Genomic DNA, 72,089 nt, shown 5'->3' with positions numbered 1-72,089 from the left:
AAGACCAAAAGAGAGATATAAAGGCAAGTGGCAAATGGAAGCCTCAAACAGTGATGAGCCCTTCAACAATGTTGAATAAGGGCTCAAAATAAGCCACTTTACAGTTTATGACAGAGCTCAAAACAGTTTACACGTAGGCCAAAAATACTACACAAGAAATAGGCATACAAGAGAGGTAAAGAAGCAAGTGCAAAAAGGAAGCCTCAAACAGTGAGAGACCCTTAAACAAACATGAAAAAGAGCTCAAAAAAATGCTATTTTCAGTTAGGGTCGAAGCCCAAAAGTGTAAGCAAGAATGGCTAAGAAAGCATGCAAAAATGAACTCAAAAGATGGGGAAAATGACTCACCCTTGTAGACCAATCTTTGACAACCTCTTGGCACAAGAAATGGTGCTCCTCAGCTCTGGAAAGCAGCTCCAAGTGGCTGGAATGGAGGTGGTGGTGTGGTGCTAGGTGGTGGTGTAGAAATGGTGTAGGAACTTAAGGGTTTTGAGGGTTAGGATGTAGAGAGGGAGAGATGCAACATATGAGGCTCAAAGAAAAAATTTATAACCCCAAAAACCAGCTGGGAGTTCTGGTTATATAGACAAAAAGGGTGGAAAAGAGGGGGAAAAATGGGGGGGGGAAACAATTCAAGTTTCCCCCAAAAAGGCCAAACCCTCGGACATAAGGCCTAGAGGAAAACAAATTTCACTTCTAGGACACACTTGGGGAGGGGGTTATGGCTGGCTAGCTAAAAAGGGCAAAAAATCCATTTCACCAGCTAGGTGGCCGGCCTGCTAGATTTTCTGGCCGGCCTGCTACTTTCAGGACCAAAAAAATGGGCTGCCGGAAAGGAAAGTGGCTGGTGGGTGATTGGGAAGTCCAATGGTGGCCATTAAAGTGTCCAGATTGAAGCCCCGGAAGTTATCTTTCCAATGGTGCAAACCTTGTATTAAAATTTCTCCTGTGGAAAGAGTTATGCCATTTTCCGTGAAGCCGCGCAGATTCAGTCCCAACCGGAGTGATGCCCTACTTCAATCAACTATATCTCCCCCGTCCGGAATTGGATTTAGGAGATTCTTGAGTGAAAAATGAAGCCCCAGAAGTATTATTTCCAATGGTGGTGGCCTCATAGCTTGATTCCAAGTGTGCAAATGAACAGGCCCGATTTGGCGAGGGCTACTCGACTCTTTCTTAACAGTTCATGCCCATTTTCTCCCCCAACTGGATTTCTTCCCTCTTCTCCTCTTTTCTTCAACTTCAAACCCCTAAGCAAGGTGTTTTGAAAGATTTTTTCAAAGATTTCATCTCTCTTTCATTCTTTTCCACTTTGTCCTTGCTCGGTTTACCGAAAAGCGCAACATTTGACAAAATGCGAGCCTCGGAACATCGTAAAAACTTTATTTCAAAAACGTTTTGAAAGAGAGGGTTTTACGACTAAAATCTTTTGATCAAGATTGTTTTGGTCCAAAAAGGGGTATGAAGTTGAGCTTTGACTCTCTCCTTGCTGAAGAAATTGAACCTTTGCCCTGCACATCTTCCAAAACGATCAGTCGCGTCCGAGTCTTAAAGGCGGTCAAAAATGGGGTGTCTACAGCATCCAAGTCGTAAGGGTCGTCAAAAATGGGGTGTCTACAGTTGCCCCTCTTTGATAGAACTCGAAGTCATGAAATAACGTGAGTGAATGTCAAAGCCCAAAGACGACCCATTTTGACAAGGCTGTAAGACTTGTATAAACAATCAAGATAGAAATAAATGGTTGTGCTTGTAGGCTGCCTACGTATCCCTATGCAAGGAATCCAACCAGCGTAGTTCTGGAGCAAGATGCAAATGATATACACAATGCAACTTTGAAAGCTGGACTCACACGCTACGCGGAGCCAGCTATTTTGAAAACTCATAATCATGCAAGATGATGCAATAAGCGATAACAAATACAATAAGCAATATAAGATAACAACATAATAACATATGAATGAACAACTTTAAGCTTAAAGCCAACACAGGTTCCATGCAAAAAGATATAAAACCACACTCTAACCACACCAAAATAAGAGACGAGGAAAGAAAACACCGCTCAGGGTTGCGTTTCACGCATCTTGAGAAACCAAGAACAAAAACAGCTAGGGGTCGTGTTTCACAGGTCCAGAGAAACTGAAAAATAAAAATCGCTCAGGGTCGTATTTCACACGTCCCGAAAAACAGAAAGACCGCTCAGGCTCGTGCTTTGCACGTCCCGAGAAACAAGAGAAACCGCTCGAGTTCGCATTTTGCGCATCCCAAGAAATAAAAAACTGCTCGAGCTCCTACTTTGCACGTGTAAACACACCATTTTTGACCATCCTCAAGACTTGGACGTCACCGTTTGAACACTCGGTGATCATCCATGTTCATGTTCGTCTTGAGTTCTCAGAGGTTTCGGTCGTGCGCCTTGCCTCAAGACCTCCTGACTTGTTTGTTTTGTGCTTGGTTGCGCACCAAACACTTGTGTTTTAGCTTCTAAGGGCAGGGAATGGCTTGTTGTCCATCCCCACACCTCACCAGCCTTGGCTTGAGGCCACCGGCCTTGTTTTCTTGCTACCGGCCAAAGATTTTGGTCGGTCGGCAATGTTTTTTGTCGGCCGGCCATTTTTGTTGGTCAATCGACCATATTTTCCAGCCGACCCCTTTCCATCTACTTTTGGCAGATATTTAATGCCAGCTGTCACAGTTGGTATCCAGAATACACCCCCTCCATATACGTGTATGGAGGGATTTGTTCCCTTGTGTTGGCTTCTCCAAGAAGCTTAGGAATTGAATTCCTATAAAAGAAGGGCCTCCCCTCCCTTTCCAGGGGTTGAACAACCTGTGATATATGATATATATCACTCTCTCTCTATATCTCCCTCTCTCTCTATATTTGTGTGTGTAATAGTGTTCTAAAAGGGTTTTTGTTCTTAGTTTTGCACTAAAACACCTAGTGTTACACTATACTTTGGTTGCTGAGGTTTTAAGGGGTTGATTTCAGAGTTTTGAGTTGGTTTTTGATCAAAAGGAGGTGCTGGAGTTGGTGTTCTTGAAGTGTTCTTCAAGGGTGAGAACTACCTCTTTTATTCCCCATTTTGCCTTAAGCTTTTATCCTATCTTGCATGTTGTTTTAAGCTTAGTGTATAACTAACAAAAGTTCTGTATTTTCATGCTTAAGATGTTTCATTAAGGTCACGTTTGTGTTGGGGGTCGTCCACCCCCTCTTAGGCCTTGTTTGGTCTCTTTTTGTGCCTTCCTCTTTGGGCTTTGTAACCCTTTTGTTTTGGCCTTCTCACCACTGAAATCCAGAGGATTTTCAGTGGTAGAGAAGTGGTTTTGAGGTCTTGTATAGGGGAGGGACACCCCTCTCCCCTTATGACTCATTTGCTTGCATTTAGGGCTCATAAAGGTAGCATGTTTGCGCAGCTTTATTTGGCTCCATTTCAGAGGGTATTTGGTCTTAGTTTATTATGTTAGACCTCTGTTTCATGTTGGTTCGACGGCCTATTGTATGCATCATGCACTTGCTTTGTAATCCCCTCTATTGCCATAACATGTACCATGCATTTAGACCATCATGCTTGCATGTTTCAGCTTGACTTCATGAAGCTTTTAGCCATGTTGTGACATGTTTAAGCTCTGTTTGGTGTTGATCCAGTCATGTTTGCCATGTTTTGTATAGCCACCATGTATCCTAGCTTGTTAGCTTTGAGTGTATGAGTCATGAGCATGCTTTATTTGGGTTATTTCAGTGATTTAGAATCACTTGTCATGCCATTTCAATCCATGCTCCATGCTTGTATGCTTGCATTTACCATCCTTTCAATGCCTTGAAGAGTTGTTCTTTTGTGCTTTAAAATGGGTCATTGTGCATGCCTCTTTGTTTAAGTCCTTGGGCTGCCATATCAGTGGGTTTTGGGGCTCCTTTTGGCACATTATAACTCTGATTTTCCTTGATTAAGTCATGCCGGCGATCCCATTTTTGGTCGATGACTATATTTCCATGGCCAGTGGTGTTTTCTCTTGGCCGGTGGCATCCCACAGTGCTCAGGGAGTGGTTCAGAAGCAACCTTAGGATTTTCACAATTTTCAAAGGTGCAGAACAGTGCAAACAGAGGCAACATGTGACATGGCGATGGATTTCCAAGCGAAGCCGTCCGAGCATGCATGCATCCCTCTTTCCGAGGTTGTTTTACTATTTCCTTAGCTTAATTAATTTTCTTAATTAGTTAAGTGATGTGTAATTAATTAATTAGTTTGTTAGTTAGTTAATTAGTTTAGTTGTATTATTCTTTCGGACCCTCCGTCGAGACGGCGAATTTTGTAAGAAGTGTGTGTGCGTGTGTCAATGTCTTCCAACCCCACATCTTTCTCCCTTTTACTTACCTCCTTTTAATGGTTAGTTTTAGGTCATGTTTCAATTAGCATGCTTATCATATGCATGTTTGCATCATTCATCTGTATTGCATGCATCGGGCTCGGCGCATCATACTAACTGCATTGTGTTTCAATTCCAAATTGAATACGTGTATCGAGTTGTTGCATCTCATATGCCATCTTAGATTAGATTAGCCGAGCCTATTCTAATTGCATTTTGCATGTGCTGCATTAGCCATTGCTAACATGAACTAGGATCATGCATTGATTATTAACTAGTTTCTTGTTTTGGCTCGAAGTACTTGGTGAGTGTTTATACTTTAGCATCCTTGCATGCGTGTGAGTGACTGCCATGATAGCATGCTTACCATGAGGCTATGTGTTTATGTGATATAACTGCCTGAATGCCTGTGGGTGAAGGTTGAGTTGCTTGAAATTGGGATAATTTGTCAAAACCCGTGTTTTAGCCTACTTGCGAGTAGCAAACTTCAAACCATCTTTAAACAAATGGATATGCGATGCTTTGTTCCAAATTAGGCAATCCAGTCTATACTTGTGTGTTGTGCGCATCACATAGTAATTCTAGCTAATTAACCGGAATAAGAACCCATGTGTTCTCAAAAACAAGATATCATGTTTAGTACAGGCCGATCTTCGGATCGGGCGAGCGGGGGTGCTCATAGATGACCTTCCCCAATCGTACCCAAGTTCCCGAGCCGAGGCAACTTTGGTGATGATGGACACGTGGCTTTAGGCACGAGTCAGGGTTTCCTAAATTTCCCCAAAATAAAATATTTAGGTGGCGACTCTGTATCTGGCAAAGCAGTCCATGTTTGACACTTCTTTCTTAAAAATCAGTTTTCCAAAACGATTTGTCGAATTTGGACTCTTTGGTGATTTATCAATCTCACATCGCATATTGTGAGATCAAATTAAGAACCGCGGCATTTGAGTCCAAACTGTAGTAAGCCCAAATAAACAAACCGGGATTTTTCGCGGGACGTTCGGGGACGTCTACAGTTTCTGGCTACTCTACTGGGGAGTTAGAGAACTTGACTCGAACTCATGATATCTTGTTTTGACTACACTCATGTGTTTCTTTGCATTGCATGTGCATTGGTGTGCCTAGGACACTGTGTTTGCCATCTGCTATTCCTGAACGGTTTGCCGGAGGCTCGCTTTGAGAAGCGTGCCATGACCGATTACGGGCTCTGCTACGATGGGAACACAAATCCCGATTTTTACCAGGGCACCCTTTTTGACCATTCGACCTAGTGCATATTCGGAATCCATAGTGACCATTCCAAACTAGGACAGGTTGTTTACCCGATTGTAGGTTGTTTGAAACAGTTGCGTGCGTAGTGAAACCCTAGCTCCTGACAAAATAGGACAGGGAAACCCTACCCCCAACATAGGGGTGTTTTCGCTCTCACTTACTTGCTATGTGCTTTTAGAGTGTGTCTCTACGGGAATGCACGTATCAGTTTGCAAGTCTGAGTATCAAGCCTGTGGGCATCAATATTTAGGGAATCAGTTTTACCTGAGGGTATCGGTTTACAGGCAGAATTTTGGGCAGAATTCAGCAGAGAGCACAGTCGTTCAGCTATGTGTATACCTGTTCTGGTGAAATCAAGCTGAGATGCTGTTTATTTTCCCTTTTGCAGGGTAGTCGTGGAACTATAGCTTCAGAGGGCTCCAATATCCCCCGAGTACATTGGACTTGTGCTCATAGACTTTGTCAGGTCAGAGATTCAGTTCAAGGGCAACCAGTGTTCCTTTGCCAAAGGCAGGGTAAAAGGGCCAGTCAATCACAGATCATCAGTTCAACAGTCTTCGGATCAGCGATCATTATCCATCTCACCTATGCGCAGTTAGGTTGAGATATCTGTTTTTACCTCAGGGAGATACACCTGTTATTCAGCTAGATCAGCGCCTTATGGCAGGCATGGAAGAGATGATGCGTCAGCTCCAGGAAAGTATGCGGGTCATGCAGCAAGATGCTGCCCGCCAGGCAGAAGTGGTTGCACGCCAAGCAGAAGTAGTGGCCCAACAGGCAGAGTTAATTGCCAGGCTACAGCAGCAAACCGGAGCATCTGCTTCACACCCAGTTCCTCCCCCACCAAGAGTTTCAATACCTTGGGAGACACCAAATATCCAGGAAGATACGGACATTCTGACAGGGCCAGCTCCGTCTCCAATCCTACCCCAGCTATCCAAAACACCAACCAACCTACCGGATTCCCCCTTTGAGTTTGAGGTGGACCCCACAGCATTAAAAGTGAGCAAGCTTGAAAAGCTGTTCAAGAAATCTCAGGGTGTCAAGTCCATTCCAGATATCGAAGATGGGTACACCGACGTAATCGTGACGCTGCCGGACCGGTTCAAGATGCCACACATTGACCGTTTTGATGGATCCGGTGATCCTATGGTACATCTGCGGTTGTTTTCGGACATACTAAGACCGATGGGCCTCACCAGATTACAAAAGCTTTCTTTATTCAGCCAAACCCTGTCGGGTGTAGCGGCCATCTGGTACGCAAAACTGGAAGATTCCGTCAAAAGAAGTTGGGAGGAGATGGCTGAGGCCTTCATAGCTCAATACTCCTACAATACACAGATCGAGGTCACAACTCGTGATCTCGAGACCACTAGACAAGAGCCAAAGGAGAGCTTCTCCGATTTTGTGACCCATTAGAGGGCTAAAGCTTCGATGATGACCATCAGGCCCGTTGACAAAGATCAGATTCGGATGGTTGTGCGCAACCTCCAGCCCAAGCTCATGCAAAAGATGATCGTTCTCTCCCTACCCACCTTTGCAGATTTACATGAGATCGAGGTGCAAATTGAGGACGCTATGAAGCAGGGCCTCATTGACCAGGAGAAGGAGCAGCCTAGGAGGGTGTTTTCCTGCAGTTCGAATGCGACCACCAGCGATGATGCAGCTGCAAGATCTTCTGAAGTGGGCATGGTCACCACCACCACTTCGAAAACAGCCCCCCCCCCTTTGTTGGTACATCTAATCCAAACCTCCGAACTTTGGACTATCTACCCCGAGGCAAAAGGGTTTTCACCCCACTTCATATGCCTTTGTCTAAAGCTCTAGGGGTCCTACTCAGGAAAGGACATCTGAAACCGTTAGAACAACGGCCTCTACCCGATCCTCTCCCTCCAAAGCATGACCCGGCTAAGTATTGTTCTTTCCATAAACAAACCGGTCATGACACCGACAGTTGCGTCCGTCTTCGCCACGAGATACAAAATTTGATTGACAACAAGGTCATCGCTGCACCAGTCTCGCAAAGTCTATCGGTACTGGATCGATGAGCTTGGGGGGGATAATGTGATGTGATCGGGGGGATGCACCACCTGCAGGCGGTGCTCAATTTATTCCAGATGTGGCGTATGGCACGCACTATTTCGAGCATTTGTGAATGCTGGTCTTTGTACTTTTTGACTCGGGTATTGAGTCAGTTTTGTTATGTCGTTTAGAGTCTATCCCGTTGTACAGAGTCAGTCTTTTCTTACTGAGTCAGTTGGGTCTGTCTTGTTGTATCAAGTCAGTCCTGTTTTGTTGGAGTCAGGTGATTTCGAGGGTGTTACCTCGGACATCACTTACTTGTTTTGTGTTTGTCTTTTCTCTTTCTTTTGAGTCTGTTTCTGCCTTGGAGCCAGTAATGCCAACAGATTTGAATGAACAGTAGTGATTTTCACACTCTTGTGTTTGCTTCTGCCTTGCGCTAGTTGTGTCAAAAGTTCTGAATGAGATGGCAGTATTTAACCAAAATTGTGTCCTTTCTGTGCCTTGAAGTCATTGCATTGACCTAAATTTTTCAAAACTTTTTGAGCACTGTGGTGAAAACAAAGAGGAAAGAATTCCTCGGGATTTGTGAAAATTTGATCAAATGAGAAAAAGAGAGGCATGCTAAGCCCTTAATGAATGAGATCATGTTTGTTAATATGAGTACTGAGAAGGACCCTGGCTTGATTCAGATTGATTTTATATTGTCTTCAGCGCGAGCGACTAGTCGCTTTCTTAAAAGATTTCAAAAAATGTTTTGCGCGGTCCTGCGAAGACCTGTGTGGAATCGCTCTTGAGATTATGCAGCCTAGGATCACTCTCAGCCTCAGGACTCAACCCCTCACTTTCAAACCTTGAACTTGAATTCAGAATGTTCAACGGTCAACTACAATGTGAGACCTGTGTGGCCAAATTCGAAGCAGCCCTCGAACTAGGGGCAGGGAAGTCAGATCAAAAAGATCATATGTCGTCAAAAGAAGCTTGCAAAGCTAGATCAGTAGCACCCCTCGAACTAGGGGCAAAAATGACAAAGGTGCTCGAAAAGTCAAAAAATTGGGATGTTTCTCAAGCTAACAAAGATCAGCAAGAATGCCAAATCCCAGAGGGGAAGAAAGAACAAAGTATTGCTGAAGGATAACCGAGTTCCTATCCACAACACTAGGGGCAAATTCAGCCCCCCTATTGGATGGACTCCTGCATCATCAGCGAACAGCAACCATTCTCCTAGATTCAGATGACTTCAGGATCTCAAAACCATTTGACATGGACAAAACTACACTTTTACCCTTGAGAGACTCGCTAGGCCGAAAACCCGGAAGAGCGACCCAAGTAAAAGTTAGAGCAAGAAAAAGAAGAAAAGAAACAAAAAAAGAAAAATGCAAAGAATGAAAAAAAAAAGAAGAAAAATGAAGAAAATGAAAGGAAAAGATGAAAAAGAAAAAGGTAGAAAAGAATTGAAAAGAAAAGAAGAACATATCTCACAAGGTTGAAAACCCGGAAGGGCGGCCTTGGCAAAAGTTAGAGCGCAAAAAGAGAGGTTAATACCCGAGTGTACCTTAACCGGAACTACGTAAGGCTTGATTCCCATGTTTGGGATACGTAGGCAACTTCATTTTGAAGTCCAGCCACAAACACTTCCAAATCGATTGTATCCATGCGATGGTTTTGATCATCTTTGTTCTCTCTATATCCGAGAGTTCGGTTGTGATCGTCACTCTGAAGGCTGATTACAAAGCACTGCGATGCTATCCAAACAAGGGGCAACTTTCCATTGCCATACAGTGTGCTGCGGTACTATTCAAACAAGGGACAACTTGCCGTTGTCGTGCAGTGTCCTTCAGACAAGGGGCAATTTTTCATTGCTTCCGATTCGAGGTTGCGCATCTTGAGAGTAGGTTCCGTACTCGTTGAGCAGTGCTCGTTTGCAAAAATAGTTTTTTAGAATTTTTACTAAGGCTGACTAATTCTCTCGAAAATTATTCAATTTTTCCAAAACCGGATCATTTTCTTGGACCCAAAAAGGAAAATTTTCAGTTCTCACAATCTAACTTGCAAGATTTTCAATCAGAAAGTAGAACGAGTATGTTAATATAACTTTCATATTGGACAAAATTGTTTTAGTAGAAAATCAAAACAAAAATAGTCAAAATGATGAACTAGGGGCACAGTTAAGTTAGGTGTTCTGTCTTTTCCCCCATTGTCAACATACTTGCCAGAAAGGGCACTCTACCTGCCAGAGAAGGGCACAGTGGAAGCTAATAGAAAAGGGTCGAAAGCTCTCGTATCCTCCGAGCAGCGAGGTGTCAAGCCAAGCGCGAAGCGCGAATTGGAATGGATCAAGATACTCCACTCCCTTATCCATGACGCCAACTAGACGTCACCGGAAGAAATAGCCGCGAGCTGGTAATGTTGGGCATGAACCCACAACTTCTTGTTTATCCATCAAACCATCCAAGGGAGGGATAAAAAAAATGAGAGATTGAAGAATAGAGAGATGTGCGTTGAGAAAAAGTGAAAAAATGGCTTTTTCAGAAAAATAGAGATTGTGTGCCAGAGTGATGTGAGAATCACAAATGAGGAAGGGTGGGAAATAATATCCGAAGAAACTGGTTCCTCGAGAATTGAGGGGCCTCTCACCTTTGTAACAGGTCCGAGCGTCGTGTCTTTCGTTTTTGTTTGTCTCGATTCTTGTCTTGAGTCGTTTCAAGTGTTTGTGTTTGTCTTTAGGTCGTTTACCTTTTGTTTTCCGTTGTTGAGTCTTTTTCACTGTATTCAGTCGTAGGCTCAATACCCGATTGAGAATTCATTTCTCGATTTTTAAAATGAATCGTTTTACGCTCAGAGTGCTGTGCCATTCTCCACGTTTGTTCTTCCACATTTGGAGCATCTGAGTATGTTTCAACTTCTGTCAATCCCATCTTTGCATCCTGTCTGTTCGGATTGAACTGTTTGTTCAGAATTAGCTGTGTGCCAAATAAACCAAGCGTTGTGTTATGGGTTGTATGTTCAGAATGAGCAGTGCGTTGTATGAGTTGTGTGTTCAAAGTAAACCGACTACTATGTTGACTGTTTCGCATTTATTGCATTCATTTTCATCTTTTGTTATCTTCTATCATTTATCCTTTCACGTTGTGCAGCGTTTAGGATCGTTGCCCTCCGGGGCTTTCTCAGGTTGCGTTGTGCGTGCACCTGGGCGGTTGTTTTCGGTCCTCTTCTCACGTTTTTAGCGTGGTTAGAGTGTTCATTTCCTTACACGATTTCAGCGTGTTTGGAATTCGTCTTAGCTTGCATTGTTATGCACGCTTCTTTTTGAAACACCGAGATACGTCCCTATGTTTCTTCTTTTTTGGTTAAGAACATTTGGAATACGTTCCAATGCTTATACCTTTCCAAAACACCGGGTTATGTCCCTATGTTTCTCCCTCTTTGGTTAAGAGCATTTGGAATACGTTCCAATGCTTATACCTTTCCGAAACGTCGGGATACATCCCTATGTTTCTCCTTCTTTCCGAAACACCGGGATACGTCCCTATGTTTCTCATTCTTTCCGAAACACCAGGATACATCCCTATGTTTCTCCTTCTTTTTTTGAAACATCGGGATATGTCCCTATGTTTCTCCTTCTTTCCGAAACACCGGGATACGTCCCTATGTTTCTTCTTCTTTTTCCGAAACGCCGGGATACGTCCCTATGTTTCTCCTTCTTTCCGAAACACTGGGATATGTTCCTATGTTTCTCCTTCTTTTTCTGAAACAACGAGATACGTCTCTATGTTTCTTCTTCTTTCTGAAACACCGGGATACGTCCCTATGTTTCTCCTTCTTTCCAAAACACTGGGATACGTCCCTATGTTTCTCCCTTTTTGGTTAAGAGCATTTAGAATACGTTCCAATGCTTATACCTTTCCGAAACACTGGGATATGTCCATGTATTTCTCTCTCTTTGGTTAAGAGCATTTGGAATATGTTCCAATGCTTATACCTTTCCGAAACGCCAGGATATGTCGCTATGTTTCTCCCTCTTTGGTTAAGAGCATTTGAAATATGTTCCAATGCTTGTACCACTCTCTTTCCTTTCGCATGCAATGCATTGGGATCTTGTTTGAGACCTTGGGTGTCCCCAACGGCCGCTCTTAGTCCTCTCCACGTGAGACGTAGCGAGAATTGAATAATTCTCTTACATCCTTTCTGCATATAATGAAGTTAGATTTGTATCTGTCTGCTTAAACTGTTGCATTTATTGTATGTATTTGCTTCGTTACAGCTCTCTTTGCATGATCATAAGTTATGTTCGGCATCATGCATGTTCTTTGCATCTTGCCCCTGCCTACGGGCACATATCTTGCTGGCTTGTATGCTTTGTCTAAGTCTTCGGCCTTGTCAAAAATGGGTCGTCTCTGGGCTTTGACACTCACTCTCGTCATTGTTATGACTTTCGAGTTCTGTCAAAGAGGGGCAACTGTAGACACCCCATTTTTAACCGTCCTCAAGACTTGGACGTCACCGTTTGAACACTCGGTGGTCATCCATGTCCGTGTTCGTCTTGAGTTCTCGGAGGTTTCGGTCACGCGCCTTGCCTCAAGACCTCCCGACTTGTTTGCTTTGTGCTTGGTTGCGCACCAAACACTTGAGTTTTTGCTTCTGAGGGTAGGGAACGGCTTGTTGGCCATCCCCACACCTCACCGGCCTTGGCTTGAGGCCACCGGCCTTGTTTTCTTGCTACCGGCCAAAGATTTTGGTCGGTCGACAATGTTTTTGGTCGGCTGGCCATTTTTGTTGGTCAATCAACCATATTTTCCAGCCGACCCCTTTCTATCTGCTTTTGGCAGATCTTTTATGCCAACTGTCACAGCTGGCATCCATAATACACCCCCTCCATACACGTGTATGGAGGGATTTGCTCCCTTGTGTTGGCTTCTCCAAGAAGCTTAGGAATTGAATTCCTATAAAAGGAGGGCCTCCCCTCCCTTTCCAAGAGTTGAACAACCTGTGATATATGATATATATCACTCTCTCTCTATATCTCCCTCTCTCTCTATATTTGTGTGTGTAATAGTGTTCTAAAAGGGTTTTTGTTCTTAGTTTTGCACTAAAACACCTAATGTTACACTATACTTTGGTTGCTGAGGTTTTAAGGGGTTGATTTCAGAGTTTTGAGTTGGTTTTTGATCAAAATGAGGTGCTGGAGTTGGTGTTCTTGAAGTGTTCTTCAAGGGTGAGAACTACCTCTTTTATTCCCCATTTTGCCTTAAGCTTTTAGCCTATCTTGCATGCTATTTTAAGCCTAGTGTATAACTGACAAAAGTTCTGTATTTTCATGCTTAAGATGTTTTATTAAGGTCACTTTTGTGTTGGGGGTCGTCCACCCCCTCTTAGGCCTTGTTTGGTCTCTTTTTGTGCCTTCCTCTTTGGGCTTTGTAACCCTTTTGTTTTGGCCTTCTCACCACTGAAATCCAGAGGATTTTCAATGGTAGAGAAGTGGTTTTGAGGTCTTGTATAGGGGAGGGACACCCCTCTCCCCTTATGACTCATTTGCTTGCATTTAGGGCTCATAAAGGTAGCATGTTTGCGCAGCTTTATTTGGCTCCATTTCAGAGGGTATTTGGTCTTAGTTTATCATGTTAGACCTCTGTTTCATGTTGGTTCGATGGCCTATTGTATGCATCATGCACTTGATTTGTAATCCCCTCTATTGCCATAACATGTACCATGCATTTAGACCATCATGCTTGCATGTTTCAGCTTGACTTCATGAAGCTTTTAGCCATGTTGTGACATGTTTAAGCTCTGCTTGGTGTTGATCCAGTCATGTTTTCCATGTTTTGTATAGCCACCATGTATCCTAGCTTGTTAGCTTTGAGTGTATGAGTCATGAGCATGCTTTATTTGGGTTATTTCAGTGATTTGGAATCACTTGTCATGCCATTTCAATCCATGCTCCATGCTTGTATGCTTGCATTTACCATCCTTTCAATGCCTTGAAGAGTTATTCTTTTGTGCTTTAAAATGGGTCATTGTGCATGCCTCTTTGTTTAAGTCCTTGGGCTACCATATCAGTGGGTTTTGGGGCTCCTTTTGGCACATTATAACTCTGATTTTCCTCGATTAAGTCATGCCATGCTTGGTTGTAATGGGTGTAGTGCAATTTCCTCTTTTGGCCTTGTGTACGCTTTGTTTTGTATTCGCCTTTCTTAGCATGTTTTGGCCTTAATCCATGCATGCTCTAGCCTTATTTTGGTCTACCCTAAGACTGTTTTGGGTCACCTTGGTCCTTTGGGACTTGGTTGATATGGCCATGGTTCAAGTCCTTTGGCTAGCTTTGAGGTTTAAACCCGTTAGCATGCCATGCTTGTCTTGTTTAGTTGATTTGGCATCACTCTTAACATGATTTCAGAGCTTATTGCATTGTCATATTCTCATGTCTATCACATCTCACTCATATTTGAGGATTGTGCACTGTTGCATAGTTTATGGATCAATGTGTGAACATGCGTGTTTTGCCCTTTCGGCGCTTTAATTCATCACTTTGGCTACTGTTTTGGACGTGGCTAAGGTCTTCCCACTATGGTCTAAGTCCATCTTTGTATATAGCCACATGCTTAACATGGTACATCTTGTTGCATACTTGTTAGTTTGCCTTTTGTCACATGCTTATATAGGTTGCTTTGCATTTGGCATGCTCGCTACTTTAGCCTTTGTGTGCATGCTTGAGCCATGTTGCATATTCATGTTACATTGCATTACTTTGAGTTGGCATGCTCATGTTGCATTGTTTGCATGCATTGCACTATATTTGGCATACTTGCATGCATTGCATTGTGTTTGGTTTGGGGTGTCAAACCAAACATGAGGAATGAGGGACGTTCGTACTTCAAGTGACGAAACGTACCTCAATCCTTAGTCGCCGACACTCTTGATTCAACATGATAGAGTGCGTAGCATTCATTTGTTTTGTTGCATTCATTCATATTGATTTGCACACTTGACATCTTTGGCCATCATGCATCGAAATGCGTGATTGGTGGCCCGAGGGTCAGGAGCCACACTCCCTTGAGTTCTTAGTATGATAGGGAGGGTGGTCGTGCATACATTGTCTTGTAAATGCCTTCCCATGCACTGTCTGTCCTCTGTTGCAACAAAACTAGTGTTCTACAGGAATAAATGGCCGGTCGGCCACTTTTAATGCCGGCCGACTACCAAAATCGAGCCGGTGTTCCCATTTTTGGTCGATGGCCATATTTCCATGGCCGGTGGTGTTTTCTCTTGGTCGGTGGCATCCCAAAGTGCTCAGGGAGTGGTTCAGAAGCAACCTTAGGATTTTCACAATTCTCAGAGGTGCAGAACAGTGCAAACAGAGGCAACATGTGACATGGCGATGGATTTCCGAGCGAAGCCATCCGAGCATGCATGCATCCCTCTTTCTGAGGCTGTTTTACTATTTCCTTAGCTTAATTAATTTGCTCAATTAGTTAAGTGTTGTATAATTAATTAATTAGTTTGTTAATTAGTTAATTAGTTCAGTTGTATTATTCTTTCGGACCCTCCGTCGAGAGGGCGAATTTTGTAATAAGTGCGCGTGCATGTGTGAATGTCTTCTAACCCTACGTCTTTCTCCCTTTTACTTACCTGCTTTTAATGGTTAGTTTTAGGCCATGTTTCAATTAGCATCCTTATGCTATGCATGTTTGCATCATTCATCTGTATTGCATGCATCGGGCTCGGCGCATCATACTAACTTTTTTATTTCAATTCCAAATTCAATACGTGTATCGAGTTGTTGCATCTCATATGCCATCTTAGATTAGCCGAGCCTATTCTAATTGCATTTTGCATGTACTGCATTATCCATCGCTAACATGAACTAGGATCATGCACTGATTATTAACTAGTTTCTTGTTTTGGCTCGGAGTACTCAGTAAGTGTTTATGCTTTAGCATCCTTGCATGCGTGTGAGTGACTGCCATGATAGCATGCTTACCATGAGGCTATGTGCTTATGTGATATAACTACCTGAATGCCTGTGGTTGAAGGTTGGGTTGCTTGAAATTGGAATAATTCGTCGAAACCCGTGTTTTAGCCTACTTGCGAGTAGCAAACTTCAAACCGTCTTTAAACAAACAAATATGCGATGCTTTGTTCCAAATTAGGCAATCCAGTCTATACTTGTGTGTTGTGTGTATCACATAGTAATTCTAGATAATTAACCAGAATAAGAATGCATGTGTTCTCAAAAACAAGATATCATGTTTAGTACAGGCCGATCTTCGAATCGGGCGAGCGGGGGTACTCATAGATGACCTTCCCCAATCGTACCCAAGTTCCTGAGCCGAGGAAACTTTGGTGATGATGAACACGTGGCCTTAGGCACGAGTCAGGGTTTCCTAAATTCTCCCAAAATAAAATATTTAGGTGGTGACTCTGTATCTGGCAAAGCAGTCCATGTTTGGCACTTCTTTCTTAAAAATTAGTTTTCCAAAATGATTTGCCAGATTTGGACTCTTTGGTGATTTATCAATCTCACATCGCACATTGTGAGATCAGATTAAGAACCGCGACATTTGAGTCTGAACTGTAGTAAGCCCAAATGATCAAACCGGGATCTTTCCCGGGACGTTCGGGGACGTCTACAACACGTCCCGAGATAAAACCTACCCAGGGCCACGCGTCACACATCCTGAGATGAAAGAAAAACCACTCGGGCTCGCGCTTCACGTGTCCCGAGATGAAACCCACCCAAGGCAGCGTTTTATGCATCCTAAGATACAAGAAAAACCACTCTGGCTCGCCTTTCATGAGTCCCGAGATAAAACCCGCCTAGGGCCGCTTTTTACACATCCTGAGATACAAGAAAAACCGCTCAGGCTTGCATTTCACGCGTCCCAAGATAAAACTTGGCTAGGGCAGCGTTTCACGTATCCTGAGATACAAGAAAAACCGCTCGGGCTCGCATTTCACGAGTCCCCAGATGAAACCTGCTCAGGACCGCGTTTCACGCATCCCGAGATAAAACCTACCTAGGATCACGTTTCACGCGTCCTGAGATACAAGAAAAATTGCTCGAGCTCGCGTTTCATGCATCCCGAGATAAAACCTGCCTAAGGCCGCATTTCACGCATCTTAAGATAAAATAGAGAGGTGTGCAATAGATGCACAAAAAGAACGTGTGTGATAGATGCACAAAGTGAACAAGTACGATAGATGCACATAGCAAACAAGTGCAATAGATGCACAAAGTGTATTCCATATCAGATAGACAACCGACATAACATATTAATTGAAAGCATGTTCTATGCAAGAAACAAAAGCATATTCTATGCAAAATTGGACAGCATGTTCTATGCAAGAAGCAAAAGCATATTCTACGCACGAAATAAGAACAAGAGCATATTCTATGCATGAACCATAACTGATGCAAGATGTGCATGTAGCATACGTATATGTGAAATGCAAATTCTATGCAACAATATATGTGAAATGCAAATTCTATGCAACAAGAGAGAACGAAAAGAGAATGAAAGCATAAAATGAATAAAAGCAACATTCGATGGCACCTTCCGATTTACCTCTCGGAAAAATTGCAATATGTTTAAAAAAAAGGATACACCTCATCCATGTTGACAAGTGATGAACATCGTGTACCAAAAACACAGTTTTGAGCTTCCGTAGAGGCAATCTGGACCCAACAGTAAACTTTTCTTGCACTTCTTGGAAAACAAGGACATCAAACAACATCAGGACTTAGAGGGAGGCCACCGGCCACAGAGGGAGGCTGTCGGCCACCTGCCGACCATGAAAATGCCTTGCCGGCCACTAATGGCAATTCGGAACAATTTGGGGAATTCACTCTTAGGTCTTTAAGTATATATGACAAGGACTCATTTCCTCACTTTTCCAAAGCCGAAATTCTTCCCTCTCTCTTTAGACACTTTCCCTCTCTAGATCCGAGCTTTTTACTCGTTTTCCAACGCCCCACGCGCATTTTCTTCGCTAAATCCTCTTGATTTTCTTCATATTGAACCAATTGGATTTTAATTTTGACACTTTTTCCTTCAATTTCATCCTTTTAGGCTTGTTCCCCTCAAGTTTCTCTCAAGTTTCATGAACTTTTCCCGGCTTTGACTTTTTCTTCCATTTTATCTCTCCAAGTTTACCCTTTTTTCTCCATTTTTCTTCACTTTTCACCCACTTTTCACCCATTTTCCAAATGGCGGATGATTCACCACATGACAGGGCCCCTCCGAAGGTTCCCCTTGTAATTTCACCTGTTGCCGAGATGGAGGAGCCAGTCGCTGCCAAGGCTGGCGAGGCGGCTCAAGGTATTGAGGCCAACCTCGAGGCAGAGTTTGAGCTTGAGCTCGAGCCGAAGCCACTACCGTTGAGGGTACGCCCTTTTGATCTAGCGAGGTACCATCCCCGGACACATATCTTGCCAGCCGGTGGCATTAGGCACTTTAGCGACTTCGTTCTCGGTGTATCGAAGGACCTCCTTCTGAAGGAGCCGGCTTCTCACCTTTCATCCATCGCTGTTAAGGTATGAGCTCTGTTTTCATGCATTCTTTCCTTTCTTTACTTGCATTTATTGTACTGCCTTTTATCTGACTATACTCTCATCACTGTCTTATTTGATTTATCTATTCTTTGCCACAGGGCAAGAAAGGCTCGTACAGTGACCAGGGCAACTAGGGCCTGTGCTAAAGGGCTCCTCGTGAGAAGGAAAGGGCCCGTTGGCCAGAGCTACTTACAACGCTTACGTGCTGGCGGCATACCAGGGTTGCTTACCAAGTCCCAATTGAGCCTGCAGTAGCTGAGCATGAGCTTGTCGGAGTTTGAGGTTCGACTAAGATATGGACCATACTTTATGATTTACACCTTACATTTCATTTCAGATATGTTTATTATGAACACTGATCATCCAAATGCATTTACAGGCCTCCATAGAGTACACAGGGATCGCTCTCGAGCTGATAGCCTCATTGATGGACATGGTATAGAGGAGAAAGACGCTGATTAGTCTCCACGGCATCCCGGTAATTTCTTCAGTTTGTACTTCATGCTATCATCTTTCCACTGATACACTAGCATTTCAACTGTAGTCTTTCCCAAACTGCACTGATGCATTGCATGTATACTGCATTCACACACTATACTTACACACTGTATCTGACTTCTGCATACACTCATTCTGCATACTATGTTTGCATCTGATACACATACTGCAGCTGATACTTAATACACACACTACATACTATGCTTGCATCTGATACACACACTGAAACTAATATGTGACAACTGTCTTTTCAGATCCCAGCTATATCGATTACTCCAGCGGCGGCAGCAGCACCAGCACCGACAATACCCCTCTAGCAGTAGGGAGGATAAGTAGAGATAGGGGTTCCCGAGGCTAGAACAGTCCTCCAGAGCCCATCTTGAGCGATGATGATGCTGAGACCAGCGACTCTGAGGAGGTAGCGAGTCGACATTCTGAGTCGTCCGAAAGTGGAGACGATGCCGACTCTGGTTCTAAGAGCGGAGGTGATGATGCTGAGGCGGGTTCTGGGAAAAGAGAGCGGAGACAATGCTGGCTCTAGTTCTGGCTCAGAGACTAATTCAGATAGCGGCACTGATGGAGATAATGCCCCCAAGACCTCTCCTCTAAGGAAGATAACGAAGAGGGCCTCTCGAGCATAAGGCGACCGGCGCTGATTTTTAATTTTTTGCTTAGTTTCTTTTTTTGTTTGGTAGCATTAGCAGATAGTATAGCGTCAGATAGGTTTTATTTTGCTTTGAAAACTTGTACTCCTCTTTTGTAAAAAAACCATGATTGGAATAAAACCTCGCAGTTTTTTATAAAAAAAAGTGTTGTTATTTTTGCATCATGAGCGCCATAGTTGCATGAAAATGGACATGGAATCGAATTTGCCTAGACCACTTGATTAAAACAATGCTCTTAATCGGGCAATGAGCCGACCAACAAACAAAATGAAAAATACAACTCGATAAGAAAAAATAACTCAATAAACAAAACAAAAACAACTCAAATACAAATAAACAAACCTACTAAAACTAAAAAGACTCAAAACAAGACTTAAAACACTCAAAGATCAAAACAGAACACAAGTTTTCAGCATTGCCCAGCAGACAGGTGGACATCAAGCTTGAAAAGAAGGCTGCCAGCCAGAGATTGAGCTTGCCGGCCACAAGAGGTGGCCGAGGTAGCCTACCAGCCACCTACCGGCCATCACTGTGAAGCGCCTCCAGATTATTGACAGCTGGCTTCCACTCCTGCAAAAGGTTGAGCTTCGTGAATTCTTCTCCAGAGCTTCATTTCAGCTGCAATTTCTTCACAAATGGAGCCATTTTTTACCGAAAAGCTCTTGGATTGGATTGGGACTTTAGACGGCTCAGAAAAGGTAAATTTTGGGGGTTTCGGCATAAATACAATTTTTTTGTTGAGCCGAACTCCACTTTGTTTTTTGTTCCTTCATGCTGCAACACGATGCTGGGACCCAATTACACATGTCTTTAGCTTCGGAGGACAAGAAATATGCCCGACAATCAAAGAATTTTAGGCATTAATGGAATCCCGATGTGATGAGGAAATCATGCCTCAGCCCCATTTTGGCCATGCCCAAGCTTTGGGACGGATGTGTGGGCTTACTCTACACGAAGCTCGATCTTTGGCCCACAATGGAGAGCTAGACATTCCCAGTTTGATTTATCGATTTTCCAACATTAGTGACCAAAGTGACCTTCTCTGGCGAGGTTTTCGGCAACATGCCCTCTGCTTATGTATGCTGGCTCATTTCCTTCTTGCCCCTAGTTTCGACGGGCCCAGCATCCGATTGATCGAAGTGGCCAAGGTTTTAGAGAAGGCAAGAGTTGTATTGGATTAATGTTGGCTGAGACTTTGATAGGCTTAGACACCTTTCATCGACAGGAGACTACCAGATTCACGGGGAATCCACTACTTCTTCAGGTATTGTTTCCACCCTTTCTCATACTTGTTTCTCACATCGCTCGGCACTCATACTCTATTTTTCTCTCAAAGCCTTTTTCTCACTTTTCTCTCAACATACATCTCTCTATTCTTTAATCTCTATTTTCTTTTATCCCTCCCCAAATGTGGCTTATGGACAAGCTAAAGGTAGTGGACTTTTGCCCTAAGTACTCAGCTCGAGGCTATTTCTTCTACCACCATCTAGTGGATTTCCCGAATGAGGGATGGTGATGCCATTGGATGTGCAACAGGTCTGCTGCTGACATAGCTTGGCGTTGCCCTTGGCTGACATAGCATGGCTCGCAACCTTGCATACAGCTGATCGGTCTTACGCACTATGTATTCTACTTCCCTTTCTGGTTTAGACGTCAGTTTGGGCATGGTCAGACCTGTCTAGATAAGGGGGTAGAGTACCCAATTTCATTCCCCAACTGTGGTTCACACTTGGCTAGGTACCTTATTGCTTGGAGGACAAGAGAACTTTTGGCCCCTGCCCCTAGTTTTAGTTGCGCCCTTTCTGGCGAATATTTGGCTTGGCTCGAGGATGAGGCCCAAACCGAGCCCACTTTGGCTTTAGAAGCTTCCACAAGCATGAGCAGGAGACGCGGAAGCACCTGACTAATCTATGCCCCTAGTTTATTGCTTTGACCTTTCTTTTCAAGTTTTTTCAATGTAATAAAAGCAACTTTGATTTATATCTAAGAGTTGGAGAACTTTTACTTTGAAATCAATGAAATTAAAGTTGTGAGTACTAAAAATTTTCCTTTCGGTCCAAAAATGGTCTAAGTTGTAAAAAGAAAAATTTGAACAAAAATCATCTTTTATTAAAACTTTCCAAAACCATTTTCGAAAAGGATCACCACCTGACATGCACAGAATCAATCCGTGAGATGTACAAATCCAAATCAAAAGATCATAACTACCCCTTGATTGAATAGTACTGCTCAGCATTGTAACCAGCTCTTCTCTCAGGGTAAAGATCACAACCGAACCCTCAGGTAAAGGATTGACTAAGATGACCTGATCAGACACATGGACAGGACAGTTGAGTTGGAAGTGATTACGGCCGAACTTCAGGATGAAGTTGCCTACGTATCCCGAAGATAGGAATAAGGCCTTACGTAGTTCGGTTCAGGTTCACTCGAGCATTAACTCTCTCCTTTTGCATTCTAACTTTTGCTAAAGTCGCCCTTTAGGGTTTTCAACCTTGCGAGCTCAGTTTTTCTTCATTTCTAATTTTTCATGCTTTAACTTTTGCCTAGGCTGTCCTTCTGGGTTTTCGGCCTAGCGAGCCTCTCGGGGATAATATTTTTTCAACTTGTCCATGTTGATCGGTTTGAGCTATGGTCGGGTGGAGCTATTATTCCCATTCCCAGATGATGTCCAATCTTTTTGCCCCTAGTTCTAGGGCGGCTTCCAAACCAGCAATGCACGCCTCATATTCTGCTTTATTATTGGATACCTTGAACTGGAGTTTAAAGGCTAAAGGTATATGAGAGTCGTCAGGTGCTATCAGCAACACACATATCCCATAACCGTACTGATTGGACACTCTATCAAAGTAAATCGTCCAAGTCTCCTCCTTAACTTGCAGAATGGCTTCATATGGGAAGAGGTATTCCACTGCTTCATCCCCTCCTACTGGGTGATCTGCTAAGAACTCCGCTACAACTCTCCCCTTGACCGACTTATGGTAACATACTTGATATCAAATTCGAAGAGAAGAAGCAACCAACTGGCTAGCCTACCCGTATGCGCTGGTTTCTCAAAAAGATATTTGATGGGATCTAATCTCGAAACCAGAATTACAAAGTGAGCTAACAAGTAGTGCCTCAACTTCCTGGTAGCTCATACTAAGGCCAGGCAAGCTTTCTCCAAAGGAGTGTAGCGGGTCTCATAATCTAATATTTTCTTGCTCAAGTAGTAGATGGCTTTCTCCACCCTATCCTCAGATTCCTAAGCAAGCATGCATCCCATAGTCGTGTCTGCCACTAACAGGTACAGAATCAAAGGCTTCCCTAGCTCTGGCGGTGACAACACAGACGAATTCTAAAGGTACTGTTTAATCTGCCCAAAAATGAATTAGTATCGATCATCCCATCGGACTTTCTTTCCTTTCTTTAGGAGACCAAATAGTGGTTCATAAGTCAAGGTTAATTTGGAAATAAATCGTCTTATGAATTGCCCTTTACCTATAAAGCCTCGCACATCTTTTTCAGTCTTTGGTGGTGGCATTTCTATGATGGCCTTGATTTTGGAAGGATCTACCTCAATGCCCCTCTGTGTGATCAAAAAGTCTAGCATTTTCCCTGCTGTCATGCCGAAAGTACTTTTCTGTGGATTCAACCTCAGTCTGTATTCTCTGATCCATTGAAAGAATTTCTTCAAGGCAGTATAGTGGCCCTCTCTTTCTTTAGACTTGACAATCATGTCCTCTACGTACACCTCGACCTCTTTATGGATCATATTATACAAAATGGTGATTGTAACCCTTTGATAGGTAGCCCCGGCATTCTTCAGCCCAAACGACATAACTCGATAGCAGTAGGTACCTCCAGTTTTCTCTCTATCCTCGGGCGCCATCAAAATCTGGTTATTCCCGAAAAACCCGTCCATGAAGGATAACAATGCATGACCCACAATGAAATCCACTAATTCATCGATGTACGACAGAGGAAAGTCATCCTTTAGACTGGCGCTGTTCAAATCTCGAAAGTTTACACACACACGGATTCTACAATCCTTTTTCGGCACTAGGACAATGTTGGCCAGCCAAGTCAAATATTCAGATACTAACAAGAAACCTGCCTCGATCTGGTTGGTGACCTCTTCTTTGATCTTCAACACCTAATCCGGATGGATCCTTCGCAACTTTTGCTTGATGGGTAGGGCCTCGGGGTCAAGAGGGATCCGATGCTGTACAATCTCATGATTGATTCCAGACATGTTTTCGTAGGACCACGCAAAAACATCTTTGAAATCTTTTAGTAAAGCAACTAAGCGCTTGCGCTCCTCCGAAGACAACGTGGACCCGATCTGGACCAGACGCGGATCCTTCTTAGTACCCACATTAACAGCAGTGATCTCATCGACACAGGGTTTTGCGAACCTCTCTTCCTTTTGATTAATTAAGTTTTTCAAAACCAAAGGAATTCTTTTCTCTTCGGCACAGAGAAATACTCAAAATCAGCAGCGTTCTCATTCATAAGGTCCAGCTTTTCGGTTACAACCTACTCAAAAGCAAAAGAAAAAAGGACCGGGACAAGACCTTGGCATCCGGTTTATCACTCCCAGGAATACCAAACTCAGACTCAGAAGAACTAGAATCTGATTTCGACTCCACAGACTCTGTGGAATCAAATTCTAGCTCATTACCTGACTCAGAACTAGACAAGTAGCCCTCCCCCAGCTGCTAGGTAAGAGATGGTGCATCAAATGCATCCAAAATGCTGTTGGATGGGTTCACACCCGGTTGGTCCTCGATCATAGAGACATGACAGTGCTGTAAGGAGACATGACAGTGTTGCCCCTACTCCAAGCTCGTTGTTGTCCGAGTCACTTTCCATGCTCTTTTCGACTTCAGCAGTTGGTCCAGCCTTTTTCTCAACATCACTATCTTGCAACTGCAGGTCGAAGAAGATTTTGAATCCAGGAACACACTACTTCATGGAATTCATCCAGGGCTCGAGAAAGCCACAAAAGGGGAAGTCTTCTCCCTCCCGAATAAAGTGGCCATTCAACGTTCCCCGGATTGGCCTATAAATGAGCTCATAGTGTTTCCCAGCCTGCTTGGCTCTTGCTCTGCCTGCCATCTCTTCCCTCTTCCTGACCCAATCCTCCTTGGTGGGTACATAACCCAGACTAAAGGCATGTGGATTATGTGGCACATCGGCCAATGCTGTGACACTTTTCCGGCCACTTCTTCCAAGCCCCATTCCTGGCACATGTTGCAGTTTGTTCATGACATAGATTGATTGGGCGCTAACATACATGCCCTCCTCAGCGGCCAAGATGGTCTGCACTACCCGGGCCTCAACCAGCGTAAACCCTGAAAGGAATACATCCTTCTCGCCATGAACAATCTCTAACACCGGTATAGTTACTTCTGGTGGGGGATGGATAGACAAATTCCCGAAGACAATTGCCACTCCTTTCCCATGTGGGTATTTCAGTATTTGGTGGAGGGTAGAGGAGACTGCTTTCACCAGATGCAACTAGGGTCATCCTAGCAATAAGTTGAAGGTGGCCAGGACATCCAGGATATGGAACTCGATATCCTGCAGAGCTGGGCCTACCTGGACTCTGATTTGTACTGTGTCCATAGCCTCCCTGCTTGTATTATCATATGCCCAAATCACTTGGGCTGTGGGCACGAAGTTTGCTGGTTTAAGGCCGATAGCATATGTTATGCGAGAAGGACAGACATTGATAGCTGAACCAATGTCAACCAACACCACCGGTACCCATTTTTCTCTGCACTCAATAGATATGTACAGGGGTTTGTTGTGAACTGAGCCTTCTGGTGGCAATTCTTTGTCAGAAAAGGTTAGGGTTGGTTCGGCACCACCTGGGAAGACCAATCCCACAAACTGTTCAGGGGTAATGTTAATGAACAGTTTGGCTTTGTCCATTGTTGATAATACAACATGTCAATGCACCCGGGAGGCCATAAAAAGACCCAGATTGAGATGTCGGCTTGGATTTTCTTCAGTTGCTTCAACACTGCCTCTTCCTCCAACTGTTTCTCTTTCTGTTTCTCAACCTTTCTATCTTTCCTAGAGGCCTTAGCTTGGTGTAAGTGTGGTGGCTTGAAATACCGCCCACATCTCGTCATATGGTCTATCTTTTCTGCTTACCACATGTTGTCTGGAAGGTACTCACCCCAGCCCTCGTCGGTGTGAGCCAGAAGTAAATCGTCATCCTCCCACCATACACCGCCGGCAACTGAAAAATAGTTGTCTGGCTCCGTTTGTATCACTTTCACCTCTCAAGTTTCCCCCGCAGGGTGTCAAGCCATTACAAGTTTCTAATCATCTTCACCCCTTTCTATGCAAACTACTTCAGTACAGCTTCCTATTCTGTGTCCACAGTACTCACAGTGCCCTGTTCCTAAGCTAAATTTTGTACGCTGGCTTTCTCTAGAAATTTCCCCTTTTCATCGGCCATTCCAGCCACTGCAGCAATTCTTGCTCCATTTTCTTTTGGTTTTGTTTCAGTTCCTTCCTCCTTGTCGGGTTCATCACTCAACCACCCAGAGTTGTCCGCTGATCTATTCAAATTGAACCAGTCAATCTACACATTCCCTTGATCTTGTTTGTCAAAGAACTGCAGGTTGTCTAAGTCCTCCTCTAGCTCTGCCAGATTATCCAAACCTTGGCTCGGGCCATCCTCCCTAACCCCATTGACTTCCTCTAATGTTGGCAGGCTTAACTTGATCAATCGGCATAATGTAGCAACTTGGATTATACACCCCCTCTGACAAGTCCTAAGGGCACTGAGGCAACGGACTCACACTCTCCTCTAAGGCCAGCCTCCCTTTTACGCCAATTGTCACCACCATAGGTTTAGGTTGCAGTGAGAAGGTGTCTATCATGCACAAATCTGTGCTTTCAAGAATGAACACCGTCGGTCTGGGTAGGTGGGAAGGAGTAACATATACACTGGGGTCATAGGGGTTGGCCAGTGTATGGATTAGGTTTAGATTGTGAGGTAGGGGAACTTGATTATGGATCGGGAGAGGGTTAGTAGTTACATTTGCTTTTTGGAGTGGTGCAATCACCTTGTTGTCAATGAGGTCTTGAATCTCATGACGTAGCCTGAAGCATTAGTCGGTGTCATGACCGTGCTGCTAGGAAAATGCACAGTACTTGGCTAAGTTGTGTTTGGGTAAAAGAGGATCGAGTAGTGGGTGTGGCTCTAATGGTTTGGGGTGCCCTTTTTTGACCAATACCTTCATGGCTTGAGATAAAGGCATGTAGAGTGGGGTAAAGATCCTCTGGGATCGGGCAGGGTTGTTTAAAGTTTGTGGAGCTGTATTAGCAAAGGGATTGGCGGTCTTGGTTGTGGTGGTGACAACGCTCACATCCGATAACCACGCAGTTGTGCTACCACTAGTGGTCGCATTGGAATTGTGCACAAAAGGCCTCTTGACCTATTCTTTCTCATCAGTAATCAACCCCTATTTCATGGCGTCTTCAATCTAAACCCCCATCTCATGGAGCTTGGTGAATGTGAACAAAGGTAGGACGATCATCTTCTGTAACAACTTCCGATGCAGATTGCAAACTACCATCATTATCTGATCTTTCTCAGAAGGTCATGTGGTTATCATTGAAGCTTTGGCCCTCCATCTCGTCACGAATTATGAAAAGCCTTCCTTTGGCTCTTGGTGCGTTGCCTCGGGTTGTGACCTCGATTTACGTATTATACGAGTACTGTGCAACAAAGGCCTCAGCCATTTCCTCCCAACTCTGTTTCACAGAATCCTCTAGCTTCACATACCATATAGCCGTTACTCCCGACATGGTCTGGCCAAAGAGTGAGAGTTTCTATAATTTGGTCAGGCCCATCGGTCGGAGGATGTCTGAAAATAGCCAAAGATGAACCATGGGATCTCTAGAGCCATCGAATCGATCGATGTGTGGCATTTTGAACCGATCTGGCAATGTCATTGCAGAGTCGGTATACCCGTCTTCCATGTCGGGAATAGAGTTAACACCTTGTGCTCTCTTGAAGAGCTTCTTCAGTTTGTTGATCTTAAGCACAGTCGAGTCAACGTCAAACTCAAATGGAGCCTCGGTCTGATACACAGGTGCTTTGGAGGCTTGGGGTGGGATCAACTCTATCGGATTGCCCTGATTCTTAACATGGGCAGTGGCTCTGGGTGCCGAGATACCCATAGGAGGTGCATCAAATGCAGAAGCTGCTGCCAGCTGTGGTTGTTGTTGTTGCAGCCTGTTTATTACCTCCGCCTGACGTGCTGTGACCTCAGCTTGACAAGCAACATCTTGCTACATGGTTTCAACTGTTTGCTAAAGGTGATGGATTAAGTCCTTCATGCTGACTGGGGGATATTGTGCCATCGGAATTGACGAGTGATCTTATGTTGGACTAGATGTAGAAGACTGAGCCTGACTAGATGCAGGTGAAGTGAGGGGTGACTGCTGTTGAAATTAGACCGGTGAACTCTACCTTACTCTCCTCCGTCTAGTAACTGACAAGAGCAAAGTAAACATTGGTTGTCCCCTAAAAAGATCTTCGGCTTTGCAAAGTCTTCTGACACGGGTCCAGAGTGCTTGGGGGATATCCGAACTGTCTGAAGCTATGGTGTTATCCTACCTAGCAAAAAGAAATAAAGCAAAAAGAAACCAGTAATCAAAAACCGCACAACACCTCAGCTCAGATGTTAACAACACAAATGTAATCAAAGTTGTAGGCCTGCACTCAACACTGAATTCTGTCCCCAAAACTGATACCCAACTTGCAACTAATATGCACATTCCTGTACAGTTTCACTGTACAGCACATACCAGTTAAGTGAGAACCAAAACACTCCTGTGACGGAGGAGGGTTACGCTGTCCTAGTTTCGTCAGGAACTACGGTTCACTATTCAAACAAAGCGGTTTCACGCAATCATATATTCGGGTGAGTATCCTGTCTTAGTTTGGAACAGTCTCTATGGCTTTTCGATATGCAACTAGGCCAAATAGTCAAAAGGGTACCTCAGCAAGACTACCTAATATACCTCTCACACCTAACACCAAGAAGTGAAATGAGGATCAAACAGTACAGCGGTAGTGCAGATCCAAGGGTTGTGTTCCCATCATGGCAGAGCCGGTGACCAGTTAGCCTTTTGGCAAGCTTTTCAAGCAAGCGTCCGGTAAACCGTCTAGAAATAGCAAATGATAAACACAGTGACTTAAACGCACCAATATAAATGCAATGCAAAGAACACAAAAGTGTAGATAACATTTCATATCATGAAATTCAAGTCAAGTTTTCTAATTTCCCCAACAAAGTCGCTAGAAACTATAGCTCGACTTTTTCTCGCCCCTTTTTGGAAGTCAAAATAAGCCATACAGTATCAGACTCTCACGTTTCTAAATCTAATTCCACAAGCGCAATGCAAAATAGATAATCACCAAAGAGTCTAAATCCGGTAAATCTTTTAGAAAATCAATTTTGAATCAAATTGTCAAAAATGAACTGTTTTGCCAGATATAGAGTCGCCACCTAAATATTTTGGAAAATCTAGGAAACCCATGACTCGTACCAAAGGCCACGTGTCCGTCATCACCAAGATTGTCTCGGCTCGGGAACTTAAGTACGAGAGGGAAAGGTCATGAATGAATTTGAGCACCCCCGCTCGCCCGATCAAAGATCGGTCTCTACTAATCATGATATGAATCTTATGTACATTATATGCTCTTGTTCCGGTTTATTAGGCTAGCATTACTATGTGATGCGCACACACACAAGTATAGACTAACTTGCAAGAATTAGAACACTTAATTCATGTTTGTTTGCAAAATTGTTTTGAAATATGTACCACTTGAAAAAGTGATCGCATATAAACATTACTCAAATTATTCTAATTCAAGCAATTAGCCTTCATCCACGGGCATTCAAACAGTTATAGCACTTAAGCAATTAGCCTCATGGCAAGCATGCTAAACATGACAACAATCACACTCATGCAATATGCTAAAGCAAGTAAACGCTCACCTAGTACTCCAAGCCAAAAAAAACAAAAGTGTTAGAAAAATGCATGATCCTAACTATGCAACATGACTAATGCAACGCATGCGATATGCAACTAATAGGCTTCGCTACTAATATGGCATATGAAACAATGAAATAGCATGCGGTCTAAGCACGTATTCAAAGAAGTACTAAACTAACAATCCAGTTAGAATGATGAACCGAGCCTCGGTGGATGCAATACAGGTGGATGCAAACATGAAGTATGCTAATTGAAACATGATGCTCCTAAACTAACCCTCATAAGCTAGTAAATAAAAGGGAGAAAGACGTGGGATTGGAAGACATACACGTTATTACAACATTGCACTCTCACGAAAGAGAGTCCGAATGAACTAAGCTAATTAACTAACTAATTAAAGTTAAGCTAACTATTACAAAACAAATTAAATTAGCTACATTACTTAACTAATTATTACAACAAATTAATTAACTAACTATTCTAGTTAACTAACTAATTACAAAACGAAATTGAATAACTAGTTAACTACTTAATTAATTACAACACTTTAAACTTAAAACATGCTTGGCACACGAGGGATGCTCATGCACATGCTCTGTTTCCACCTAAAAAGTCACTGTTTTGCTTTCAAAGAGCCTCTGTTGCACAATAGAACACATACACTGTTGCCCACTTCTAGAATAACTCTGCTTTGCCTTACAAACAAACTGCTAAATTTTACATCAGTGGCCAGCCGACCAGTGATAAGGCCTGCCAGCCACTAGTGATAGCCAGCCGGCCGGCCATCAAAGGTAGCCTGCCAGCCACTGCTACCTAATTCACCTTGCTGCAACAGAAAACAAACAGAGCAATGCACATGGTATTTCAAGGGTTTGTTTACCCAACTCACCCCTCATTTTCATGAATAAATCAAACAAGTAGTGAACTTAAGCTACAAACCACCAACTCAAGTAATTTCATTGCATGATGGCTTGTGAACCAAAGTGTGCAAGTTCAATAAATACAACAAAATGAGACTCTTAAAACCACCTTCCTATCATGCATGATCAAGGGAAGTGGTGACCTTGGAACCTTGAATCATTTCATCACTAATAAGTATGAAATGGTTCAAGTTTCCATGGATTCAATTAACATCCGATTGAACACAATCAAGTTATTATCTTTCTCACTTTGAATTCTAAGTTTTAATTACTCTATTTTAAATTACCAACCATCCTTTAATTCATTAAGTCCAATGGTGAGTTTAAGTCCTCTAAATGAACAGAAGACTTAAACTAAATGTTGTTTTAGGCATGAAAGAGACATCACACCGTTTGTAATAAACCCCCTAAGGGATTAAACCATTAGCATGACATCTCAATCTCATGCTTTCAACAAACAAGTTGTTTGAACCACTTTCAAAGCAAAACAAAAGCTAAGAAAGAAGGGAAATTGCAGAGATTATTAGTGCTGAAAATGAGTGAGAAGAGTATAAATAAATGCTATCAACTCAAATGAGATGATGTCTAAGGCCTAAAACACCAAGCTCATAAGGACAATTACACTACAAGCATGCAAAATAAAACTCAAATGCAACTATCACTCAAAAACAATGCTAAAAAAGGTCTAATACAGTCCTAAAACATACTGTAATTGAGCTAAAAATAGTTAGATTAATATGCTAAAACATGACACAAGCTAACTATAATTTTAGTTGCAAAACTAGCTATACAACAACGAAAATATTTTTTGGTCGCTGAAAATAACTTTTTGGCTACCAAACGTTTGGTTGCCAAAGCTAAAAAGTGAATTTTGTTTTTCATTCGGAGGCCAAATAATTTTAGTAGCTAAAACTAACTATATAGTAACTAAAAAAAATTAGTCGTAAATTGTGGCATTTTTAGCGACTAAATTTTTTTTAGTCGCCAATAATCAATTTACCCCGACTAAAAAAAATTAGTAGCTAAATATTGTACTTTTTCCCACTAATATAACTTTTGGTTGCTAATTCCACAACTTTTAGCAACTAAATTTTTTTAGTTGCCAAATTTGATCGCCAAAAGTGCAATTTATTGTAGTGAACATTTTTACTAGTGCAATTGGTTTTCTCTTTCTCCAAGGGGCTCTGTATCAAAAGAGGCAAAATGTCCATTTTAATTTTGGCTCTCCACAACTAGCTATCCTTCTTGCAAGGCAAAAGCGTTTTCCGCTAAAATTGAGGCTGCAAATGAACCGAGCTATTTATGAACAAGCTCAGCTTGGTTTGTTTAGTAAATGAGCCGAGCTCGAGCTCGCATAAGTTCGGCTCGTTTATCTTTATTTAAATTATATAATAAATATATTATTTATATATTAAATAATATAAATAATATTTAAAAAAATTATCGAGCCGAGCTCAGGTCTAATTCCTTATCAAACCAAGCTCGAACTCGATAAGTAAATGAGCTGAGCTCAAGCTCAGCAAAACTCAACTTGGTTCGTTTGCAGCCCTAGCTGAAATTGCTCTCTTTATCTGATCAAGTATCTTCTTTAAGTTAGTTTTGTGTTTGTATATTGCATCTAATTGATTTGGTTTTGTGTTTGTATATTATCATTTGAAAATATAATCATTTGAAAATATTTTTAAAAAAAATAATTTAATATATGTATATTTTTTAAAATAATTTAATTATATATTTTTAAAAAATATATTACAAATGGCAGGTCAACATGTGTGGCATATAATAAAAAGATTATTTATCAATTTATCTATGTTTATAATATTTTTCTTTTAAAAATTAGTTAAGTTAGTTTGATATTGATTGATTAGTTAAAATAAAGAGTATGGTTGGAGTTTACACTAAATAAACTAGTTAAGTAAAATAAATAGAGTACTTTTGTGTGTGCTTTCGCAAGGCATTTTGAAAAAATCATTCAATACTTCTAGAACATTACGTATTCATACGCTAGGACTAATCATTATATATCATACTCGTTCATGTTACTTAGGGCTGGTTTGGCAAGTATAAAAAAAGTCAAAAAGTCAAAATTACCAAAAAAGTTAAAAAGTTATCATTATTCATAAAAAAATACATAAAAAAATTAATATACAAATATTAAATACAAATCAACTTTTTAGTCCATCAATGTACTGACGTCAAGCCAGCTTCAGTGAAAGGGGAAAAAAAAAATTTGCATGTGTACATTCACTAAGTTGGATGGTAAAGTTGGGCCCGTGGGGGCCCACCATAAGTCCCGTTTTGATAATCCAAACCGTTCAAGATTTAGAACTCGTCTAGTACTATGTGCTTATAAAAAATCACGTCTATCGGATATCGCTAACTACATGATCAAATCAGTTTTGTATAAAAATTGGATGGTGTTATAGTTAACAGTTGACAAAAAAAAACTAACACAATTAGATAGCTATTGATATCCAATCAACGTAATTTTTTACAAACATATAGTATTCGACGAGTTCCACACATTGAACGGTTCCGATTAGAAAAACGGGACCCGTGGTCGACCCCCATAGACCGAACAACACCGTCCAATCAAAACCCAAAAAGAAGGCAATCGTTTCCCATGTATTCACCAAGCCGCCTGCACTGCCAATCCGTACGGCGTACTACACTATCTTCTCTTATACACTTCTTTATATAATTTTTTCATAAAAAGTCAAAAAATTAACCCAAATATTCATATTTTTTTCCTCAACTTTTTAATCTAAAAAGACAAAAAATATACTTATTTAAGACACCCCAAACAATCCCTTAGTCACATGTCGTGTTTGGTTACAGCCACGATAGTCAAAGTATAATTGATTATCACCATTTGCAGTGTTTGGTTTATGTTCTTAAGTGGTGGCGGCCATGACCCCTATTGTGGTACTTTCAGTTATAATCAAAGTGGGTTTTGATTATGTTTTAAAATAGTGTTAGTTATGATTTAATTTGTTTATGATCAATGGATTATAACATATAAGAGTTTTAAAATTAAATTTTTTAATCTAAAAGTAAAAAATTAATTTGTTACAAAAAAATATTAGGAGACCAATTCCTTTCATCATATGAATCATCATTAAAAATAATAATAATAATAATAAATCCCAAAATTAAAAATAAATGACCTTTAGTGACAAAAAATTGAAAATGTCGCTAATAAATATATTTTTGAACAAAATAATTTTTTGCCAAAAAAGTTTACTTTTTGAGACATTATTATGTGAATGATAATAATTTATTACTAATGTCCAATTTCATCACTAAAAATACAAAAATAACAGTTTTTGCAACTAAAATATTTCATTTCTAAAATTTGTCCCAACATTTTCGTCTCTAAAACTTTAATTTTTTATTGTGATACATATCTACTGTTTGGAATTCAATGTTTAAAAACAATTTTTATTGTAGTGGTACATATTTTATGAGGTTCTTGGTTATGAAAATTTCTGACATATTTATAATAATTTAATAAATGTACAATTTCATCTCTAAAAATATAAAAAATAATAATAATAATAATTTTGACAATTAGGATATTTCGTCTCTAAAATTAAAATATGGTTATGCTATAGTATAATACCCTCACATCCTCAAAAAGATATGTACCATAGGCAAGTTATGACATATATATGGTTGATTACCACAACAAATGTCATAACTGAATTTTTTTAGAATCATAACTAAAAACAATTTAAGTTATAACCAATCACTACATAATATATAACCAAAAACTATTTGGATCATAACTAAAATAATGAGAAAATTAATATCATAATGAGTCATAATTAATACCATAATATCTATAATCAAGTCGTAACTAAGAATATCCCAAGAGATAGTGTATAGTATAGTCTAAGATCACAAAGTGCATACATACTTTATAAAATTTTGATTTTTTTTTCCTTAATTTTTCTACTTTTCTTTTTCTTTCTTATATATATATATATATATATATTAGTATATGTTCGTGCCCCTGCCCGTGCCCCTACCCGTGTCCCATGCCTGTGCCTTGAATGCACGGTATAAATAAAAATAAGTGAACAAAAAGGAGGAAAGTGGGATCATGGGATCAATTATGAGATTATTCATGAGATCATGAGAGGGTGAGTGAGAAAAGAAAAAAGTAAGAGAGAGAAGCGGGAAAGTAGGATATATCACAGCTGTTGTTTTATAATTTGAACAGATTTGAACCGTCCAAATGTCCTAGTAAGACAAATGTGTGTAGGACATTTTAAAAAACCTTCTTGTCTTATTATATAGATTATATATCAAAATTTTGACAAAAAACTCTTCCTTCAAGAGTCTCCTCACATGAGGAGGAGTCTCATTGAAAGTTTGAAAAATTATGAAAGTCTATTCATATTTATAGGAAAAGATTGTTCAAAGATAACCTAAAAATTCTATATGAAATTCAATCAAATTGTTTGAATCATATTTAATTGGAGAGAGGGTTAAAATTTTCATTTCCCTCCAAATTTAAATCTAACATTCAATCAATTTGTTTGGAAGGAAAGTGATAATTTTTTAATTTCTTTAACACTAGTGACTTTTTTTTAATCAATTATGACTTTATTAAATATTATTAGTAAATACTACACAATAATTTTTATTTTTATTTCAGTACTTATATATATATTTATTTATTTATTATAATTTATAATTATATATTATTAATTATAGCGCTACGATACAATCGCTTTGACCCAACGGTTGAATCAGTGACCTATCTACTCAATCTCTTTTTCAATTTGCTCACCGGTCTAATTTTCAAAATATTAACTAAGATCCAAAAAAAAATAATAATAACATAACAAATATCATAACTGGAGCTTACCCAAGAGAGTATGTATAGTAGAATTTGCATGCACTTTTTTGTGAAGTGTGTCTACTAAAATTTTCCTTTCTAATTCATTTGAAAATATAGAATGATATCTCGCAATTAAAGTTGCTCGATTAGAAAATATAGAATGATATCTTGCAATTAAAGTGACTCAAATTTGAATAACATCTTTATGACTGATTCATAGTTCCTCGGAATAACTGAACAGTCCAAATAATGCATCCATTGTCATTTCACATTTCTTCATTCATCTCATGTCATGCATACATTATAGAAATAGAATCTAAAAATCTAAAAACCTCTCTCTAAAATGGCTATGGCGGTCGGCTGGCCTGCTTCCTCTTTGTGTTTGTGTTTGGTTTTTCTTTTTAATAGACTTGAATCCCCATAATTTTTCCCACCCAGATGTGCTTTGTTTTGTTGCTGTGGATCTTTATTCTTGGTGTTTCGGAACAAGTAGAGAAGAAGGAGGTAGGTTTGGGTGTTTGAGTGTTTCGGCCAGTGGGTTGGCGGTTTGGGAAGCTTCGGCCATGCAGTGGGTGAAGCCCGGCGGAAGTGTCAGGCGTGGGAGAAGGCCGGTGGAAGGATCAAGCGTCGGAGCAGCGGAACAGCAATGAAGGTTGCTTCACGCATGCCTCTCGTTTTTTGATGCTGTGGATTAGTGGGTCAAAAAGCTGTGGGAAAAAAATAAAAAATCAAGAGTGCTGCTTTGGGTAATTCAATGTCTGGTGTGGTGTGTGGTTTGATGCTTTTTGTTCTTTAGTTAAGTACTTCTTTACTGTTGATTTTTGTCTTGTTTTGGGTTTCTTGTTTGGGCAAATTACATATACCCCTCAAGGTTTAGCAAAATTACAAATACCCCCTTGAGGTTTGAGAAATTACAGATACCTCTCTTGAAGGTACTATTTGCATTACAAATTAGGCGGCAAATTGTTATGAAAATATAAACCTCAGGGGACAATTTGTTATAAAAATATAAATCTCAGGGGAGTATTTGTAATTTTTAAAACCTCAGGGGATATCTGTAATTTAATTAAACCTGAAGAGAGGTATATGTAATTTGTCCTTTTTGTTTTTGTTAAAAACAAAAAGTCATCGTGAATTTGAGGAATTGATTGTATAAAAAACAAAAAGTCATCGTGAATTTGAGGAATTGATTGTATAAGTGTGAGTAGCAATAGTGAGAATATTTTATATTGTCTAAACCTCTCTCAATATATTGCATCTTTTTATACATTTAATTTCATATTTTTTATAAAAAAAATTTACTTTATTGATAAAAAAAATGCATACATTTTAGAAGTAGCCAATCAAAATAAATTTTTTTATTTCTTCTAGAACCCATGGAACAAACAATGAAACAAACAAAGGATAACTTCAAGGCATACCATGATATATTATTTTATTTGAAGATTTATTTGAGAGGTAAACTCTAAAATAAATTACTTGAACGAGCTTCTTGTAAATTTAGATGCCTTTAATAACGGTAAGTATTTGGAAATTTATTTTACAGATGTCGTGATTTCTTGTAAATATATAACATTATTATTATTATTATTATTATTGTAGGAATGAAATTTTATCTATTTGAATTGAGGGTATTGTTCAGGGGGTCCATTGGCATGGGGAGCTCGTCCACGGTTACTTCCGTGCACCGCACCTTTAAGGCTTCTGAATAATAAATGATGATCTCTTTCCATATCTGCAACAACAACCACATAGATTGCCCCAAAACACAATAACCTAATTAAAACCCACACTGTTTGATATCAAAGCAAAATAGAATTTCAAAATACAATAATTATATATAATAGAATCTACCTAATATTTGATGCCCGAGAAATTTTTTTATTACTAGACATATAAAATTAGTGAAATTATAATAATAAATACACGTGAAATTTGTTGTCTTTACATTTAGTGGTAAAAAATGGAGGCTTGGATCAGAAGTCTAATTTTCAAATTTTTGGGACAATTACTTTAAATTCTATTCTGTTTTTCGTACACAAGGACAACAACAATTTGAAAAAGCATGATACCTCTGTCTATCCATTTATTTGCCAATGTGTCCACTTTCTGTTTAATTTTACGACTTTTATTCAAATAGTAGTCGGCAACAGCTAGTCGTTTGTGCGAAAAAGAGAAAGTAGAAATAGAAAAAGAACAAGGGTAAAAATGAAAGGAAAAAAAAGTCCTTCAAAATAATAATTTGTATTTCTCATCAATATATTTTGTTAATCATATTCTTATAACTAAAACAAAACAAAAGTTACACTTTATGCCATACATACGCATAAAAATAAACTTTTCATGAATTAACCAGTAAAAAATCAAAGCAAGAAATTAATTTATGTATAATGTAGAACAAAATTGTACCACAAGTAAATTAAATCAATATAATTGACGCCTTGTATATATACCTCACTTGTAAGTTAACTTTATAATTACTAGCGTTTAGCACAAGTGCAAGTTAAATAAATAAAATTAAAAATAAATATTTATTATGTATTGTGTACAATTCAAATAGTAAGCTATCGTTTGGCAACATTACATTTTCAGTTTTCTATTTATATTTATAAAAATTTTAAAAACTCAAATAAAAATTTGTTTGGTAAAATTTTTTATTTATAAATCAGTGGTCTCAGTTTATAAATTTAGCCAAAAAATGAAAACACAAAAAATGTATTTCCATTTTTAGTTTTCAATTTTTTTTTTTTTTTTACCACTCAACACTAGCCACCACCCGCCACCATTTTCTACCATTGTCTTCCGCCACCACCACCCACCACCCACCCCCCACCACCCGACATCCGTCACCCACCTGCCACCACCACTCACCACCCACCTGCCACCACCACCCACCACCCGTCACCACCACCCACCAACCAGCCACCACCCACTTGCCACCCACTCGCCACCACCACCTATCCCTCGCCACCACTGCCTCCACCACCACCATCCACCACCCACCTGCCATCCACCCGCTACCACCCGCCATCACCACCCGCTACCTACTTGCCACTACCACTCACCACCCACTTGCCACCACCATCCACCACCTGCAACCACTAGCCACCCACCACAACTACCAGCCACCTGCCATCCACCCGCCACCACCACCCACCACCACCGCCACCACCACCATCATCCACCACCCACCCGCCACCCACCCACCTGCCACCACCACCCACTCGCTACCACCTACCACCCACACACCCACCCACCCACCACCACCACTACCACCATCCGCCATCCACCACCCAACGGCCACCACCACCCACTCGCTACCACCCGTCACCGTCACCCACCCACCCATCCACCACCACCACCCACTCCCCACCACGCGACATCCGTCACCCACTTGCCGTCACCACCCGCCACCACCCACCACCACCCGCCATCTGCTACCCACCTGCCACCACCACCCGCCACCACCACTTACTTGCTACCACCCACCACCCGCCACAATCACCCACCCACCCGCCACCACCCGCCATCCACCACCACCACCACCACCACCCACTCGCTGCCACCCACCACCCGTCACCCTCACCCACCCACCCACCACAACCACCCACCACCACCACCAGCTACCCACCACCCATCGTCATCACTTTCCACCACCGTCTTCCGCCACCACTTGCCATTTCTCGCTCTTTTTTATATTTTAAAATTTTTTTAAACATTTTGTCAATTACCAAACGCACTTGTAGTTTATGTTTTTCTAAAAATAAATAAAAAATAAACAAAAATCAATTTATAAAATTTTTATAGATATAAACTGAAAATGTAAATATTACCAAACACACACTAAGAGTTTTACTTAACAAATCAATGGTCTCAACTTCAGGACACCAAAGTAGATGCTCACTCATATAATAAAAACAATTAAAATAAGTTGTAAATTTTTTAGTACAACTTTTGATAATCTATATATATTATATAAAAACAAAAGTTCAACATATTTAATTAAATAAACTCACTTTTTTTTTGTTTTTTGTTAGGCACATAATTAGCACCTCCTCAAAATTCTGTTAACAAAAGAGATATGTTCCATTGGTGTTTCGGTGTTGGATTACTTTCTATGAATTGGATTAAATCAGGTCAACAACCGATTATCCCGATACTTAGGTCTACGGATACAGTAATAATATCTCAAAACATTTTTTTTTTGTCCATGCTGAAAATGTTTAAGTACCTATTTTACCTTTTTTTCCCAAATAAACTAAAAAAGTCAACTACGTTATAATTTGAAATGCAACTAAGCATCATTAATTAACATCTTTTAAAACAAATAAATTCAAGTGTGCTATGTTACCGATAGTACTACATGCACCAATTAATATATTAATTAATATATCAATACTAATTATGACTTTATTATTAACCTCACTCATTAATCACGTTATAAATACCAAAAACTTCTTAAATTATATCACATCATCAATTGATACACTAGTTAGTATATTAATTAGTGAATATATTCGCTATGCTACACACCTCCAAGTTATAATATTTGTGGTATTAATTAATATAAATATCATAACTAAATCATTTTTAGTCACACCTAAAAAAAAATTATAACCAAACCATTTTGGATCACAAGCAAAATAATTAAAACTAACATCAGAATAAATCATAATCGAATACCACAGCCATAGCAAGTTCAATAAGTATACATATAAGTGCTTTTGAATGATAGCATATGGTGTATATATGATAAATGAAAAATACTAAAGGTGTATATAAAGAATGCATGAATGGGAAATATTATGGTACATACCTTTACCATATGCACTTTATAACTAAAAAAAAAAATTGCATAACTTTATACTTTTTGAGTCATAATTAAAGTAAAAAGAAAATGTCATAACCAAATACAAAATGAGGCATAACTAAAGAATTCATAAATCATAACTAAAATAATGTCATAACTAAATAATAAAATGACATAATTAAAAATGCATATGATGCACCATTTCCAAGGATGTATGTCAAAATTTCCCATATATATATTCATACATGTAAATTGTAATCAAACTCACATGGTCCTCTCGGAATGTGGTCTTTAATGGGCTGATATGGAATTTGTGCTTCTACAGCTTTGGCCATGGATGGAATCATCATCAGCTGAAATGAAATTAATAGGACAATGGAGGTCTTCTTGTGAACCATTTCAACACCCCTTAAAAATACCAATATCACTACTGATTTTTTCAGACTACTTGACCCTTGTTATATACTCTGATCATCATAGTTATCATATAGGAAATGTATATAGGAAATTACAATGCTGCTCTACAAAAGTCTTAACCAAAGAATGGGTTATAACTTGTAGCTTTCGTTTGCAATGTCAAAAAGTTTGACTTTTTAACCTTTTTAATCAAAAAAACAAAATAGATTATAAAATGAATAAGATAAAATTTCACATCTAAACTATAATCATTTCATTTTTTCTCTTACAAAAGTCAAAAAAGTCTATCACAAACGAGGCTTTTAGTCCCAGACTAAAATAACCAAAAAGTCAACCGGCATTTCAAACGAACAATATAAGAGAAATTCCACTATACACACTCCTTATCATATGTACCCTTAAATTATACCATTTTTTCTTTAATTATGATCAATTTTAATTATGACTGATGAAATCTTTGATTATGTTTCATGTATTTTTTGGTTGACTTTTTTTTTTTATTATTTATGACTTAAAAAATATAAAATTATATCATTTTTTTCTTTAATTACAATGATACACATCCTTCTAGAGAAGTGTACCATAGTCTTTCTCCTAATATAACAATTAAAAGTTGTGGAAACCCTTTGGTACGTTCATTTATTTTTATTTTTATTTTTTTGACCCTCCTTTTGGTACGTTCAATTAATTACTACTACTACTAAGACCAGTCGTGACGTGATTCATTTTATTTTCCCTACCCACGGGGCTGGACGATTCTACAATTGTACTTTCATCGTTATTTTAAAATAAAAATAAAAAAGTCATGGGGCACTGCCATAATAAGGGTTGGTATCGCACCCGGTTGAGTTGTGAAAATGGAGTTCTTTTCTTCTCAACCAGTTGTAAAAATGGAGTTCAAGCTGGCCCAGAAGTCAAAATTTTAAGTATAACTACCGGTGATTCGTTGTAAAAATGGAGTCCAAGCTTCCTATAAGCCTAGTCTAGAAGACTTTTTTGAACAGGCTCAATTTGACTGACGACTTAAAACCTCAATTTGACTGACGGATTCTGAACAAGCAGTTTTCGAGTTTTAGTTACAGGCGGTGAAAATTGTAAAATTTTGCAGTTTCAATTTTTTTTTTGGTGCTGGAATGAATCATGGTTTAAAACTGTAAAATTTTGCAGTTTTATAACATTCTTTAGAACTGCAAAATTTTATAGTTTCATAACATGTTTTTTAATTTTTTTTTTTCCGGCAATATTCTAGACATTCTGGTGAGTCTCCGGCGACCGTTAAACGGAAGTCCGACGATAGTAAGATGTGAACAGTGTCTATAAATTAAAAAAAAAAAAAAGATTTTTTGGTAACAATTAAAAATGTGTTGGACTAATTGGTGCAAGTATTTTGTTTTGAGATTAGTTGGGTTTTGAACTTGTTACATGGGACTTATCAGTAAGTTCCCCTTTTAATAAATATGGACCAAACTACACTTATAAATAAATATGAATTAAACCATACATGGACCCAATTAAATATTTTGAAGCCCTTTAAATTGATCCTTAAAAAAAAAAAAAAACAAACAAACAAACATTGAGCTTATAACATTTTATTAAATTTAAGAACCCTATTTTTGGATCAAAATTTTGGAGCCTAAGGCATAAGGCCTTAGACCAGGCCCGGCCCTGACCAAACATTACTTGAGCCGTAAGCCACAAGAGAGTTCATAACTAAAGTAATAATCATAAACACAATGAGTCAAAAACAATCACAAAATACATAACTTGGGGCATATGGTATACTTCGTGTTGGAAGTGTGTATCATAAAATTTCCCATATATAAGACTTAAACTAACTTTTAAAGCGATCTATTCATTTTTTGTTGGAGGATGAGTTTTGTGACTTTGGTTTTTTATAGGAGAGTTACATTTTGAGAAGGGTTTATAGATTTTGTTTTTCCTTTGTACAAATTGTACTTAATTCGATGCCTCCATGGCGTCCTTGTAATAAAATTTTATTCTTATTTATCACGTGCATATAAGCAAGAAATCTTTCACATATCAACAAGGATCCAAATCCATTTTCTCATTTTCTTTCTCAAAAGAAAGACAGAATGCAAAAACATGGCAGCGGAGATAATTTCTCACTATGTAAGTACCTTTTCTATTTCCATTGAAACAAATTCAAAATACACATCCACCCAAGTAAATATCATTCTCATTCGTTATTATAGTTTAAAGTCCGTTTCTATGACCTACAAATACCCAGCAGTAAATGAGAACAATTAAGAAAAGATGATACTGTATAGCGGCGGATTAAGGAAAACATTATGTCAGGTTAGCAGCAATGACACTGAAAACTAAACCACGCCATGTTTCTTAATCAATTGGGGTCTGTAGGCTATATGAATCATTTTTCACTATTTTGCTCTATCAAAAGAGATACTTTTTTAGCTAAAAAGCCAAAAAATTACATTTTTAGCCAAAAAGTCAACAACTCATACCAAAAAGTCAAAGATTCTCTTTTCTCTCTACTTTTTGCACATCTTTTCGTAATTAGCTAAAAAATCATCCCAAACATATAAGTTTTTTTTACATACTTTTTTAGCCAAATAGCCAAAAAGTTACTAAATTAACCTGTTCCCAAACGAGGCCTAAGCCAATTACAATGAAAACAACAAATGAAAATAAAGAAATAAATAAAAGAGGGCCTTGCTAAGTCTCACGTGAGTTGCCATCCTAACTGGTTTGTATTTAAGACAGGTACTAGCACAGACTAAGAAGCACAAAGCACAAACACTCTACCAATGAAATTTCGTATGTGTTGAACACAAATGGCTAAGAGACACCTAGAAATGTATTAACTATGACCTCAATTACCATTTACCAATGTCACATTGACTCAGGTGGGGCATCGTTGGGTGTGGTTATATACCGAATTCATCTAAACACTGCTATTAAGCAGACAAGGCAGCACAGACCTAGTTTTGTAACTCTTCATCACTCTTATAGAGTACCATAGTTGAAACATGACTAAATATGTAAAAACAAAAAAATAAAAATAAAAATAAAAATAAAAGGAACAAAGGAATACTATCTGACATGCTTTCACCATACAAGCACTGGAAATGTGGCATTCACAAATTGAGAAAAAATCATTTCTTGGATGAGTTTCATAATGTGTAACATGAAAAAACAAAATTTACGAAAATCACCAATCCTGCCCAAAAAAAAAAATTAAAAAAAAAATATATATGTATAAAGAAAGAAATACAAAATATATCAAGTCTACGGCAAAACTAACCCCAGTGTGCAAAGTAGAATTATACAGGAGCAGAGTCATTCAAGTTTTCCCAGATGTTAAAAAATTTGGATTCCCAGTTATTTAATGCTATAGTAGAAAATCTGGGATAACCGGCGTCTGTGCAACCACATTCACACCCCCATCTGCCCTTTGTCGAGTTTTGTTCTTACCATGGCGGCTGCTTTCTGCTTTTCTTTGCGACCCTTTTCTTCACTTTCCTCAACATTCTTTCATGTATCGACGTATCCATATCGTACCAGTACTCGTCGAATTCATCTAAACACAGCTATTAAGCAGACAAGGCAGCAAAGACCTAGTTTTGTAACTCTTCATCACACTCTTATAGAGTACCATAGTTGAAACATGACTAAATATGTTAAAACAAAAAAATAAAAATAAAAAGAACAAAGGAATACTATCTGACATACTTTCACCTTACAAGCACAGGATATGTGACATTCACAAATTGAGAAAAAATCATTTCTTGGATGAGTTTCATAATGTGTAACATGAAAAAACAAAATTTACAAAAATCACCAATCCTGTCAAAAAAAAAAAAAATTAAAAAAAATGTATAAAGAAAGAAATACAAAAACTAACCGCGGTGTGCAAAGTAGAATTATACAGGAGCAAAGTCATTCAAGTTTTCCCAGATGTTAAAAAAATTGGATTCCCAGTCATGTAATGCTATAGTAGAAAATCTGGGATAACTGGTGTCTGGGCAGCCACATTCACACCCCCATCTGCCCTTTGTCGAGCTTTGTTCTTACCATGGCGGTGACTGCTTTTCTGCTTTTCTTTGTGACCTTTTTCTTCACTTTCCTCAACATTCTTCCCTGTACTTTTATGTTTTCTCTCTTTACTATGAGAATGATGTTTGCTTCTCCTAGAATTAGAATTTCCTACCTCAGAATTCCCCGCATCAGCCAAATTTTCAGGTTCAATAGTAGTTATCTTCTCCTTCCCTCTTTTCTTGCTTGATGACTTATCAGAGGGCTTGCCTCGTGATGAACTGGGCACAGCTTCAATACCTGAAAGAACATCTTGCACAGCGCCAGAGATCAAATCATCTTTTGGCTCAGGCTTCTTGTCTGCAATACGTACTTCATTTCCTTCATCCAATCTTACAACAACAGGCCTAGACTTTGATTGGTTTGGCTTCTTCTTTGGGACAAATGACTGCTCTGTAAGCTTAACAAGAACATCCACGTCATCTCTGACATCATTCGTCAATTTAGGTTCATTAGCAGGTGGGTACTCATTGGATGTAGTTTCCTTTATCTCTGAAGGAAGATAATACAAGCCATGCAGCTTGCGGTGCTCAGCAAGCAAAGATGTCGACTCAGATGATGGTCCCGATTCCTCTTTATCCTGGCTGTCAAAGAGAGTAGCACCATCCCTATCCTCAAATTCAGGTTTCCCAAGGGAAAAGGAATTTGATGTAGGTATTTGTATATCACCACAAATCGTTTCCAAGTCAATGAGATTCTGCTCAAGCATCAGTCCATCTGGTATAGGTACCCTTTCTTGAGCACTCATTGAAACCGGACCAATTTCCTCCAAAAAAGCATCATGCATCAGTTTGATAACTTCAGAAGCTTTTTTTTCACCAACCACCAAATTCCCTTCCTTCTGGATTAAAGAATCACAAATTTCTTGCTCTACCAACTCCATTAAACCAAGTACATTATGTACCCTCTCTTGTACTTCCACCTCATGGCTTCCTGCTACTGGACCCAGAGCAGTTTTAACAACATCTAACAAGCTTACAATATATCCATGTGTAAGGTGTTCTTCCTTTAAAAAAGCTAACGAAGAGCTTGGTCCAGGAGCAACAATTGTATCTCCATAATTTCCCACAGAAAGATCTTCAGCTGATTGACGTAAAACCCTTGGATTGAAATCTTCATTCTTTTCGGAACCAGCAAGAGCTTCAGATGTTGCTAAATTGTCAACTTCTGAACATTCCCTTTCATAGATTGAATCCGCCACACCTGGTGCCAAATCATTAGCATATGAAGACGAAGAGGCAACAGCTTCGTTGGGGAAGAGATAAGAATGCATACAGAAAATTAATACTTTAAATGAAGACTGAATATATACAGCTCTTATCGATGGTGGCAAGAGACTAGTCCGTGGTTGTAACAGTGCTTCCATAAGCTCAATTGTGTTCTTTGAATACATAACATACTCCCCTGACACCCAAGCAGCTGCAGATAATATCCTGTGTAAAAAGGGATTTCCAAGCAATGCAGGATCAATCAGTAGATCACGACCAACACGAACAAGCTCTGGTCTTACATCCTTCACTCTCATACCAATATCAATTAATTGCCTCTCGATTTCTTCCCCCTTTTGGCAATGGGGCATCCTTGATATCTCCCCAAGAAACGATACATACCAATCAAAATCAATGATTATCTCATAAACATTTCTACAAGAAGTTGATAGTATTGACCCAAGAATCTCATTGCAAAACTCCGGATCAGATTTCAGTGCATAATTAACCAAAACCCTAGAAATTTCGGCCACGTTATCCTCCGACACCATCACCATCACAAGACACAAAGCTTCAAGCTTAATATTAGGATCAGCATCACTCAAAGACTTAATCACAACCTCCTTGTTCTCCACCACCGCCCACAAATGCTTAGGCGCAACAATCGAAAGAGCTTGCAATCCAAGATACTTGAGATTCGGATCATCCTCAACCAAAAACTCCCGAACTTTCTCAACCGCGAGCCTCACTGCAGATTCATGATCAGTCAAACTAGTCACTATAGTCCGAATACACTCAAACATCAACGATTTCGCTCCGGTTCTCCTCATATGCTCGCAAATCGGATCAACAATCCTCTTCGCCAACCTCGGCTCCAAAGGGGCTAACAAAGCAAAAATCTTTAAAACCTTAATTAAAACCCAATTATTCCTCGAATCAACCAAAATCCTATAAAACTCAGGTGCTAAAGGGAGATACGATTTAGGTTCTCTCGAAGCGAGCTCACAAAACACACTAACAACAGAAGACACAGTTTGCGAATCAGAACTATCTAGATTCTCAACCAATCGCTTGAAACAAACCCTAACAGCATCAGGATACTCACGAAAAACCTTCAAAATCGTGGAAATTGCTTTTTTACGAATAGAGAGTTTAGAACTCGACAACAATGTGAAGATTTCAGGAGTTAGGTCACGAGCAAGATCGATTGTGCAGATAATGGAGAGGCATTCGAGAGCGAGACTTACCTCGAACTCGTTGATGGAATTGAGGTCTTTGCGGAGCTGATTGGTGAGGAGGAGGAGGACATCGGTGGAGGAATTGAAGGATTGAGAGGCAGCGAGGTATCCGATCTGCTTGTGGTGGAAGCGAGGAGAGGAGGTGACTTCGACGGCGTGGAAGGCGGCGAAGGAGGTGTCGACGCCGTGGAGGGAGCGGAGATAGTTGAGTTTTTGGAGAGCGATGGATTTGGTTTGGAGATCTGTAGATTTGATCTCGCGGCGAATCTCTTCCATCGCTTTGGAGATGAAGGTTGATTCGCTGACGAGTTGGAGACGGGTGCCTTTGATTAGGTCTTCTAGGGTTCGTTGAAATAGTGAGTCCATGATCGATGGACCTGCCATTGATGATTATGATCAGTTATATCTTCTCTTCACTTTCTCTCTCTATGTTTGTGTATATATATATGGTTGGTTTATGTATGATAAAACTCCATGATTGAAAGAAACAGGGAAGATCGATGGATCGATGACAGAGAGGAGGATCGAAGTGGGGTTTTGCTGATAGTGTGGATAGGGAGATGTGATCTGAGAAATGGGAGAGTCCGTCCGTAGGCGGCGTTTGGTAACTTGTTTGGGTTCGTTTTCGAAAAAAATAATAATAATAATAATAATAAAATAAAAAATTTAGGCCTTGTTTAGCCTGATCTAAAAAAATTAAAAAGTGACTATCCTATTTAAGTCACATCATCTTATTTAAATCACGTCACTTCAAACCCAACCTATACACAACCCATATTTCATAAAAAGTAAAAAAGTACACTTATTTAGATCATCCCAAACCACCCCTTAGTAATATTGTTATATGCATCAATTAGTATATTAATTAATGTATTAATTGATGATACGGCATAATTTATGAAATTTTTGATATTTGTAATGTGATTAATGAGTGTTTTCAATAATAATTCCATAACTAATGTTGATACACTAGTTAGTATACTAATTGGTACATATAGAATCACTGAAATTTTAGCCTGACTTTTTAATTTTTTGGTTAAATTAATTTTGTTTGAGAAGATCTTTTGGATACTTTTTCATAAATCTATTTTCACTTACTTATATTCTATTTAATATATATTATTTTCTTATATTCTAGTAAGTCATATTGGTAACGTAATTATCAAAATATCCTTAATAATATTCACATTTACAGTGTGAATGCTTCATGATGTGAATGTTCACACTCTCAATGTGAATGTTCATACCATCAATGTGAATGTGAATATCAACATGTTAATGTGAACATTCACATTATAAAATATGAATGTTTATATCACCAAATTATTAACCGTTCAAAAAAATATTTGTAAGAGTAAAAATATCCATAAAATATTTTAAATATGAAAATTAGAATTTAATAGATCACATGTCCAAATAATAAAACTTATTGAAATACAATAATATCTTATGGATTAATTCAAATATAAACACTTAAAAATTAATTTTCTAATAAATCTCCTAATTTTTTTAATTTTTTTTTTTTAAAATAAAATAATTATAATTTAAATATAATATTTTAATTTATAACTGTATTTCACTTATCTTGTCTTTCTATGTTTTTTTTAAGTCCCGACCCACTTGTCCAACAAAGTTTCTATTTTTGCGTTTGTCTTTTTCATTTTTTTATAATTTTTTAAAATATATATATCAAAAATGACACTTTATATAACATTCATTTGAGAATAACTTTTTTAGCCTGACTTTTTGACTATTTTAACATGATTAAAAACATTTTATTCGGGAAGAATTTTTGACTTTTTTGTAATTTTATGAGAAAAAAAATAAAATAATTATAATTTAAATGTGACATTTTATCTTATTGACTTTTTAATTTATTTTGACATTTAGTGAGCCAAATTAGTCCAACCAACTTCCCAAATGAGGCCTTAAATCATTCCAAACAAACCTTACCCTGTTTAGTTTAGAATTTTCAAAAATAGTTTTATAAGTTTTCAATTCCTATGTTTGTATTTTAGTAATTTTTTAAAATATTTTAATTAATTTTTTTTATTAGATTCACTTAATGTTGATACACTTAAAACAATTTATAATTTGTACAGAACAAATTTAAAAATTATTAAATATAACAAAATACTAAGGTGTCGTTTGGTAACATTTACGTTTTCAGTTTTCTGTTTATATTTACAAAAATTTAAAAAGCTCAAATAAAAACTTATTTGGTAAAATTTTTGATTTATAAATCAATGGTCTCAGTTTATAAATTTGGCCAAAAAATGAAAACACAAAAAATGTGTTTCCGTTTTGAGATTTGAGTTTTTTTTTTTTTTACCACCCAACACTAGCCACCACCCGCCACCATTTTCCACTACCATCTTCCGCCACCACCACCCACTCCCCACCACCACCTGCCACCACCACTCACCACCTACTTGCCGCCACCACCCGCCACCACCACCCACCACCCATCTGCTGCCCACTCGTCGCCACCACCCACCCCTCGCCACCACCCACCACCCACCTGTCATCCACTCGCCACCACCCACCACCCGCCACTACCATCCATCGCCCGCCACCACCACCCGCCACCTACTTGCCACCACCACTCACCACCCACCTACCACCACCATCCACCACCAGCCACCTACCACCACTAGCCACCTGCCACCCACCCGCCACTACTACCCACCACCCACCTGCCACCACCACCCACCCGCCACTACTACCCACCACCCACCTGCCACCACCACCCACCACCACCACCCACTCACTACCACCTACCAACCGCCACCGTCACCCATCCACCCACTACTACCACCACCGCCACTTACTCGTCATCCACCTGCCACCACCACCCACTTGCTACCACCCGCCACCATCACCCACCCACCCACCATCACCACCCACTACCCACCACCCACCCGCTACCACCCACCACCACCTGCCACCCACCTGCCACCACCCGCCGCCGCCGCCACCGCCACCGCCACCACCACCACCCACTCGCTGCCACCCACCACCTGCCACTGTCATCCACCTACCCACCACCCACCACCACCACCACCCGCCACCTACCTGCTACCACCACCCACCTGCCACCACCACCCACCTGCCACCACCCGCCACCACCCACTCGCTACCACCCACTACCCGCCACTGTCACCCACCTACCCACCACCACCACTATCAGCTACCCGCCACCACCCGCCACCACCCACCACCACCAACTACCCACCACCCACCGTCACCACTTTCCACCACCGTCTTCCGCCACCACTTGCCACCACTTGCCATTTCTCATTCTTTTTTATATTTTTAATTTTTTTTAAACATTTTGTCAATTACCAAACGCGTTTGTAGTTTATGTTTTTCTATAAATAAACAAAAAATAAACAAAAATCAGTTTATAAAATTTTTTTAAATATAAACTGAAAACATAAACGTTACCAAACATAAATTTTTGTATTTTTTTTCTATTTTTGTATTTGATGAATTTTAAAAAAAAAATCACAACTATTATACTTTTTAAATGTATTTTAAATTAAGTGTATTTAAAAAATAAAAAAAATTACGTAAAATATTTAAAAAGTTCACTAAAAAAATATATTAAAAAATCAAGTTATGTTTGGTTAAATTTTCAAATAAACTTTTGCAATGAAAAATCCAAAAACTATGTTTGATTTACAATTTTTGAAAAATACTTTTTAAATTGTTTTCTCTCTTCTCTCTCTTTCTCTTTTTTATTTTTTAATTTTTATACATCAATCCATTACTTTTTTTTCTCTCTTATCGCATTCTACATATTAATCAATCATTTTTTCTCTCACACCTATTTATTCAATTACCAAAAAAAATTACAAATCATCTTAAAATTATTTTCAAAACATAAAATAAATTTTAAAATTTTGCAAACTCCTTTTAAAAAATTATTTTTCAAAATTGATTCTCAAAACTAAAATCAGAGATAACAAACAATAGCGGGGTGGCCAAAAAAAATTTATTCAAGAAAATCAAGTAAAAAAAAAAAAAAACCTTCTAAATGATAATTTTTTAAATAAGTGTTACGAAAGAATTTGCATAATAAAAATTATAAATTTTTATAAATAAGTGCCATGATTCATCATGTTTAGCCACTTTTCTTCTCTTGATTCTTTCATGCTTTAATTTAAATTTTTTCAACTTTTAAAGTTAATTTACGTTAAAAATTAAACAAAAAATGACAAATTAATAATTACGTGACATACAAATTTTTTTTTATTATATAACTTACACCTTTTGACATAAACTCAAATTCTAATATAATAATATATTTTTTATATTATGTAACACTTATTGTGACATTTTCTGTTTAATTTTGAAGAGTAATTACTTTTAAGAATAATTTAAAAAAAGTTTAAAATATGAAAGATTAAAGTGAAAATAAATAAATTTTAAAAAATAAAGTAAAAATGTAACCAAACGTAAAAATACCTTGTGTAATTTACCTTTTTTAAAATGAATGGTTTGTAGACAACTTGGTCCAAGTACTTTAAGAAATAAAGTAAAAATGTGACAAAAATAAATGTAGCGTTCGGTAACATTTACGTTTTTTTATTTATATTTATAAAATTTTTATAAATTGGTTTTTGTTTATTTTTAGAAAAATATAAACTACAAATGCATTTGGTTTAAACAAAATGTTTGAAAAATTTTTAAAACATAAACTAAAAAATATGTTTATTCAGGCCTAAAATATTTATATTTATTTTTTATTATTTATGATAATGGGATCATACACATTATAATTGGAAAAAAAATAATTGGAAACAAAATAATTGGAAAAAAAATTATTTGAAAAAAAAATAATTGAAAAAAAAATTATTAGTCAAATTTTTAAATTTCTGTTTAAAAATCAACATAAACTTATTTTTTTAGTTTACATTTTTTTTCTCAAATTTACAAACTGAGACAACCATTTATAAACTAAAAAAATTTATCAAACAAGTTTTTATGACAATTTTTAAATTTTTTATAAATATAAACTAAAAACGAAATAGTTAGGTGCCGTTTGATAACACTTACGTTTTCTATTTTCTGTTTATATTTACAAAAATTTTAAAAACTCAAATAAAAACTTGTTTGGTAAATTTTTGATTTATAAATCAGTGATCTCAGTTTATAAATTTGGCCAAAAAATATAAACTCAAAAAATGTGTTTCCGTTTTGAGTTTTCAGTTTTTTTTTTTTTTTACACCCAACACTAGCCACCACCCGCCACCATTTTCCACCACCGTCTTCCGCCGCCACCACCACCTGCCACCACCACTCACCACCCACCTACCACCCACTCGCCACGACCACCCACCCCTCACCACCACCCACCACCCATCACCCGCCATTACCATCCATGACCTGCCACCACCACCCGTCACCCACCTGTCACCACCATCCACCACTAGCCACCTGCCACCCACCCGCCACCACCACCACCACCACCACCCACTTGCCAGCAGCACCACCACCACCACCCACTCACTACCACCCGCCACCGTCACCCACCCACCCACCCACTCACCATCACCACCCGCCACCACCACCACCCATCCGCCACCACTCACCACCACCCTCCGCCGTCACCCACCCACCACCACACCCACCCACCCACCCACTCACCATCACCACCCGCCACCACCACCACCCATCCGCCACCACTCACCACCACCCTCCGCCGTCACCCACCCACCACCACCCGCCATCCGCCACCCACCTGCCACCACCACCCACCACTTGCCATGACCACCACCCACCACCTGCCATGACCACCACCACCACCACCACCACCCCCCATTCGCTACCACCCACCACCCGCCACCGTCACCCACCCACACACCACCACCACCCACCCACCACCCCCTACCACCACCCACCGTCACCACTTTCCACCACCGTCTTCCGCCGTCATTTCTCACTCTTTTTTATATTTTTAAAATTTTTTAAACATTTTGTCAATTACTAAACGCATTTGTAGTTTATGTTTTTCTAAAAATAAACAAAAACCAATTTATAAAATTTTTGTAAATATAAACTGAAAACGTAAACGTTACTGTAATTTAACGTTTATAAAATGAACAATTTGTAGACAGCTTGGTCCAAGTATAATATAAGCCCTATTTAAAAGAATTGTGTTAACTTCCTCCGTTTTTTCTGTAAAAGGCCCATCTTCAAAGCCCTGACAAAAGCCCATTTATATGATATGATTTGAATAAATTGGGTTTGTGGCCCAAACTTTTCAATCTGTTTTTGTGGAAATCAGACTGAACAGTGGAGATAATGAATTACTTCGAGTTTTATCCATATGGGTAGATATTTTTCAAACTTGGCAAAAACAAAAGAAAAAAAAAATGCAATTTGTGTCCTGATCATCTTGGTAAATTGAACAGCCCGGTTGTACTTTACTGTGATGATTTAATTTGTTCATTTTCTATATGCATGTTTAAATTATTTATTAAAAAAATAAAATTAATCTTTTAATTATAACTACACTATTTTATAATATTTATCTTTATTTGTGCTCATCCTTTGATTTTGAATTTTGTGGACAAATGAATTTTATTCAGCACATTAGGCCACTTTAGAGAGTGATCATCAAAATTCTAGCCAATGGCAATGGGTGACCCATGTTCGTACCAACTTACACACATGATGAGACTTTAGTGTGGTGGATGTTACAGCAACTTTTTTTAGTTTTTTTTTTTTTTTTTTTTTAAAAAAAAGAGTAATTTTTTTTATTAATTTTTTAAAGAAAAATGTCTCGTACACCCACTGGGGGTCAACCCCCAGTGAGGTGCCACTCCATTATTAGACAAAAAAAAATTGTTTTTCTTTTTTTTTTTTTTTTAAGTTCCAGCCAGTGGGGGCACGACACCTCACTGGGGGTGCGACCCCCACTGGGATATGCAGCACTGCTGTTTTTTAAATATATTAATTTTCTTTATGGCTAGTATTCTTTTTTAGATTTAAATTTATTGTGATTTTGGATGAATTTTAGTATTCTCTAATAATTTTTCAACTAACATTTTTAGACTCAACTTTAGTGTAATGTCATACTCATAATAAATTTAATTTTCACACTTCATTCTCCAATAATTTTTTGACCAAGTTATTTGGGCTTCATAAAATTATAATTAAGTGATGTTGAATCACCATCAAATGTGCACCCAACAGTGAGGTAAGAGCAATGTAAAATTTAGGTCAGTGTGAATGCACTTTATCCATTTACATATACTTGCGAAAATGTTCACATTTTAATTCAAAATACAGTATATATTTTAGCATATTTTTAAGGAAGTAAGAGAGAAGAATCATTAAACAGCAGAAACAAGTGCACCCATATAATAACAAGTGACAAGTAGTACAAATTAAAACAAATAATTTGCTCTGTTTATTTATTTATTTATTTATTTATTATTGTTATTATTATTAAAATGCAGAAATAAAACCAGCCACAAGATTCTGTACCAAGTAATATGAAGCAATAGATATCAATCACAAACTCTTTTTATTTTTTTTTTGGCATTTGTTTTTCTTTAATCAAATAAGGTTATATATGTGGTCTCATGCTTTAGGTAATTATCCCCACAAGTGAACATCATTAATCCAAGTTTTGTCAAAAGAGAAAATCCTCATTTCACTTTTTTTGCATTAACTTCATCTTTATTTTTTCTGTCATCTAATACTATTTTAATTAATTTTGTGTGAATTTTGGACAAATAGTAATAGCTACCTAATTTTTCAACTAATAATAGTGCTCTAGCCCAACATTTCAGCTTTGATTTATGTACATATCTCAATCTTGTTCATAATTTTTAAAGTAACAAAACTTGAAAACCATGTGAGGGCATTATTTTTTGGTTATGAGGAAGACATTCCCCAACAAACATGTCATTGACAGAAAAATTATTTGGTACCTCAAAAGTACTATTTGGTTATGTAATTACCTAATCATCAAATGTCAAGTCTTCCTATTATTCTTGTGGGGACATAATTTTTGACATGTCCAAGTGGCTAGGCTTATGGCCAAGGTGTCACGTGTTGGCATGAGATGGGCCAAGATATAGAAGCGATCCATATTCGGGCCGAGGTATGAAGCGAAGAACAAGAGTTCTAGTAGAACGACTCCTAGGTTGGGTAAGCTTAGGACTCTTTTGAGAACACATTCCTAACTCAACTGGGACAGATAACTTGGACAGATGATTCCCGGCTGATTTGTTAATTCCTAAAGGGAATAATAGTTTGTCACGAAGATGATCACTAAGAGAACACGGGGCACTCCTATATAAAGGCAGGCACCCCATGGGTGAAAGGTACGTAAATTTATGTGTAAATTATTATTGGAGTTATTGTTACTCTGTCAATTTATCTTTGAGAGATTTGTTTATTGACTTGATCGTCAGAATACCCTTTAGGTTCAATAGCAACTGGGTTAGTTATTCTATTTATCCTTTCAGGTGTGGATTCCATTTTGTGCATATACTTTTCGACTTTGTTCCCGGAATTCTAGGAGAAAAATTAAAGTTGGTTGTGTTCTAATTTTGGCACATATAATTTGACGCTGCCTGTGGGAACGAAGTTGAACTAGATGGATTCTAACACTGAGAGTGGTCGCGTAGGTGATGATTTGGTGAATGAATCACTTGGACACGTTCAGAACAACGTGAACAATGGAGTAAATAATGGTACGAACAATGAAGACCCTTCTAGGAAGGATGGACACAATGGTAGGGGGCATGAGCATCCTGTGGTAAATATTATGCAAAAGATGACGTTCAAGTTTGGAAGGATTGAGTTGCTCGAAAAGATGCAGAACACAAAATCATGGAAGAATTGAAAAGAGATAACAATATAATAAATTCTACAATTTTGGTGAAATTTCAGTAACTTTTTTTTTTTTTGTAATTCTAAAATGACCAAAACAAATACAAATAATATGAAAATACAATGATAAACAATAAAAAAAAAAGTATGTATTTCAGTATAAAAGAGATAATAATATTATTTGTTTCATCCATATAACTAATGAATTGCTGATAAAAAAAAACTTAAGTGTCATATAAATTTACTTAAGAGAATTTAACTTAATTATGCTAAAATGGTGAGATTTGTTGTATTTTTTTTTTTCAAATCTCAAATTGAAGTCAGTGTAACTTGGGGTGACCTCTGGGGTTAGATACTAAGTAGCCGAGGCCCCAGAGGTTACCTTTAGGTGGTGCTACATAGCAGGATCACTCAACCATGTAGCAGTAAGTCGTGTACTTGCACAAATGTGGGGATTCGAACACACACTCCTAACACTGGGTATGGTTCGCCTAGGTTTGGAAGGTTCATCCTACCAACCGTATATGTTGTTGCCTAGGTAGCTGGTCTCGGAGAGAATAGAACCTGGGATCTCAAGGCTATGCATCAAGGTCTTACCAAGTTACCACAACCCCTTACCATTTAAAAAAGAGATTTTTGAGATTAATAAAATAGATAAAACAAAAGAAGTGACAAAAACATGGAAAATGAAAAATGACAAAGGTAACTTTCCTCTGGAAAGGTTAAGATTAATAGATTACAAATAAAAATAAAATAAAATTATAGTTTATATTGAAAATAAATTAAAATATTAAGGTTTAAATTGATAAAATTAAAAATTTAATATTTTATTTTTTTAGAAAAAAGGTAAAATTTTGAGATTTTTTTTATTTTTGTAATTTTCCCAATTTCTATTTTACCGCTAATTAACTAAATTGAATTGATAAAATATTTGTAATTATTCATTACCAATGCAACCCACCCAACACCAACCGCAACTCCCTCCCCTTGCCTATCTCTTCACCTCCACCCCTTCCACAACCACTCACTCATTCTCCATCTTGGTCACCTCTCATGCTTGCTGCTGCCATTGTCAATACTCATTTTTTGAAGAATGTTGGTATAATTATATTAAAATTATAAATTTTGTATTTTTTTCAAATTTTAAAAATAATTAATGTAATGGAGCATAAGTGCCTCACAGAGTAATTTTTGTCATGGTAAAAATTTATAGTATGTTTTAATTAGTTAATCAACACAGACACAAAGATTGTAGATTACGCTACTAAGGATTTGCAATAAACATGCGCTTCGTGTGCTAGTCACCTTCTCTTATCCAATTTTACTCAACTCCATGCACACAAGCGAATGCATAAACTAGATAGAATAACACTTCACAATTGAAATTCTGTATGAAAATTTTTTACAATAAAGATATGTGTACAGGATCCTTACACAGAATTATACTTAAAAAGTGTGTAGTTGAGACTAAACATTTGTGAATATTTTTCTATGTTCGAATTTTGTGTAACCTATTTTGTAGACTGGCCATTGCTTCAAAATATTTTTGGATAAAGATCCATATGAAACCCAACCAACCGGCCCTAATTAATTTGTCGTTATTAATAGTGATAATGTTGAAATCAAGGGGGTTTAGTTGTAATTTAGCTGTATAATAAAACCACCGAAGTCAACATTTGGCATCAAATGAAGTTACTCACATTTTAGGATAGGTATATTTGTTTGGATTATAATATGAACCATTAAGCATCTACTCTAGTAATTCTAGTCAAAAAATCTATAGCCAAAATTTTTAGCAATACTTTATTTTAGCTTTCTTTTAAAATAGGGGGAATTACAATTTAAAAAAAAAAAAAAAAAACTACACATAAGTGATAAACTTTATAAACAATATTAATTAAAATCATAAATTTTTTTTATGTGTCTATAAATACCTTTTCTAAAAACCACTTAACTGTAATTTCCCTTCTAAAATTTTTTATTAATATTTTTGTAAAAAGGTAAATGAAAGAGAGAAAAGAAAGGATTTATCTAACCCTACATTGTGTATCATAGAATTTCCTGAAGCGGATGCATGTGATTCAATTATGATCTTGTATTATAGGGCTGAAGATATCTAACCCTACCCTCCGGTTTTAGACTTTTTTGGGTCATGGGTTTAGGTAGATTTTTAAAAAGAATAAATAAATAAATAAATTTTATTCATATTATTATATATATATATAGATATTGATTTATTTATTTTATAAATTGCTACTCAAATCCGTGAATCAAAACAACATTAGGGTTGGTTTGGGAAGTGAGTTGACTTTTTAGCCTTTTGACTTTTTAGGCTATTTTAGCCTGGGCTAAAAAGCTTGGTTTGGAAAAGACTTTTTGGCTTTTTGACTTTTTTAACTTTTTTTGTGAGAGAATAGTGTAATGATTATGGGTTGAATGTGATGTTTTGTTTGTTGTGGCTAAAATAGCCTATTTTATCTTTTGTGGCTAAAATAGTCAAAAAGCTCACAAAACCACTTCCCAAAAACTTATCATATCCTTTGTACAGTACTATTAGAGCATCTAAAAGAAATTTTAAAAAATATTTGTTGGCTATTATAGTTATTTTATTCACTCCATCAAGTTAACTATTACAATAGTTGTTTTAACAAAATTTCTTTAAGGCTAGCTACATTTAAAGAGTCTTTAGAGGCTCTTTAAACAGTTTGTATACATAAATAGATAAAATAAAAGTAGTATGGAGTACATAAATTAAAAATGAATTAGGCAAAATAAAAAGTATTCATTTTTTGTTAATATTTTAATTAGTAAAAAATAAAAAATATGATTGAAGTTACTCTTAGACCATCTCCAATGTTGAATTAAAAATTTTATCAAATTTGAGTAAAAATTTGATGAAAATTTTGATTTGATACCGTTCACTCCAATGTTAAAATTAGAATTTTTATCAGATTTTTTCACATTCTTGATTTTTCGAGAGGACGTCCGGGCAGTTGTCCTAGAGATTGTCCGCCGGATATGAAAAAAAAAACTGTCAAAGTCGATCTTGAGTGGACATCCGATCTAACGGTAGCAATTTAAATTTAATGAAAGATGAAAGACTCCTTTCATTTGGTGAAAATTCTAATTTTTCTTCTATTTAATATGAATCTGATAAAAAAATTAAAGCATCAAAATAAAAGATTTTTTATTAAATTTAAATTTAATAAAACACCTAATGCTGAATTGGAAATGCTTTGAACAGTGGTAATGTTGAAGTAATGTTTGGTTTGAGTTTTTTGGATTAAGTTTTTGAAAATTGAGTTTTTTGGTTTTTATATTTTTTTTTTGTTTTTAGTGAATATTTTTAAAATTTTAAACTTTTTTTTTATTTTTTTAGATACACTTTACTTAAATGTATCTAAAAAGTAAAAAAATTATGAAAAAATATTTTAAAAAATTAATAAATACATAAAAATATAAAAAATATATTGAATTCTAGTATTTTTTTTTTTGTATTTTTGGTATTTAGTAAATTTTTAAAAGGCTTTTTTGACAAATTTTTTATTTTTTAAGGATATTTATGTTAAGTATGTCTAAAAATTAAAAAAAAAAATTCAATATTAAAAAAATTCAATAAAAATAAAAATAAACAAAAAATAAGAACATAAAATCTTCTAAAAAATATTTTTAGAAAACTCTAACAAAGGAAAAGTTTTTTTTAACTGTTTTGGTTATTAGTCGTATAATAACACTACCAAAGTCTTCGACATTCTGATCCAAATAAAAAAGTGTTCGACATTTGGCATCAAATGGCGTTCCTCACAGTTGGGAACAGGACAAGGTATATTTGTTTGGATTATGACTTTCGACTACTCCACGAAATGTGGGAATTGGTATATGATGCCATCAACTTGTTAATATTAGTGTAAATAATATAAAATTAAAAAAAAAAATAAATTACATTGATACCTCTTAAGATTTGATTCAATTATATCTTATTTTTTAATATTTTAAAAATTACATTTTCATTTATGTGATTAATAGTTTCATTTCACAAATTTTTTGTTTATATAAAAGACAACGACTCCTAATAAAAAAATAGAGAAAGTTATATTAAAAAAAAAAAGTAAAGCAAAAGAAAGGGGAAAAAAAAAACAAATGAAATAAAGAAAAGTAAAAAAAGAGGGAGTATATGAGTTCAATATTTTCATTTCGTCTAAATAATTACAATAACAATGAGGTTAGTGTAATTTCTCAAATGTTAGGGGAGTGGTATGTATTAACAAAAATGTTTGAGAGTTTTAAATTAAAAGCTCTAAAGGAGCTCTAATAGGTGAGGTTCACCTATTGATGTGATGTTTTGGCCTTTTTTTCGACAATGCTACGTAGCTCAAATTTTGTGGCTCAAAAGTGGCTCAAATGGCCAAAACGACGTCGTTTTGAGTACAGAACAACATAAAAATGGCCAAAATGACGTCGTTTTGGCCATTTGAGCCACTTTTGAGCCACAAAATTTGAGCTACGAGCCATTTTTCTTTTTTTAATTTTTTTTTTCTTATTGTCACATAAGTAGTGCTCAATTTAAAACTCTACTTTTAGAGCTCTCTATCACCACTCATGTGTTAAATCCAAACTTCAAGGTGTAAGTGTAATTTACCCAATTAAAAAAATAAAAATTATAAATAAGTAAAATAGTTTTAAATAATTGTTTAAATCTTTTTTGTATAAATTTAATAAGAAACTTGCACCTTCATAAAAATAAAAAATTAAAATTTTATCTATCTTATATTCACATCTCGAAACACCATTAATTAACTTACCCTTTGTACCAGTACTGTTAGGGTGTGTTTGATTGGACGGACTAGATAAGGGAGATTAGAATCCATCGGACTTAAGTCTTGGGACTGTGAATCTCCCGGATTATTTAGTTAGATTGGATATGTATCATGTATTTGTTTTTTCATGGGATTAGATGTCTGGAAATGACTATTTTTAATGAATCCAACATTTGGTTGGACAGACTGGATAGGATAAATGAACAAAAGACTATTTTATCATTTTTCAATTATTTACTAAGTAATAGCAATATTAAACATATCTTCAATATTTTAATTATTTTTAGCTAGATTAAATAAAAATTTATTTTATTTTATTTTTTACACAATTAAATAAATTTATTTTTTTAAATTAAATAAATAAAATATCAATAAAAATATGTGTTATTGTTTTAATTAAAATTTTAAATAAATTTGTTTTTAAAAATAATAATAATTAAACAATGAAATTAAATAAAATATAAACAAAATTTTAAAATAAAATATCTATAAAAAATTAAATAAATAAAACATCAATAAAAAGTTAAATAAAATTATTTTATTTTTAAATTGAGACATTTAAATTTTATTGAATTTTACTAAATATAATACATAATTAAATAGTAGAGGGTCAAAATGGTCATTTTACCAACTAATTCCAACAGTAAATTGTCCTCCCAAAACTGTCCCACACCCCGTGGGACAGTCTAATCCCCCATATGAAGGATAAGTAGTCCATCTTTTATTTATTTTTTAGTTCGCCGGACATAGAGTCCGGCCGGACTCTATGTCTGGCGAACTAAAAAATAAATAAAAGATGGACTACTCACTCTTTCGGATAAGCAATCCGAATAGTGAATAGTCCCCTCCCAATCCCCTTAAGTATCAAGAAAATCTTTAAAAAAAAGACTTGTTTGCTATTATAGCTAGTATCATCTTTTTATTCAATCTATTGAGTTAACTATTACAATAATTATTTTAACAAAATTTCTTTAAGATTAGTTACATTTAGAGAGTCTTAAAAGACTCTTTAAATAATTTATGTAGATAAATAAACAAAATCAAATCAAATAAAACTACCAAAGTCCTCGACATTTGGTATCCAAAGATGCTCCGCACACTTGGGGATAGGGTATATTTGTTTGGATTATGACTTTCGACAACTCCCACGAAATGTGGGAGGGAGTTGATATATGATCCCATCAATTTGTTAATAATCGTGTTAATAATATAAAATTAATAAAATAAGAATTATAACTAAGTGAAATAGTCTTAAATAAATTTTTTTTTTGAATAAAGTCTTAAATAATTGTTAAAATCTTTTTTTTGTACAAATTTAATAAGAGACTTGTATCATTATAAAAATAAAAACATTTAGCTTATTTGATTTTAATTTTCAAAAAATTTTACTTTTTTATTTTTTATATTTTTTTTTCAATGAATTTTTTAATATTTTAAGAAATTTTTTTAAAAAATTTTTTAGACACACCTAACATAAATACACTTAAAAAGTATAATATTTGTGAAATTTTTTTTAAAAAAAATCACTAAATACCAAAGATACAAAAAAATTAGTATTTTTTTGTATTTTTATGTATTTATTAATTTTTTAAAATATTTTTTCACAAATATTTTACTATTTAGATACATCTAAGTAAAGTGTATCTAAAAAAATAAAAAAAAAATGCTTAAAATTTTAAAAATTTAAAAATATTCACTAAAAACGAAAAAATATGAAAAATAAAAAATTCAATTTTTAGAAAACTGAAACCAAACACATTGATTAAAATTTTATCTATCTTATATGCACATCTCAAGTTCAAAGGTGAAGCAAATAAATAGTTGTGGATGGTATTCTATCAACTATCACCACACCAGTATTGTAAAACATAGATCGACATTTTTTGTGAACAACCCCCTCTCCTTGGGAAATTCTATTTCCACACATCAAATTAGCTTAGTCTATACACTTAATAAATTTTTTTATATTATATTTTTATCATAAAATAAAAATACCAAAATACCCTCATCTTTTCAATGATACCCTTATCTTTTCAATGGGACCCTAAGTTATCGCCCATTAGAGAACCCAAAGGGGTATGAGACGCGATTCTGATTTGTTTGGCTGGTTCCATAGGTTTGAACGCATTGAGCATCTGATTTGGTTGAAGAGGAAACAATAATTGCTTTGATAAAGAATCATATTCAACATTAATTAGAAGTGAATGAAGCAATCATAACATCTTTGCACTAGGTGAAAATTGGTTTCAAAAAGTAAAAAAAATCAATAACCTAGATTTAAGAGAAAAAGATGCTTTATTGACCCTAGAAGTTAATGGAATATTAAAGGGTGTTGTTGATGTGGCTGTTGAGAAAATCACATTTCTTATTAAATGCCTATATTATATATGATAATGCTTACTCTGCAACGCTGCAATGGCCTGTAAGTACTCTGTGGTTTCAAAGTTGGAATATACAATCAAGTCATTGGCAATTGGAACCAAAACCAACAATATTCTTCAATATCTATCGACAATTATAAATTACAATTTTTATTCTCCTTTTGGTTCGCATCACCTAAGTTATCTCACTCTCTACGGTCGGGACTGTTATCGATCATTGGTGGTAAAGATTGGGTTGCGATGGTGGTTGGGGACGACTGGAGATGACAGAGACTAGTGGTAATGGTGGTGTGAAGAAAAAATGAGATAAGGACTTTTTTGTAGAATAAGTTGTGTATTAAGTAAAAAATGAGATTTCAAATTCATTTAAGTGTGCGCTTTGAAAAATGGTGTACACAAAGAACCTTTGATGTAAGGATGTAATAATGGCCCGAGGGTCAAGCTAGGGCTTAGGTCGACCTAAGCGGGCCTCGCGGACTCCCTCTTTTTTAGCGGGTCTGGTCGGTCTAGCTCATGAGCCAAAAAGTGGGGCCCAGGCCCAAGCCCACTCATAATAGGGTCTAAGGCTAAGCCTAGTCGGGCCTTTTCTTTTCTTTTCTTTTCTTTTTTATATATATTAGGAATAAAAAAAAACTATACTAGAGTATTTTAGTTAAGATTAATGAGATTTTTGTTTAGTTATGTTTCATGGTAATATTTAAATTTAATTATGTATGACTTATGTTTTTTTAATTATGAACTTATAACTAAAAAAATATTCAATTATGTAATTTTTTTCTTTCGAAATGAATAATTTTATATATACGAAAATGAAACTTTCAATATTACAATATTAATTTATTTATATAACATTTATTGAATGAATAATTTTTATTTCAAAATGAAATAAAATATTACAAAAATTGATATTATTAAATAAAATAGGTGTAGATTATTGATGATGGTAGAGCAATTACATCACTATAGGTCAAGTACATGCCAACTAAGTTGGCACCTACTAGCCTACCAATCATTTGCATTATACTCCACCTCAATAATCTGATACAAAAATAAAAATAAAAAAATAAAATGAAATAGAAAAAAACAAATTGTTGATTAATCATCGGAGAAGACAGACATTTCAGTCGCATTACCTGAGGATATGTCATCCAAATCATTTTGAATTCGCTCATTTTTACTATAATTTTGTCTTCTTGTAAGCGCATGCATATGATCTCTGTATATCATCAGTGCCTCAACCATTTAGGGTGAAAGCCTGCTCCGATAATCGCTCAGCACCCGTCCACTTGCACTAAAAACTGTTTTCGAAGTAACTATAGAAATAGGAATGGTTAGTATATCACGAGCCATCTGTGAAACTACAGGCCACATAGTTTCATTTTGTTTCCACCATTCCAAAATGTCAAAATCATCGAAATCATCCACTGACGAGTTTTCCAAATAACGTTGTAATTGAGAACTACTTACACTTGTATGTTGAGATATTCTTTACTTTTTATTGTTGAAAAAACACTTAATCTCCAGCCTCGAGATGAGACTGCTAGTATAGTGTATGTAGGTGTATTTACAGATGCAGCTACCATGTATTCTTCAAATAATCTATTCCATGTTTGCATAATAGGGGCAAACTGTGTTTGATCAGTGAAAAAATGCTCTAAAAATTCTTGTAAACTAATTTCTTTACACCTAGGATCAATTATTATGGCTAAACCTAATAGATGAAACAAATGATCAAAATATTTATCAAAATTTTCTTTCATTGAAGTAATAATGGTTACATAATATTCATTATCCATATATTTTACAAAAACTTTAATTATTTCTACTAGCTTATATAAAACAAATGGTAAAGTATGAATATATATATATAAGAAAATAATTTTGTTAAAATATCAAAAACGTTTTTAAAAAAATTATACAAGACTACTTGGCGCCATTAAGTTCTGTGAGAGTCAGTACTCCTCCTATTGATGTTGTTTCAAAAAATAAATATATTGCTCTTCTTTGTTTACAAACTATTTTTAATATATTATATGTTGAATTCGACCTACTATCTACATTTAAAATTAATTTTCTAAAAAGCATATTTTCTCGTTGACAAATTTTTTTATATTCCGAAATTCGATTATTAGAAAATATAAAAGTAACAATTGCATTTTTTATTACAAGTACAGAAGTCTCGTATACATGCATAACTTCTTTAACAATCAAAATTAAAATATGGGCACAACAACGAACATGAAATAAATCATCATCAACAAGTAATTATAAAGTTGATTTTAAATAGACTACTGTTTGATTATAATATGATGCATTATCTAAACTAATCGTAAATATTTTATTTTGTAAAGCCCACTCATATAATACATTTCTTATTTCTACATCAAGTGAATGACCAATGTATGGAAGTTCAACTAATTTAAATGAAATAATGGTTTTATTTAATTTCCAATCATTATCAATAAAATATGCAGTGAAATATTGATATTCAAAACCATTATTTGACCACAGATTAGATGTTAAACAAACTCTTCCATTCAAAATTTTAAAATGTCAAATAATTCACTTTTAACATCCTCATATTTTTTTAAAATCCTATTTCTAGTAATATTTCTTGAAAAACTTTGATATTGCGTTGCAAAATTTTCGTGAATCATTTTGGTAAAATCCGGACATTCACTAGTAGTAAAATGTTGTTCTTTTTTAATAATATAATTAATTACAGAATTTTGTGCATGTATACGATCAAATGAAAATGTTTACAAATTATCAGTTGATGAAACCCCTAATTGCATTTAACTTCGAATATCAGGTTGTTAACTTTGTAAATGTTTGTTGGCATACATTTTTAGATGACTAATACCCCCTGCAGATATAGCACTAAGTAAATGTGCATAATATTTATATGTTGCTTTAAATGTAATTGTACCATCAAGATTATTTATGGATATTTTTTTCAAAATGTTCCCAAACACTACTACTTCTGCTCCTAAATGATGATCCAACTGTTAGAAGAGGGATATTAGAAAAAAAATCAACAGATTCGTGTTGTGTAGTATATGTATCAACATCGACATAAACATTAGGAATATTAGGATCCATAGTAATGTAAGTAAAACAATATATAAGAATTAACAATTAATTTAAATAATGTTTAAATACAATCAGTAAAAAAATAATTAATATATGTGCACAAATAATTAATAAAAAAATGAGTAGCTAATAAATTTAATTAAACTAATTAATGTTACCAATTGGCGAATATGATATAGAAATTAGCTTCTTCTGATAAAAGTTTCTTGTTGCACAATTGCAATTATCACTTAAAGATGACACCTCAAAATTAATTGAGAGATTGAGAGAATTTAAAAGAGAGGGAGAGAGAGAGAGATAATTATTTATTGTGAGATTTATTTTGAAAAATAAAGGATATTTATAGTAGTTTTAAAGAGTGAAATAAATTTATAAAATATATATATATTACCGTTTGAATTTTTTTATGACTATCCGTCTCTACTAATTTATGACTGTTTGAATTTTTATTTTATTTTTTCATATTCAATGAATGAAGAAGAAGAGTGTGAGTGGAGTGATTGATGAAATGCAACAGACTAGATTAGGCTAGGCTAGTAGGGAAGAGGGACAGACCAGAGTAGGTAGCTGGGTTCCATTCCCATACTTCATTTCTCTTCCTCTCTCTCTCTCTCTCCTCTCTTGTTTCGGCTGCTATAGCAGTCATAGTGACAGTGCCAGTGGGTACTCCCACACACAGTCCATCTCACTCTCTTTCTTTCCTCTCTTGTTCCTTCTGTGGCCGGCCTGGCCAAAGAAAAAACTATTATTGGTTTGATTTTAATTTAATAAATTATTATTATTTTTTGTTTTATTTTTACATTATTAATGTTATTTATTTAATTATATAAATTTTTATTTTTACAAGATCAATTTTTATTTAATTATTTTACTTTTTTATTTTTACAAGATCAATCTTTTTATTTATTTTATTTATTATTTTTTTAATTATTTAACCGTTGCAAATTGTTTTTTATTTTTATTTTTTGAAATTTGACCATTGATAGAGAGAGGGCCAGATGGGTGGGCTGGGTCGTCCATAGGCCCGATTTTTTTTGGGCCAGGCTGTGCCACAAACAAAAGGCCCAGGCTAAGCCTAACCGGGCCCGGCCCACCCTGAACCTTGGTTGGGCTTCGGGCCGCCCACGGGCCTCGGGCCATTTTACATCCCTACTTTGATGTGTGGAAATAGAATTTCCCCCTCTCCTTATCGAATCTCAAAAGTTGAGACCTCTTTGGGAATTCAAGTTAGAACTAAACATAACTAATAAAAATAAATATGGAGTCTTTTGGGAAGCTAGTAAAAAGCCAGTTTTCAGCTTTTTACCCATTTTGAGTCACATTACCTCTTACATAACTTATCCACAAAAAGACAAAATAAGCTAAAAAAAATCAAAAAGTCAACTTTTTACCAATTTTCCAAAACATCCCAAATATCATTAATAAGATCAAATATCACATTTTACATATTAATCAATCATTTTTTTCTCTCACAATCATCTATTCAACTAAAAAAATTCACAAATCATTTAAAAAAACAACTTTTTTTATGTTTCAAAATAACAAAATAAAAAATATATATAAAATAAATTAAAATAACCAAATTTCTAAAGGAGGCCAAAAGAAGCCTTTCGTTGGTTTGTGTTTTTTGGCTGAAATTTAATATTCAGATACAATAAATCACTTTAAAATTTTGAAAATCAATATTTGTCATACTGCATATTATTTTCAATCATTCTAAAAAAATCACACTAAAAGATCTGTACTCTCGAGGTTTAACGTGATCTTTTTTTAAACTAATAGTGGTTTAGCATGGTCGAAACACCATCATTGATAGCTGAAAAAGATAGATGAACTGTGGCTTTCTAGGCCAATTTCTCTTAAATAAGGTTGCTATGGTAGGGTTGAGGGAAAAACAACAATCCTTCCACTTCGCGTGTCATGATTGTCCAATTACAAATTCGTATAATGACATTAAATTTCCGTGTCTAGTTTGACAACTTATCTTCTATTTTTCGTGTTTGCTTTAGGAGAAATTTTTGTATGTCAATAAGGTATCACGTGATATTATCTTTTACTAATTAGAAATGTATATGTTTCTTATTATTTTTTAAACACTCAACATAAATCTAATGGATTCTATTGTCAAAATCAATCACAATAAAAAAATGTACCACTTGGCATAAACCCTGTTTACATACAAAAATTACTCTTGTTTTGGGACTATACATGATTTTACTTGCAGTCGGGTGCTAACTTATTTTTATGAAGCAGAAATAATCTCTCTTAAAAAAGATACACGCCTAATCTCAACTTTTGTCACATATTTTTGAAAAATGTTTGAGACTCACAAAAAACTCTTGCAATTTGATCCACATGATGTGATATGATAGGTGTCAACTTTTGATCTGTTATACCGAATGATATAAAGCACAACTCCCTTAACACATTATTATGAATGAATTTGTGAATCTAAAAATATGAATCTCTAACATTTCCCTATCTCTTTTAAATACTAGTTTGTAATTCCCCTTAATTCTTCTTCTTCTTTCCCTTTAGTTGACTACATGCTTCCACTAAACTCTCTATTTCCTTAATTAATTAAAACCAACCATCATATTGCACCGAAGAAAGGTGCGAAACAAAAAGATTAGAACTAGAAGAGATTAGTTTATGAAAATGACATAACTAATTATATCAATAAACTTTTAATGATATTCTATGATTTAATTTTTGATTCTGGATAGAGATTTTCCAACTCAAAATTTTTTAAATAAAAATCGTTCGTAGGTTGATATGTGTATCCTTTCCTTTTTAATTTTTTTTGTCGTTACTTAATCCATATCATTAGATTCACTTTTATGCTAATGTTATTGAATAATTTAGTAAAAAAATGTGTGCCACACACGAGCTCAACACACACAACTAATTAATGAATATTATTAAGGTTAAGATAAGGTGATGAAAGAAATCAAGATGAAGATTAGAAACAATCAAATGAAGGTTAAAGTGCCCCAAGCAAAGTAGGAAGTATTAAAAAAACAGTGGTGACATTTATTTATTTATTTCTTTTTTGTCCCTTTTCATGCTTTTCAAAAGAAGAAGAAGAAAAAAAAAAATCCTCATCTAAAAGGGTATATAGCAAGGGTGGCCTAGACGTACAAAGAATGAAGGAATTTGTTGGAAAATCTTCACTGTAACTAAATTAATTAATTTTGTTTGGGTACTAAATGACAAACAGAATATAAAAGAAAAAGAGGAAATGAGAGAGGAAGTTTGATTACAAAAATCAAACTAGAAATAGAATTAAATAAATAAAAACAGATTTTATTTTGTTACAAAAATAAAATTAAAATCTAATTTAAATAAATAATAAAACAGAAAATAAATAAATAACTTACTTGATTAATATCTTGAATATTATTCTGATCAAGTCCAGTGTTCGACATTGTCTCCTTAAGACAGATTCGTCCTCTCCACGATACTTTCAGAATATGGACGTCTATCTCTCATGATGAAATGATCAACAACAAATAAATGCAGCACTACAATTTATTTGTTCAACGAACACACTTAGTGTATATACTCTTTCTCACAGAAAAATAATGGAATAAATGCAGCAAAATGTGGAGATAATTTGCAGCAAAAGATGGACGAAAATTGGAGTGAATCTGATCAAATGAGGGCTGGTCTATTTATAGAAGTAATGGCACCCTTTAATTTTGAATTGAACAGGTAACATACCTGTTTGAACAGGTACTGTACCTGTTGGGTTTGAATTTGAACAGATGACCGAATCTGTGTTGAATTTCAAATCTGTTCGGGTGGATTTAAATTTGAACTGAACAGACTCGGTTTTTGGATAGATCCAAACCTCACACCATGCACCCGTGCCCAAGCCTAGCCCAGCTCGCCCGACCGGACAGGCAATGGCGGCGGCGTGCGTGTGATGATTTTTGGGTCCAATGGGTCTAGCCCATAACCTCTCCCTTCTACAAACTTGGGGTGCCCCTTGGGGCCCTCCCCAAGTTATAAGTCCAAGCTATATAAATCCATTCAAAACTTCCTACCAAATCAATGTGGGACAAGCCATTTACACAAACTTTAAGGAATTTCCACCAAAACTCCATTTCCATGGAGCACACTTTGGCTTCAATTTCCTATTCACTCGATAATGGTTTTGAGCAACCAAATATACTACGTGAATCATAACGCGGCATAGAACGCGTTACCACTTTGACCTACGAAAATCGATGCTCGGGTCCCACCTAAATAATAGACCAAAGTCAGGAAAAAATTCTGGTTTTACCTAGAATTTTCCAACCATTTCCAACAATCCCCCACATGAATGGAATTTGATGACAACGGAAATGCAACAATATGCAGACTTTATCGAAAGAGTATAAATCAAAAATATCTTGCATCAGGATAGGTAGCTTTCGGCCTTGAACCTTCCCTAGTGATAACCTATCGGACTTACTAGCTAACCAATGGACGCGATGCCTTGAATTGTTCAGCCGTTTGTGTAAGCCAAGACAATAGATTTCGCACAAAATATCTTCTAACACATCGTGGTTCGCATTGTTGTGTTTATTTTGACCTTGAACGCTCCTGATTTTCATGAGTGTTTCTAGAGAATTTAGCCTCTTTGATTTTCATAGAACTGGCCCCAGTTCGACACTTATATAGGTGATTCTTATTGTGAGTATCTCCTTATACTCGTCTTGATTTTATGCCTTAATCAAGATATAAGTAATCATTAAAAGCAAAGCTTATCCTTATACCCCTGCAGACAACACATGTTGCAGATATCACTCTCACTATAGGAATGGGTAAGGAATTTTAATCCCTTGGTGATTTTTGGCGAGCCACACATAACTTAGTTGTCCCTTTGAACTTAGTTGTCCCTTTGAACTTAGTTCTTGGGATCTCTAGTCATATAAGTAGGGTTACCATTATGACGACTCTAATGTAATAGGCTTTAATCTCATCCCCTTCGATGAACTATACATTAGCTCTTTTGTCAAACCTTTTGTTAACGGATCCGTAATATTCTCTTTAGATTTTATATAATCCATTGAGATTATTCCATTTGACAACAATTGCCTTACGGTATTATGTCGACGACGAATATGCTGTGACTTACCGTTATACATATGATTCTATGCCCTGTCTATTGCAGATTGACTATCACAATGAATGCAAATAGCTAGCACAGGTTTTTGCCGCATTGGAATATCTTCTAAGAAGTGACGAAGCCATTCTGCTTCTTCTCCTGCTTTGTCTAAAGCAATGAACTCGGATTCCATTGTGGATCGTGCAATGCATGTTTGTTTCGTGGATTTCCAAGAAACAGTAGCGCTTCCTAGAGTAAAGACATATCCACTTGTGGATTTTGAATCTTTAGTATCCGGTATCTAATTTGCATCACAATAACCTTCAAGTATTGTTGGATATCGAGTAAAGTTCAAACCATGATCACGGGTAAATCTTAGATATCTAAGAACCCGAATAATCGTTTTCCAATGGTCTTCTCCGGGGTTACTAGTGTACCTACTCAATTTACTGATAGCATAAGCTATATCAGGACGAGTACAATTCATTAGGTACATTAGGCTTCCAATGATTTGGGAGAATTTTAACTGAGACACTGCATCACCTTTATTTTTCGATAAATAAAGACTGATGTCTACAGGTGTTCTAGCTAAATTTGTATCATCCTTGATAAATTTACCAAGAATTTTCTCAATATAATGTGATTGAGATAACGCATATCCGTCAGATATTTTAGTAATTTTTATTCCTAAGATAACATCTGTGACCCCCATATCTTTCATATCAAATCTTTTATTAAGTATTTGCTTAGTTGATTTGATCATGTTTTGACTGTTTCCAATAATAAGCATGTCATCCACATAAAGACAAGCTATGACATATCCTTGGTCAGTGTTTTTAACATAGATGCATTTGTCACATTCATTTATTTTAAACCCATTAGTAAGCATTGCATGATCAAATTTTTCATGTCATTGCTTAGGTGCTTGTTTTAATCCATAAAGAGATTTTA

The 72,089-nt window shown here is 36.8% G+C and overlaps 1 protein-coding gene across 1 annotated transcript; it reads right to left on the bottom strand.

Annotated features, from left to right (window-relative positions):
- Window positions 1-44,128: 44,128 nt before the first annotated feature.
- DELTA-ADR (delta-adaptin) lies at window positions 44,129-47,520 on the bottom strand. Its single transcript, XM_028257967.2, has one exon. The coding sequence runs from the start codon at window positions 47,281-47,283 to the stop codon at window positions 44,350-44,352; it is 2,934 nt and encodes a 977-aa protein (XP_028113768.2). The 5' UTR covers window positions 47,284-47,520; the 3' UTR covers window positions 44,129-44,349.
- Window positions 47,521-72,089: the final 24,569 nt, after the last annotated feature.

Source organism: Camellia sinensis, chromosome 15 (genome assembly GCF_055761805.1).
Source record: "Camellia sinensis isolate YWXY chromosome 15, ASM5576180v1, whole genome shotgun sequence".
Classification (NCBI taxonomy): domain Eukaryota; kingdom Viridiplantae; phylum Streptophyta; class Magnoliopsida; order Ericales; family Theaceae; genus Camellia; species Camellia sinensis.
The sequence above is the reverse complement of the archived record's forward strand: the minus strand, read 5'-3'. Positions and strand labels throughout refer to the sequence as shown.

Coding starts and splice junctions, on each gene's coding strand:
- DELTA-ADR (XM_028257967.2), bottom strand. CDS start 47,283: ATGGCAGGTCCATCGATCATGGACTCACTATTTCAACGAACCCTAGAA.